Raw genomic sequence first — 65,379 nt, 5'->3', positions numbered from 1 at the left:
AGATCTGTAGCAGATGAATCTTCCTTGCAGCGCAGACTTAATTAACACAACCTCTGTGACCTTCCAGCAATCATGTTTTAGCTCTGGGAGACGTTTCTCTTAGAAGTGTTGTCAAAATATTCCACAGGCAAAAATATTCTTAAATCTTTACTTATCTTTCAACTCATTGCAGGAATATGATTTGTGCATGTGAGGGAGAGCTTTGGCAGCTCCAATTATCTAGATGGATTTTGATGCAAATATGTACACACTCATGTACATACAGAGGTTACTGGGTTTATCAGAAACTTGTTCACCTCTTTCTCCACCATAAGCTTTTCTATGCCGGCATTCTATCCTGCAACAACAGTCCACTTCCCTGCTAATTCAGGCCCAGCAGTTTCTTCAGGAAGGCCGGGCGCACCAGCTCAGCCTGCACAGAAGACCCTAGCGAAGTCATCAACATTTGGGGACCACAGACATAGCCTTCAGCAGCAGCTACAGAAGCACTAACAGCAACAGGTCAAGTAGTGATCACTGCTAGCATGTTTTTAGCATTTGCTGACAATATTTGCAGATCTAATTGAAGGCCCTGAAATAAAAAGTCCCCAAAGCATGATGTTGCCACCCCCATGCTTCACAGTTGGTATGGTGTTCTTTGGATGCGACTCAGCAGTTGTGTTTGTACCAAACAGTTCTACTTTGGTTTCATCTGACCATAAGACATTCTCCCAATACTCTTCCGGAACATCCAAATGCTCTCTAGCAAACTTCAGACTCACCCGGATATGTACTGGCTTAAGCAGGGGAACACGTCTGGCACTGCAAGATCTGAGTCCCTGGCGGCGTAGTGTGTTACTGACGGTAGCCTTTGTAATGTTGGTCCCAGCTTTCTGCAGGTCATTCACTAGGTTCCCCCGTGTGGTTCTGGGATTTTTGTTCACCGTTCTTGTGATCATTTTGACCCCACGGCCTGAGATCTTGCGTGGAGCCCCTAATCGAGGGAGATTAGCAGTGGTCTTGTAGGTCTCCCATTTTCTGATCATTGCTCCCACAGTAGAGTTCTTCACTCCAAGCTGCTTGCCTATTGCAGATTCAGTCTTCCCAGCCTGGTGCAGGTCTACAATTTTGTGTCTGGTGTCCTTCGACAGCTCTTTGGTCTTCACCATAGTGGAGTTTGGAGTGTGACTGTTTGAGGTTGTGGGCAGGTGTCTTTTATACTGTTAACGAGTTCAAACAGGTGCCATTAATACAGGTAATGAGTGGAGGACAGAGAAGCCTCTTAAAGAAGAAGTTACAGGTCTGTGACAGCCAGAAATCTTGCTTGTTTGTAGGTGACTAAATACTTCTTTTCCACCATTATTTGCAAATAAATTCTTTAAAAATCAGACAATGTGATTTTCAGATTTTTTTTTCTCATTTTGTCTCTCATAGTTGAGGTCTACCTATGATGTCAATTACAGGCCTCTCTCATCTTTTTAAGTGGGAGAACTTGCACAATTGGTGACTGACTATATATTTTTTTCTCCCCACTGTAACTCACAACTTACAGGACTGACGTTTTGATGCCAGATACCACAGGACAATTTCAGAGGAGTCCATCCCTCCAATGATCAGATCTGTTGTGGCAGCACAAAGGGGATCTACTCAGTATTAGGCTGGTGGTGCTAATGTTAAGGCTGAGCTAGCAGGTAATTCATTAGTTTATAGTAAATTTCACTTTTCTCTCTCTCTCTTTCTCTCAGTCGCAATGAAGTATGGGTCGTCTGGGCATGCTGGTGCCTCAGCTGGGCACCAATGTTCCTCCGGGCAGTGCTGGGCTATTTGTCCCACTTAGCCAGCCACGTGACCAGTTTCTAAAACCAGAATACCCTGCCGTTTCCTCTGCCACAAACTCAATTCTCTTCCCAAGAGCTCCAGCCTTGTCCAGTGTACCCATTGTACTGTTGCCTAACCAACCAGCAGTGCCTAATTTTAAACAGCCAGATGAAGAATCTGTGTCCACTTTTGGAACTTTACCTGCTGTTCCTGAGATTGCTATAATAGCTGGAAGCATGCCTCCATCTCCTGCGTCACCTAGCCACAGCTCTGCTGAGTTTGAGAAGGCCTTTTCTACAAATCCCACTATCACGCCATCAGCTCTAATGACAGAACCCCCTCTAAAACCTACAGCTAGCATTACTGATGTCTACTGATAAGATGCTGGTGATTTCAGTATTATGGGAATATGAATGTGCCTGTATGTCACGATGTAGATGGTTTTAAACCGCAGGGAAGCGTGTTATGCTCTCAGTTGTTGAATCAGTTGCTTCATGTGCTTGTACAGATTTACTGAGGATAAAGGTATTTTGAGTCATTCAGATCTTCTGTTTTGGACTATTATCTCCTTCCCCACATTTACCTCCACTTCCCGTCTTTGCCGGTGAGCTACGCATGTATTTTCTAGCTTTCGCAGAGATCAACAAGTCAAGCTTAATTATAGTTAGGGCTCTTCACAGCAGGAAACACCACCCACAAGTGTCTGTGGCAGCATCATTTGGAATCATAATTATCATACAGATACCTGACCACAAGAAATCCTATGTTTTATGGGTTGTAAATGAACATGCCATGGATTTAAAGAAGGTTTCTATTTTGAAACCCATGGAAATAAGATGTTTCTATTGAATAAAGACTAAGACTTACAAATGATCCTCATTTACGACCAAAATCGAAAGCGTTTTTCTCTTCTACAGAAACAGCAGGAACTGGAACGAGCTTAATGTTTTAACTTTTTGCGCTTTAATGGGTTTTATCTATCTCTGTGGGTGTTTGTGTTAAACCTGCCATCTTTTCTCACATCCAAAACATCCTTAATTGTCCAAATTGCTGCCGACCTCAGTCTCCATTTCCGAGGAACTACTCCATTGCGAGAAACCACTACAGCCTCTTCAACTAGCAACATCTTATCTCTGATTGACGATGCAGACTCATGAGTTTATGCATGAGGGAAGCATGTGCGGTCACGTCTGTCAGTATTCCACTATGAACCCAATAACCTCCCATAGATTTATTACACCGATTATGTTCAATCAATTTATGTACCATCAGACACCCTGCTGATGTGATGCATCAAACAAGCTATAATTATATCTTCTGTCAAATTAAAGATCATGCAAACATTTGGAATAGCTGCCGAAGCACTTTATTTTTTGGCTTTCCAAAAAGGGACTTGGCACCTCACCAAGCCCTGTCAGACCATGATGGTTCTTTGTGCTACAAGCCAATATAAAGCGGATGATCTTCCATAGCTTGAGCACTGTACTTCATCAACGCCTCTATACAGTCGAGCATCAACTACGGGTAAGATATCAGCTTCTAGCTTTACCCTTAAACACTTGGCTAAAGAACTGTGTTGTGTTGTGATGGGCAGTATCTCTTGCTTCTTTGCAGAAACCTCAGATTCAACATGAAATCCCTCATTTTCTTGGCATGCGTTATTGGAGTGGCCCTCTGTGCTCCGGTGAGTAAACCTTTGTTATTTATTATTCTGCTTTGATTACATACTGTGAAGTCAATCTGCTTGGTTCACACTAATGGAAACAACATGGTGATAAATGTCTACATGCTGTTATCCCTCTTACAGCAAACACTGTACTACGAGTTAGAGTACAAGCCTGTCCGAGTGGTTCCGCAGGTAAGCTATATCTATATGATAAGTCTTTCCAGGTCACATTAATGAAACCTTTCCTGAATAGCTCCTGTTAGCTAGTAAAGTTGAACAGTTGAAGCGCTCGCTGGTTCCTTTAAACTTAACCTTTTTGTCAGTAGCCTTTTTGAATGGTTCAATAACTCCACTACACTAACACACATTTCCCTTTTTCCTTCATATCAGGAATTAGTTTAACACCCAAGTAACTCTCATTCATTGATAGCAAATTGAAATTGAGATCATTAGCTATCACTAGCATTCACTAATAATGAATGAATTCTAGGAAGGATCATTAGCTTTATGGGGAAAAGGTCTTGTTAACTGGTAGCTGGTTAAGTGGATTTCACTGCATTATAAATGCTGCATTCCCCATTAACATTTAACCCCTTAAACATAAAGTTATTTAGTCACTTATACACATTTGCAGCTAGCAGAGATTATTATAAGAACGTTTAGCAATGTTTTTTTAAGGTTCCAGGAAGAGTAACCTGTAACTTTCCAGAAATAATGTTCCAGGGACATTTTGTAAACGTGTGAGATAACAGATAACAGTTCACATCACAACGTTATTATAAGAATGAATTCTTACACAACGTTCCCAGTTAGACAGAAACTAACTTTCCCAATGCTAATAATACAAATAATAAAATGCAATAAAATAAAAATATGGATAAAACTGAGATATAACCACACTGATAAATAATATTTAGTAAATGTATCATAAAACTCTTTCCAAACTTTAAGAATTGGAGTAGTTATTTAAACTTAGAAATTAAAAAAATCTGAATTTACACTGATAAAAAGTTTAAATGATTAACTTTATGTATTACTTTATGAAATATGCCTACCAATTGTGAAAAGCCCATATTTAATTATAAGAACATTCATTTCAGTTCAATCTTAATTTAATTCATTTAACCTACATAAAGTCAGAGTACACTGAGGGTAACCCTCATTCAGAATGTAGCCAAGGTGATGCATAAAATATAGATTGAAAAAGAAAACAAGACATTTAACATTCTAAAACAAGTAAGATATAAAACAAAACAAGTAGAATTCTAATTTAAGCAAATCAGTAAATACATACATAGATAAATAAAATAGAAATAGAACAAGAAACTATAGTTAAGCAGTAACTAAAAATAATAATTAGGAAAAATGATTAAAAGAAAGTTAAACAAAGGGTGAAAAGATGACTGAAATCATATAAGATATTAACTAGAATTAAATACAAGAAGTTCAGGCTGTAAACAAAAACAATAAACATAAAAAAAACATTTTAAAAGGGTAAATAAAAGCATTCTAGGAACATCCAGAACATTCAGAACATTTACATAACGTTCTGCTAACCAAAAATGTATTCCTGAGTTATTTAGTGTCTACTATGAAACAAATCTGTAGGTAATACAGTTTTGAGACTGCGGAATTGAGGTGCGATCCTGCACTCAAGCCTTTAGTCTTTGCAGTTTAATCTTCTAGTTTCCCAGACAGATCAGTGTATGTACAGTTTAAACATATAGTTTAAGTGTTCAGCATTTTAGTAAGTTTAACATCTCATAAGAAGAGATCTTTGAAAAGCTTTAAACCAGGGTGTTCCTCTCCTCCGGTTTCAGGCTGTTGTAGCTGCCCCCGCTGCCCCCGCTGCCCCCGCTGCTGCTGCTCCTTCTGAGGTGGAGATAGTAAGTAGGGCTGATGCACATTGCAGCCTTCACATTGCCAACCATCTAATTTAATAGCAGCCCGAAGAGCTTCAAAGACTGTTGTTAGAATGAAGTGTATTCCTGAAAGTATTGATTATGTAAGCCACAGATATGATTCGTGTTTTACAGCTTCTGGCAGCTCAGCACCCCGCTGGAAATCCTGTGAGTTTTTATTTATGTCTGATTTAATGACTTCAGTTCTAGTATTGCTCTGGATTTGGTCATCCAGGAGCAAAGAATGGGTTCTCACTATAGGTGTGTGTACTGTATCTGTGTGTCTTAACCAGGCCCTCCCTGCTCGTGGCTTCATCAAACATGAGATTCCCCAGCCTGCAGGCCAAGAGAGCATTGAAGTTGTGAGTGTGCAATCTTGTGTACAGTATATATAGTGGTTGTTTATATTTGCATAATGCACTATCCACCTGTATTCATTCATTTTCTTCTGTTCCTCCAATCAATTTCAGCTCTACCCATTCGGCTTTGCCCCTGCTGCCCCTGCCGCTCCTGTTGCTCCAGCTGCCCCAGCTGCCCCAGCTGCCCCTGTAGCGCCTGTTGCCCGGGTATACCTTTATCTCCACCAACTCTGTAGCACATTTTCGGAGAATGTTTTAAGTAGTGATTTACTGGTTTTTGTGTGTGTGTGTGTGTATTTGTGTGTGTTGTTTCAGGCCCCTCCTCCCAAGAACGATGATGATGATGACCACGATGACTAAAACAGGTGAATCAGCTCAACCACCAGGGCCATAAGCTTTACTTATCTAACCGACATGTAATGGAGCCAGAGTGAAAGTAGGCGTAATAGTGCCCTATCATTACTTAGAAATGTAATTTCAAGCACATTTGGCCAGACTCTTATTATTTAGCCGCATGATATATATTCTAAAATGTATAATTTGTTCATATCATATCATATAAATTAGTAAAGTTATAATATCCAGCAATAATGACCAGTTTCACCTGTTCAATCAGGCTTGTTGGGATTCTCTGGATGATCAGAACACTCTATTTGTCTCAGAACATCTGTCAATTATGATAAAATATTAAAATAAGATTGTTGTAATTAAAATGAGATAATAAATGTAATATTTTAATATAAATGTCAGATAAATAAATAGCAGTCTGCAATTATTATTACAAATATTAAAGTGTCTCTGAAGTTCTGTTTTGAAAATAGGTTTACTATAAATTAACTGAACTATGATAATCTATGTAATTAAATCATATATAAATATACTATATAAAATATAGTGTAATTACAGACTCTTGATGGTTTTTAACTAATTTAAATGTACACTTGGTCAGAGTTGCAGACTTTTATTATCTACCTTTACACTAAGCACATTTTACAAAATAAAGGTGCTACAAAGACTTGGTAAAGCATGCCACAGACAAACTGTGTTTAGTTCCATATCTGGTGACAATGGTGTAAAATTGGTTCATGGGTGAAAACCCTTTTAAAGGATGAAAGAAGTCAATGTAAAGGTTCTTTACCAATGTAAGGTTCTTCACACTTACATCTGTTTTACAAAAATGCTTCATTATGGAACCATAATGGTTCTTCTATGGCAATGTTCTCACTATTTTAGGATATATGCCACTCCAATAATCAAATTATTTAATACTGTAAATAATCTGTGTTCTGTGTTTTTGTTACTTGTCATACGTGTTGCTTTCACCAAGACAAATTCCTTGTATGTGCAACATACTTGGTGAAATAAAGAGATTCTGATTCTGATTCTGAAACTAAATAAAATCAGATTTATTTGTATTGCACTTTTTTATGGTTGACTTTGTCGCAAAGCAGCTTTACTTGTATTTAAATGTTTTGTCTGAGTTGTTTCTGATTTCCTTGTTTTCCTCTTTTCCAGACAGACTGATGAGCTGACTACTACACTTAAAATGTAAAAGACAAAAAAAAAAGCTGCTTCTAGTGTTTTAGTGAATGGAGGCATTGAAGAGTACCTACATCCATACGCATATGGATTGGCCAATGAGATGGTTTTTGGCTGGATACATTAAAAACATAAGCTCTGTTGTTGTTTTGTATTGCATCACTGATTTGAGTTTACATGAAAATAAACTGTTCAATCAGTTTCTTCTGTTTAGCGTTATTTCATATTTTGAGGCTGGCATTGTGCTGCTGATTACAACTGCATGATCATACAGTCACATACAATCACCAGAAACAAGGGTTTCATAATTAGCAAATTACAGATTTACAGAAAGAAATAAAGACTTAGTGTTAAACTTTTCTGATTTTCCCGTTATTCCTGATCCAGCAGCTAAAAATCTTGGCACCATTTAGATCTGTATCATTTGACCAACATATTGCTAATATTACTAGGACCTTTTCCTTTTTTTTACATCTTAGGAACATTGCCAAATTAAGAACTTCCTTATCTCTACAGGATGCAAAAAAATGCTAGCACACGCTTATATTACCACAAGGCTGATTATTGTAATGCACTACTCTCAGGTTGTTCCAGTAGGAACCTCAATAAACTTCAACTAGTTCAAAAAGCTGCAGCCAGGGTCCTTACTAAAACTAGAAAATCTGACCATATCAGTCCAGTTCTATCAGCACTGCATTAGATCCCAGTTAAATTCTTCCGTTAACATACAAAGCCCTACATGGCCTCACTCCTGAGTACCTGCAAGATCTTATTACATATTATGAACCATCATCTCAGGGTGCTGGCTTCTTAATAGCAAGGAATAACCTTGGGACTCAAACACAATCTCAATCTTTAAATCTAGGCTGAAAACTCATCTGTTTAGTTTAGCTTTTGGTAAATACTGTTTCTCCTTAGATAAATGTTGCATATTCAGGGGGTCGTGGCTCCATAAATCCATTTAGAACTAATTCTCTCATTACCTTCTCCGAGTTAATGGCCGCCCACTCAACCGGCCCGACCTGTTAGAAGACTGACCGCTGGAGTCCCCTCTACCTTCGTCAGACCAGCTGCCACCCACCAACCTGACCACCAGTCTCCCCCACCACCCATGCCAGACCAGCTGCATACCCTCCTGCCATTGCTACCTGTCCAATGACCATGTTAAAACCTATTTAAAAATCTGCCAATATCTGCTAATATTACCACCATTAAGATCATTACTCTCTATACTCTTACCATCACTGCCATGACTGTATTAAGTTATACTACACCATGATTATTGTGATTATCATATTATGATATTATGATTATGTTGTACACCTGAGCAGGAGAACAGTCTTAGTGGTTTGCTGACTTATAATAATAATTTATACATAGTCAAAACCGGAGGAGGAATGGTCCCCCTTGTGAGTCTTGGTTCCTCTAAGGGTTTCTTCTTCCAGTTCTGACAGAGATTTTCCTTGCCACTGTCACCTTTGGCTGCTTACTGGGGGTCTTCTTATGTGGTTGATTTCTTGTCTTTTTACTGATTACTGATTGTGAAAAGCTGCTTTGAGACAACACCAGTTGTAAAAAAGTGCTATACAAATAAATTTGATTTATAGCATAGTAGGTTATAACGTCGCCCCTCAATAGAAGATTGGAGTTTAGGTCCACAAACAAGGAGACACACTAGGCTACACACTTTGGCAATACTCCTAATCAGCCTTAACCTTAAACCACCTGCCTAGTACTGTGTAGGCCACAAAACATGCACTTTCTGCCCAAATATTTGTTGACACCCCTTCTAATGAAGATGTGAATATAGACACATACAAGTAGTACAAGAAGAACTGTCAATAGAATAGGACTCTCTGGAGCAGATAAACCAACATGAACCTATTGTCACCGTGCTGCCTAATGCCAGGCGTGGGCTAGAGGGGTATAAAGCCCCAGCATTGAGCTGTGGAGAAGTGGAAGAACTGTGTTCTCTAAAATGATGGACAGTGCTCCATCCAATATTTTAGGTTGAGGAGTTGAGAATGAGGTGGGTGGTGATCATCCAACATTGTGTCTTCATTGATTCTCTTGTCGCTGAATGCAATCGGATCCTCACAGCGATCTAGTAGAAAACCTTCTTCCCCAGACAGTAGAGACAGTTACTCCAACAAAAGCAGAATAAGCTCTTTTAATACCCCTGATTTCTGAAGAAACAATAAATGATAAGGTGTCTCAATACTGATCATATACCTCCACAAGACCGTACTTAATGTTTAGGAGACCAGTTTGGTTCTTGCCTGAGATCCGCATGATATTTTCCTGTCATTTACCAATGACTTTACCTGCAAGAGGTTATAATGTTATGGCCGATTGATGTATATTTTGACAAGTTAAATCAAAGTGTTGATAGATAAATTATAAAACAGCTGAAATGCTGTTCATTTGAATATGACTATCTATCTATCTATCTATCTATCTATCTATCTATCTATTTATCTATCTATCTATCTCTCCTTACATTCATCTAACAGGCTGTCTGTCTTTCTGGATAACGGAACGCATATTTTTGTTTAGATTTATTAATGTTAATGTTTTATGAATAAGTATATTACTATAAGTAAGGTATATATATATATATATATATATATATATATATATATATATATATATATATGGAACTTATACAGTATTGAGGTTGAAAGACTACACCAATGCACCAGTGTCTGCAGTTTCCAGGTGTATTATCATTATAATCATAACTGCCCTGATATTACACACGCTGTGTCTGGCTACAGGTCATTTGCTAAATTACCATTCTCACCTGCGTGTGAGGTCATCACAGAGTCTGAACGTGGGAGGCCATTGGCTAACGGCCCATCCCGAGATGGAATAAAAACGGGCCACTCTCACTGCCTGTCACCCACCGCTGCTCATCAGCACAACTACAGCCTTCGTCTCCAGCTGAACCAAAGGTGAGGAACGCAGTGAAGGTTACCCTCCATGTCAGCTGTCTTACAATGATATTGACTTTTTTGTCTGACAGAATGAATCTTGAATGACTGATTGAGTTCTGTTGATATCCACAGGATCGCACCTGTACCTTCTCTGCAGTTGGCAGTTCACTTCTACAATCATGTTGAGCTCCATTCTCTGCCTGTCTTTGGTCACAGTGGTGTCTGCTGCACCGGTACATATAGACGCTCCATCTGTCTCAAGCTTTTAGATAGTTCAAGCCGTTCGTGTTGAAATGCTTTGGTGACTGTTGTGGCCTTCAACTGCATGTTGATGTAGATAGTTTCTCTGAAGCTTTCACTTCAAATGTTACAAATGGACAAATGTAATATTTTTCAAACAAGTAAGGGTTAACACCTTAAACTGGAGTCTTATTAGTCATTTTCTAAGCTCAGGGCTTATTATTAACTGTTTATTGCAGTTCTGTAGTTATGAGAGTGATTAATTGAGGCCTTTATACAGGTTCTGAGGACTTAAAGGGTTAAATGACTGTATCTAACATAAATATCTTTTCAGATATCACCATTCTTCAACTACTTGCCACACTATGGAAACCCAAGACCAGGGCCTTCTGCGCAGGTACAGAATATCAGTCTCTGTGGAGCCCATAGGGTGCACTCAGAAATACACATTTCCATTCAGTCTCGATCAGACTTTAGGCATAAACTCATTCAGACAGTTCAAATAAATGCAGACTTTGTTACCTCAGCATAAAATGCAGTTTATTTAATTGACATTTGTTTTCATTTGCAAGTCAAACAACCCCTTTAGTCTGCATTACAGTTTGCATTTCCTAAGGGTGTGCCAATATATGTAGAAATATGGGGACTTTATCAGTATAAATCTGTTGGGTTTGATTTGAAGGGCACTAACGACTTCTTCCCTCCACCGCCTACGAACGTCCAGCCTGCTTTCAACGCCCCCATCAGTATGGAGATTGTACGTACCATTTTCTGTCATTCAGTGTAATGTCAGTCATATTTCTTTTTAGCACATTATTTCCTCTGTCCTGAGGCTCACTCTTTTATCTGTGCATTTTCAGGTGTTTCCTCCACGGTTCCCAGGTGCTCCAGTAGGGGGAGCTGGTGCTGGACCTGTGAGTTTGTCCTCTGTTTTTCACTCTTTGAAAAGAGGGTTCCTCAAGTAAAGCATTACTTAAGAAAGGCACCAGTTCTGCTGTATATAGATCTATGACAACTCAAAGCACCTTTGAAATGTATATATGGTTATTTTTCTGGTTAAATGGTGCTTATACAATGGAGAAACCATTGAATATGGTTCTTGTAAGAACATTTGAAAGAAAATAATATGTTAAATACAGCATCAAAAAGGATTCTACTATAGAATTTTTGGAAGCAGCTTTAGGAAGTTATAATATATATTATCTACATATAAGTACAGAAAAAAATATAATTGCAGATAAGTTAATTATTTATTGTAAAGTAACATTGAATACTACTCCTAATATTTTTGGTCAAGTTTAGGGTACAAACACTGCTTCCATTGTTATTGCACATAAAATAGCAAAATGCATTAATATAGAAATCATTTTTAATAAGTTTGTACATTAGGGGTCTTTACTCCCAGTCCTGGAGGGCCACAATCCAGCAGTTCGAGTCATACATGGGTTGATGCAGCCCCTTTAAGACTGAAATTAAAAACTTACTGGCTTCATCTTTAAGAATGAGATTTTTCATTATAGAGTCCCTAGCATGCAAAAACCTTGTACCTCTATTTTTCTTTTTGACATTTAATCTGGCAATTTCCTGATGAATGGACCAATAAAAATTAATAGGACTAAAATCTTTTTACATCGACTTCTAATGAAAGTTAAGAAGGTTTTTTTTTAACCTCCTCCTGTTTTGTAAAGTTGCCATATTGGAGATACAAGCATGACAGCAATGATAGAATGACAGCAAAGATATATATAAAGGCCTCCAATAACTCACTGGTTGTTTCTTTTTCCCATTTATAGGCTTTCCCAAGCCAAGCCTTCATCAAATACTCTCTCCCCAAGGCTCCCGGTAGAAAGAGTGTGGAAATCGTGAGTAACAACTTGTGTCCAATCTTTTTGCATTGCCTTCTCTGCTAATATGCTCACAACTGCCTTTTTAGTGGCCACTTATTCCATATATTCCCTCTCCTACCATTCATAGCCTCTCTGTTACAAATGATGTTAAATAAAATGATTGCAGTTATTGCAGATTGAAACCTAAATATTTAAAATGTTCATTTGAACTATTGCTGGGCTTAGCCATTGGATGTTAGAAACTAGCACCTATCAACTAGTAACGTACTAGGAGGAGCTTCCATGGACGTCATTACTGCTTTGAGCACCACTGCTATTTTGCTCAATCATAAGTCAGCCAGGGATGGGGATATTTTAATTATACACTGTAAATTACTGCCAGAGCAACTTCAATATGTCCTTTTAAAACCGTCCCGGGCTAGCATCTTATTATAGTTAATTAGAGGGATGAGGGCTTGTTGCATATCTTTCTAAAACTGGCGAATTGTAGGTGCCTCAGTAACCCTGTGTTTTCTTGTCTTTATTCCAGTACTACCCCTATGACTTCTCACAGCAGCGACAGGTAACACTTTTCTCTTTTTTTGTTGCCTTATTTTAATCCAGCTAGTATTTTCTTATACGACTAGCAATTGCTGTGCACATGCATACATGCATACGCACAGATAGTATATTAAAGTATAGTATTTTTTTTTTAATAATTCAAATTTACTATAAATGGAACAAACTTCAAAACTGTCTACAAATGTGCAAGACCTGTAGTGTATATATCATTGCTGTCACAGCAAAAGTTACTTTACAGCAGCTGCAAGAATATTTTTTGTTTTATGTTTTCATTTATTTATAAAAAATCTTTTTAGACTATTTCTATTGTTTCACCTATTAGGAAATTATCTGCTGTCAATCAAATATCTTGTATCTCAGGTTCTGCCTGAAATACAAGGTTCTGTCAAAATCTCCTGATGAATGGATCAATAGAAATTGCCCAAAATGATGTAGAATGAGATCTTTTTCCATTGAAAGTCAAGAAGGTTTTTTCCTTCTCCTGTAAAGTTTTAATAGTACAAGATTTTTACTGCCAATTGCTGCCAGACAAACTTCAGCATACCATTTGTCATTTCCAGATGATGCCAAATGTTCCCATGATGCCTGCAGTCCCTCAACTCCCAGGCGTGAGTCACTGAGTCTTGCATTGTTTCCCAGCTTTTTCCCGTTTTAAGCTTTTCCTCTGGTGAATGAGTTTCAAACTCATTGAATTTCTATTTTTCTGCAGCTCGTCACCTTCGACAACCCACCACACACCGTTCCCCAGCAGCAGCCACCCAGGGTGAGCATGCCATCTTTTAAATATTAAATAAAAGATGATGTATTTTGAGTGAAGGGTGGATTCACAACATCCCTCTCTGTCTTTCTCTCTCTCTCTCTCTCTCTCTCTCTCTCTCTCTCTCTCTCTCTCTCTCTCTCTCTTCCCAAATCCCTCCATGCTAGGCTTCCCCACCACAGTCCACTGATGTTCATCCACAAATTATGCACGATCAGCCAATCCAGACAGGCCAGGTATTTATCTGTGATTTTATCTGTATGACTATATGACCAGTGTATGTAACACAGTTTGGACTGTTTTACACTGTTTTAAGTTCAATAAAGAATCTGAATATTTAATTCAAACAAAGCATTTTTAACAATACGCTCATCTCTGACACTTGTTCTCTTCACCCAGACCCCAATCCACCATTAAAGACTGAAGGTGAGATTCTTCATGTGACACATACTAAAGACCAGTGCACTATAGTGAGTAACACTGTGATAAATAACAAATGTTGTTGTATTTTTTGGCAGAACCTTTCCTGTATTGGCCCTGAAGTTCCAAAGGCCCTTGATGTCAAGTTCCCATCAGCATGGAGCTGTTTTTCCTTAATAACTAATGACAGTTAGACTTAGTGAGCTGCCTTGAAAGAAGAAAGGAAGCTGATCAAATAATATTAGTTCTGTAGTGCGGCCTATTTTTTATGTGGGCTTAAATTGAACTAAAACCAAACGGCCACACGGTCATACTGTGCAGAGAAAAGCCACACATGCAAAGTGACGTAAGCATGCAATTCTTTCATTTTCAATTAAACATGGATGTTGAATATGAACGGCATTGCTTGACAGAAGTTGGCTGTATGTGAATAAATGTGTGAAATTCAATAAATTTCAATAAATCAACCAGACGCTTACATGTTTGATTTTGTCTGTGATTTAAAAACCTTGGGAAAATAATTTTCACAATAATATGGTTTGATGGAGGATTTTATTGCATGTCTGGGATAACCTAAAGCACATGTTTTGGCTAAAAGAGGAAGGCAATGGAAGGGGTTTGGGTCACCTACTGTTACAGTGCCTAAGAAAACACAGTCAAGAAGCTATGAGGGAATATTTGCACAACAAGCTGTGAAACAAGCTGCAGATGCCCTCAAACTACTGCAGCAGGGTCTAGTAGACGGCATGCACAGCCAATTTCACAGCTAGCATTTAAACATAAAAGATGGACATCAGGCTGTTCGTGTGGCAGGTACATTGTCAGAAATCCTGTTGAATAAAGAGAAAAACACAAAAATTACAGCCTTTTTACAGAACTTTTTCCTATTTACTGACCCAGGCATTCGTGACCCCCCTAGTTCCAGCAATGCTCCCAATACTAGGAGGATAGAGCTTAACACTTTTCTCCTCCACCACCCCTCTTCCAAGATTGTTGGGAGGGCGACATGTTCAAAGGAAAGCATTGCACTGCACCAGCTAACAGATGCTTGTGCCGGCTAACAAAGGCAACAGAGCACCATGTACCCACTCAGAGAGAGCACGGCTTGGGATTCGAACTAGCGACCCCCGGGTCCTAGGGGCAGCCCATTAGACTACTGAGCTAATCAGAGGTTTAGGGTTAGGGTTAGAGCTGGGCAATATGGTGATATTTTATTGTATTGTGATAACAATAAGCTTTTCTAATCATACGGAGACTGTTAGTGCTTAATAAACACTGATCAGCTGCAGGTTCCATTACTAACAGTGTAATTAGACTGGTTTAATTAGATGAATAGCATGTTGAATAAAAATCACTTTTCAGGACAGGAGAGGATCTGAATAGTAGTTTATAAGAATCTGTTGCTACTGATGTTTTTAGTCTGTGATTTCATGTATCATGATAAATGTCATGTATTGCCAAAAAAAGTCTTTATGATGTAGTACTTTTACCATATCGCCCCACCCTAGTTAGGGTTAGGTTAGGGTTAGAGGTTAGGAGACAGTCCTGACAGTAGAGAGTCCAAGTATAACCACATTTATTTCCCTAGAGCTGTGCTTGTAAATGTGATTTGTGAGTGGGAAGAATCTTTACAAGGACTAAGGTATGATTTTGGAGCTTCTTCCTGGAATCTGAAAGTACACTGCACGCAAAAATGGGTTTTTATGGTGCTAAAAAGCATTCTTTAACTCGTAACAGCAGTGAAACCAATTTCAGTGTTTCACAGAAACATTATGAATAATATACAAGATGATCTCTGTGACAGAGAAGAATCGGCAAAGAATAGCCATATAAGTGTGTGTATTTGCAATTGAGGCAAATGCACACACAGAGCTTGTCTAGTCTCTGTAGAGAAGTACTGCCAATAGAATAGCACTCTCTGGAGCAGATGATCATGAACCTATTGGCACCATGCCTAATGTCTAATGGAGTGGGCTAGATGGGTATAAAGCACCCCCCAGCATTGAGCTGTGGAGCAGTGCAGCTGCGTTCTCTAGAAGGACGGTGCTTATCCCGACCTCACTGATGCCATGTGGTGGAATGCAATCAAATCCTTACAGCAATGCTCCTCCAAAACTTAGTAGAAAGCCATTGTCCTTTGACAGTAGAGACAGCTACTCCAACAAAAGCAGAATTAATTCCTTTTTAATATCCTTGATTTCAGAAGGAACAATGAATGAGCAGTTGTCCCAATACTTTTGTCCATATAGTGTATCTCATTTAAAACAAAGGTTCTCTAAAGATTCATTCATTAAAAGGTTTATTTTGGAACAAAAATTATTATTCCAGTCCACTGCAAAAATAACCCTTTCCTCCACCTTCATTTTGAAGGTGAACCATCATTTGGAAAGGTTCTGTAAGTAAACAGTGGTTCTTCATGACATTCAAAGAACCTTGCCTGAGCATTTTGCACTTCCACATGCAAGTTTGTACAACATCAAACCTCTCTTGAAGAAATGTCTAATTGGTTACGCACCAGGAAGGTTGGAACCTAGTCATCCTTCTCTTCATCGTCTGCTTTGGTTGAACGGACCTGTATCGACACGTTCCTCATGAGCTCCTCGTCAGTATCTCAACAGCTTCTCATTAGTGCCCCTTCAAAGTTCCAATGTCGTAACTCTGCATCAAAGATCAACTTCGTGTCTAATTATCACAAGTCAACTCTGTGAAATGAACTTCTGCATATTTAGTGTCTCAGTGTCTTCATAAAATACATAACTCACATAAGACACATAACTCCATCTAGCCACCCATGCCAATACACTATATCTCCAAATATTTGTGGACAGCCCTTCTAATGAATGCATTCAGCTACTTTAAGTTGCACCCATTGCTTACACAGATGCACACACTCACACAGATTGTCTAGTCCCTGTAGAAAAGTACTGCCAATAGAATAGGACTCCAGCAGCACAGCAGTTATCCAGTTCTACTGTACAGCTCTACTATAAATCCCTTAATTCCCAGCCCTATAAATGTGCTGAAACAGTCCCCAAACGTTCCTGCTTTGGTCAAAGTGTGGTGCAAAACCCCTTACAATACTCCACACTAGTGTGGTGTGCAGATTTATAAGAAAAAACTATAAACACAAATATAGTAATCCATAATATAAAAAACAGGTAGCAGGAAAAAGGGTTCTACCTCACATGCAGCTTTCTTATTACTCATTTATTATTATTTTTTTTTATTTATTGCTTTTAAGAGAGACACACACACACATATATATATATATATATATACACTTATATTAATAAACTGTTTCAAGTTTGAGGTATAATAAAGTGTTTGTTTGACCAAAATTGTACTGTGTTTTAATTTATGATATTATTATTATTATTATTATTATTAAGAAGAAGAAGAAGAATGTGAAATACTATATTAGCATAAAATTAAACAGTTCTTATACCATCAAACCGGTGTGGCCATGTACACAAAGAAATTACAATAATGAAGTTAAAATAATGCCTTTGACTGAACATACCTTTGACGGATGGGTGAGAATGGGGTTGGAGTTGGTTGGATTGGGTTGGGTTGAATAATGTGTTAAAAGCAAAGCAGGTCTTTATATATTTGCCTGCAAGGTTGTCAATAGAGCCAGCATTTGATGAGCTGGCAACCAGACGACCGGAGTTTGCCATCACAGCACTTCAACTCACCAATTTCATGACCAGTTCTAATTAGCAACAAGCCTAATTACACTTTATCACAATTACAATATATTAGAAGTTGCAGTGTGAGCTGTTGGTTTTAGAGCTAATGATGCATTTAGTGTCGATGACGCATGATTTTCCTTAGGTAGAAACACAATAGAGTAATTGTTCCTTTAATGTATTGTTTTAGTGAAATGAAATGAAATATAATCATTTAATGTTTTTTTATTTCTTCAATATTTGATTGCAGTCCTGTGTATGTTCTTTAAATAATGCAGTTTTGACAATAAAGCTGACTTTCACTTAGAATTTGACAAATCTTAGACTGAAACACGTGCAGAAGTACAAAAAGTCAAAATGTCTTTGACGCATATTTAGGCTATTTCGATCCCAATCCAGTTCCAAGTCTTTGTTTTAACCATGATGTTCAGGATGTTATCCGGTATCCTCAAGGCGCCAATAATGGCCATTATAGCTCAGCCAGCTTCTGCAGCAGTGTGCAGCTATTTTACAGTAGAACATGAAAACAGACCATAATATTTGACCCTTTATAAATCTCTCACTGAAACGCTCCGTTTTACCAGCGGGAGAACCGGAGAAGCGCTCACTCGCCTTTCTCTGTTTATAAACCAGCACTGAAGAACCCATTCAGAACAGAGTGGAGGCTAACGCTAATGCTAACACACAAGCGCAAAAAAAAAAACAAATCACACACACAGCACATTCACCCACTATAAACCAGTTATTATACACCAGTAGACCAACAACCACAGATATCAGTCCAGAGCGTGTGCCACTACTACAGACAGTGTTGTAAAGGAGCTGGGAGCTGATTGGTCAGGGAGGAGAGTCAGACTGGATTATAAGAGATTAAACATTATAAAATATAATTTTAAGAAAAGTCTCAACTAAACTAAATCAGTCAGTCCAGAAAGTCTCATTGTAAGCAACGTCTGTAAAGTTTGGTTCGAGAGAAACTTACCAGGTCAGAATTGTTTACAGTGGTGGTGAATGGAACCAGATGTTAACCTGAAGCCGATGTTTAAGTATATGTTAAGTACATGTACATGCAGGGATTTTTCTAGATTTACATCACCATCATTACATATAAAACTCAGACGATGTGTGTGTAGCTCACTGGTCATTTTTTATGGTAAGTTAATAAAGTTTCTCAAGACGTTTCTGTAAACCACATTACCCTAAAGCTTTGTTAATCCCATCTCCCCTCCTTATAGGCAGGTCTGTTCACTCAATGGCAATCTATGCAACGTTGCCGGGCAGTTATTTCCAGCCCAGGCTTCTCTATAACAGGGGAAAGAGCAAAATACTCAAATCTCTGATCAAAACTGACAAAACCCACAATGTACACAATATGTGATCTCCACAAATGTATATGTTAACCAGGGCTGGTCTCCTCACTTATAAAGCCTATGATCTCAAAGAGCTCTTCTCAATGACTTAATAACATGGATTAGTTTTTTGAAAGTGTGGAATTCCACATTAACTATATCTTTAGAAACATGTTGACTTATTTCTTTGGGATTAAGTGGTCTAGTGTTCCTTCTTAGTTTAGCTGTGCACCTACACTCTTAAAAATAGTCCTTGGCTTGGATGAATGAGTCCACGAAAAACCTTTAATTGGTATAGAACATTTATAGTTATGCAAAGGTCTCTTTAAACTAGGTTAAAGGTTCTCCGCCCTCTTCATACAAAAATGGGTCTTTAAAGAAGCATGGATTAAACGGTAGGAAGCCACATTTGATTACTGTATGGTTTTAGGTACAATTTTGGTTAGTAAATTACTAATTTGTATTTTTTTAGCTGGTTGAATGTGTGCTGACCGATCCAAATGCAAGGGGGTGACTGTATTTTTGTTTAAAAAAAAGAGGACACTGGGGACACCCAGGTATCCACTGTTGTTAGGCTATCATGGCTGGGGTGCTTTCAAATAGGCCTAAGAAAGGAGATAATTAGGTCAAATAGGCTTTTAAGGCAACTTAGGCCTTCTTGAATCCCAATCACCCCTCTACCCCACCCAGCCAAGACATACAAACTGCGGTAGATACCTGTGTGTCCCCAGTGTCATCTTTATTGAAAACTAAAAAAATATGATCACCCTAGCATTTGGATCAAAAGTTTTTAAGATGACAATCAGCACACATGCAAGCTTGTGTGTCCAAACTTTTGACTGGTGCTGTATTTGGAAAAGGAGTGACATCAAACACACACTACTGTAAATAACCATATTTTATTGGAAAGTAGATCAGTAACACAGCTGTCTCCTTGTAGTGATGAAGACCTCCCTCACCCTTCACACTTATCGATCTCCAACAGGCCCCGACTTAAACAGGAGAGGGTGGGGGTGGTGGAGAAAGCAGACAAGAATTAAACCATTTAGCCTGTCAGTGAAGTCACAACAATGGTAAGATCTGAGAAGATTTATCATGCCGTCTCCATATCTCCAGACAAATCTGCAGGGCAAGCCTCTCTCAAGTCTCTAATTAAATGGTTTGTGAAATCTGAGCACTGACGCCACTGTGAAATTCTTTGTTTTAACCAGTTTTAGCTTGGCACAAGCTTGTTCCCGTTATGATGTACGTAAAAGGCAGCCCCCAAAGCCACCTTTATGCAAACACACCACATATTTCCGACAGCACTGTCAGGCACAGACAAACCCCCCTCCAGAAACATCTCAAGTGGTTGGTGATTGCACTTCATTTTTACCGCCGTCTTTTTTAAGAACTGCACATCAAGCGGAATTTTGCAGTGTATAATTATACATGATGAGCAATTAACGTTTCTGACTACTTTATAAAGAGCACAGTTCTGTGATTGGTCGGTTCTAGAACTTCTTGACTATATATTGCATCTGTGCTGAGCAATCAGGTACTCTAGTTCTCCAAGAGACTCTACACATTCACCTTACCTTGCAACTTTAGAAGAAAAAGTAAGTAGACGTTTGCCTGCCTTTGACACTGCTTTTAACAGGAGTTGTAGAAGCTAGGACAACAGCAACCAATGGATGGACCATGCTTTCTAAGACCAGAGCTTGTAAAATTATGTTTCTACTGAACAACTCTCAGGAATTGTCTGCAATTCATGCATTTCTGTCTTCTTTTTAAGGACCAAGATGAAAGCTGTGGTGCTCTTCATGTGTTTTGTGGGCTATACGCTAGCCGCCCCAGTAAGTGATTGGTCATCCTTACAAAATTCTGCCAAAACTGCAGCTAAAGTTCTTACGGGTGAACAAAATGACCAAATTGATATTGTTTCCTTTCCTCATCATACATTGTTTTATGTGGCAGCTTCATTCACACAATATTAATACATTGCTTTTCCCTCTACAGGCGCTTGACAGTGGCAGCCAAGAGGTCAGTCCACAGTCTGGAACCCATTCAGTTGTCAAATTCAGACATATCCTGTACATTATCATTGATGATTGCTTTGTGAAACTGATTCATGTCCTGGGTTCCCTTTGTGTAGCAGCAGATAGCCGCCCATGCTCACACGGCCCTGCAGCTGATGGAGCTCTACAGAATGTATGGCCACCTGCAGCATCAGGTCAGTGCTGGTAGAATGGCTTGATTAGCAATTGCAGTTCACCGAATCCCAAAGGCAATCTCACCAACACACTCCTTTTTTTCCTTTATATTCACAGGGAGTCGCAGCTCCTGCTCCATCCCAGGTTCCTGAGTTTTTTTTCTTAAAATGAGTAGAATAATCATGTGTCATTTAATCTCTAGCTGCTGCCTCTGTAGTATATGTACATGACTATTTACATTTTTTAATTTCTATGGTTGCATGCGATACTATTGGCTGGTAATCATTCAAAAGATTAAAAGTATATGAGCATTAAACAGGTGACTAGATTTGACTGATATTTCATGGTAGACATTTGAATAGGACATGTATAGACTCTGAAATATACACATACTCTCTGAAGAACCAAGGAACCAAAGAGATCAAAGAGCCTGTCATGGCTGTTTGATGTCTGAGAGCTGGTGAGGTTCAAACTATCCATAAAGAATGTATTAGAAGTACAAACGCACTCCACTTTTTATGTACTTCGTATTTTGGACCCTCATGTTGTTGGATAAATGAAAAAGCAGTGCATGTAATTCTGAAAAATGTGAAATCTCTCTTTTTCCCCCAGGTACAGGCTCAGCCTGCTCAAGCCCAGCAGGTAAGGAGATCCTTCATTGTAACAAATCAGCCAGACTGGGTCAAACCGCTTTACAAAAGAATCAAGATAACTTTCATGTAATTAGTTGTAGACAGGAACATTGCTCAGTGGTCAGAACATTGCTTAAGTTTAACCCCTCCCGGTCACATCACTCAATTTTGTGGGCATCCATATGTGCAACCTATATGGAACCCATGGAAAAAAACCTTCTGGGATACCCATATGGGCCCCACATAAGTATGTATATATGCTTAGCTGAGAAGACAGGACACTTCTCTGATGTGGGAGACAACACAACCAGTATTGATCCTGGCATAAATGTCTTTCAGCCCTTCTTGTTCAATGCCTACCCAACACTGCCTAGAGGAGATGGTTCTGATGAGGAGGCACAGGTAAGCCATTCAACAAGAACAGTGGTGTCTTACTTTTCTCCTGGAGATCTACTGTATGTTCCTGCTGGGCAAAGATGGCAAATTCAGGTGCAAAAAGTACAAATATCCAGCAAATCTGTCTAGGCAGTTGGAACCAAATCCTGCAGAGCATTTTTACTTTCTGGACCTTCAGTTTGGAGCTTCAGTTTACCCAACCACCACATCTGAGTCTCTCCAGAAGCTCTTGTTTATCTGAAATGTGGGTTGGAGGTTAAAAAAGGAAAATAGATCTCTAGGAATAAGACTAGGAACCACAAAACTAGACCCCTGTAAGATCCAGATGTTGTCACCAGGAATAATTTGTCCCATTCCATGATCATCTTTTATCCCTCTTAATGTATCCTAGCCCAATTACGGTGCATTTTATCAAGCCTATGGCTACCCGGCTGCACCAGCGGCACCAGTGGCACCTGCAGTCCCGGTGAACTCCGATGAGGCAGAGGGAGCAGAAGAAGCCGAAGCTGAACCAGCACCTGAAGCAGAACCAGCACCTGAAGCAGAACCAGCTGCCGAAGCAGAACCAGCAGCCGAAGCAGAACCAACAGCCGTAGTGGAACCAGCAGCCGAAGTCCCAGTCGTTGACCCAACAGCCCCTGCTGCCTCTACTGTTGACCCTGTTGCTGTTGACCCACAGGTGGCTGTAGAGATCGGCATTGAGGTTCCAGCTTCTTCAAACATCCCTGCCACTGACATCCTTGCAGCTGCTGCCGCCGTTGCTGCTGACCCTGCCCTTGTCCCCCAAGGGGCACCGGTGGCTGTGGAGATTGACACCACAGTTGTGGGGCCTGAGGAGGGTGCTCCCATAGTTGCATAGTTCAGTCTTTTCAGTAATCAACTGATCGAGTCCTCAGAAGTAACCCTCTCTATCTGTGGGCTATATTCAATGAGCCACATCACTGCTGTACTGGACTGTAAAGGTCACAATTAGCAACATAGCACAGGGGTGGAGGGGGCTACAGTTTACAGTCTGTGTGTGTTTGCGTGGCATGGGTGGGTTGGTGGATGGAGAAAAGCTGTATTTTGGTGGAAGGTTGATTTGTGTGAACCTCAATGTGAAAATAGAACCTCTGGAAATGTGAGGTTAACGTATGTACAATTCAGTCTTCTCTCTGTATTCTCTGTATTTGTGTCCTCACTTGTTTTTCTTCAAATTAAACATGTCCATCTCCATCCTGCAATTAGTGGTCTCTTTAATTCAGTCTAGAACATGTCTAGGCAGTAAGAACTGACATCTTGGGAAAGAAAAACATCGTAAATATGGGTGATCTATCTAATGATTGACATCATGAGGGATTTCTAGACATTATATCTGACATCATAAAACAGGGAAATGCTCTACTACAAGCCGAAATGCCTAAAAACAGGGTGAGCCATCTTCTAACATTCTTACAGTCCTGTAATTAGAAGTATTAGATATAACCAACTGCCACCAGTACTGTTTTTACAGCATGTCTAGCATTTTCATGCTAAATGAACCAAGAAGTCTTTCATGGTAATTACACAATGTCTATAGAGATTACCACTCTACTTGTCAACTAACCAAACCTACAAATTAGAACAGCATCATACGTACGACATCTACAATAACCTTCTAACTATGACTTTCACTGAAGCAACTGCATAGATGAACATTTGTGGTTAGCAAGCCAGACGGCTCGCTATAATAGGATCACAGAGATCTGGGGCAGAGTGTTGACTCAGCAAGTGCGCGACTCTCTGCTGCGAGCAAATCCTCCACACCTCTCTCTCTCTCTCTCTCTCTCTCTCTCTCTCTCTCTCTCTCTGATTCAGACATAGAAAGAGAACACACTTAATGACACATTACTGGGAGAATTTGTCAGCAAAGCCACTGTTAGCAAAAGCTAGACAGTTAGGCACTAAGTTGTTGATGGAATTCTGGAGCTCCTGTGCTGCACACAAACCTGATTATTGGATACAATAATATCTGAAAAAAATATCAGATAATCAATAAATTGCTCAAATAAAATGAATTAATGAAGGAATCAATCAAATGAACAATCTGCAGACATTTATTAATGAAGAGATTAGACTTTGCAAACATGTTTAGCAGCCTAAAGAGTAAGGGAGGGGATAACTGACTTTGCCACCGTCATTTCATCCTCTTATTAGTTATCCAATCCATTTGAAGGTCAGCGTCCTGGAGCTGTACAACAGTGACAAATTACGGTTCCCTGCTTTCTACCAAGACCAAGATACAGCTCCTCTAAATTCCATTATACAGGCATTTTTCGATTACGGTGGAGGAGTACTAAGATGAAATGCAACTCTGGAACTTTAACTGGGTGAAGCTGATGTGATTACTATGCCAAAAGGACACATTTGGTAAGTGTGGTCTGGTAAGTACCTGTCTCCATGTCCATGTCCATGCTTGCTATCTATCTATCTATCTATCTATCTATCCATCTATATATATATATATACAGTGAGTCCAAGAAGTATTTGATCCCTTGCTGATTTTCTTTGTTTGCCCACTAATAAAGACACTATCCTTCTGCACTTTTAATGGTAGATATATTCTAACATGGAGAGACAGAATATCAAGACAAAAATCCAGAATATAATTTTAAAGAATATATTTTAATTAATTTGTATTTCAATGAGGAAAATAAGTATTTGATCCCTCTTGCCAAACACACTCAATACTTAGTGGCAAAGCCTTTGTTTGCAAGCACAGCGGTGAGACGTTTGTTGTAGTTAACCACAAGTTTAGCACACACACCAGGGGGAATTTTGGCCCACTCTTCTTTGCAGATCCTCTCTAAATCATGAAGGTTGGTGGGCTGTCGCTTGGCAACTCTGACCTTCAGCTCCCTCCATAGATTTTCGATCGGATTGAGGTCTGGCGACTGGCTGGGCCACTCCATGACCTTAATGTGATTTTTCTTGAGCCAATCCTTTGTTGCCTTTGCTGTATGTTTAGGGTCGTTATCATGTTGGAAGACCCAACCACGGCCCATTTTCAGATCCCTGGCAGAGGGGAGGAGGTTGTCCCTCAGGATTGTGCGGTACATGGCTCCATCCATCTTCCCAGTGATGCGGTGAAGTAGCCCTGTACCCTTGGCAGAGAAACACCCCCAAAACATTATGCTTCCACCTCCATGCTTGACGGTGGGCACAGTGTTCTTGGGGTCATAGGCAGCATTTTTCTTCCTCCACACATGGCGGGTGGAGTTGAGGCCAAAAAGTTCAATTTTGGTCTCGTCTGACCACAAAACCTTCTCCCAATAACTTGGTTCATCTTTCAAATGATCATTGGCATACTTGAGGCGCGCCTCCACATGTGCTCTCTTCAGCAGGGGTACCTTTCGGGCACTGCAGGATGTGAATCCATTGTTGCGCAAAGTGTTGCCAATTGTTTCCTTGCAAACTGTGGTCCCAGCTGCCTTCAGGTCATTTGCTAACTCCTGCCGAGTGGTTGCAGGACGATTTCTGACTGTTCTCAGCATCATTGCCACCCCACGAGGCGAAATCTTCTTTGGAGCACCGGGCCGAGGTCTGTTGATTGTCATGTTATACTCTTTAAACTTTCTGATAATTGCACCAATAGTTGTTACTTTCACATCCAACACCTTACTAATCTTTTTGTAGCCCATTCCAGCTTTGTGAAGGTCAACAATTCTGACTCTGAGGTCCTGTGACAGCTCTTTGGTTTTACCCATGTTGGAGACTTGAAATCTGTGTGATCTGTCTGATTCTGTGAACAGGTGTTTTTCACACAAGTGATTAGTGAGAACAGGTGGCTTCAGGTCAGGTAACAAGTTGATTGGGAGTGTCTAACTGGTCTGTAAAAGCCAGAACTGCTAATGAATACTAAGGGATCAAATACTTATTTCACTCCATGAAATACAAATCAATTAATATATATTCCTTAGATTTATTTTCTGGATTTTCTTTTTAATATTCTGTCTCTCCATGTAAGAATACATCTACCATTAAAAGTATAGAATGATCATGTCTTTATTAGTGGGCCAACGAAGAAAATCAGCAAGGGATCAAATACTTCTTGGACTCACTGTATATATATATATATATATATATATATATATATATATATATATATATATATATACATATTCTCAACAGAATGTATATATATATATATATATATATATATATATATATATATATATATATATATATATATATATATACATATTCTCAACAGAATCCACTCACATTTCCACTCATAGAACAAGGAGATTAAGAACCATGACCATTGTGAGCAGTTCGGCGACTCTTATCATGCCTCCCCGAATGGATCCAGTCTTGGAAGAAGACTCAGGAGAAGACAGTGAGGACCCTCGTCCTCCTCCAAGTCCAAGACGCCTCTTCAACGCAAACAACAGCAACAATAATGAGGAGTAGGCTTTTCACCTTTTTGATTTGTTTATGATTATGAAAGCATCATCTACACGAACAACGACTCAATGGATTATTTGTATTCTCCAGGGAGGAGAAGGCGGCAAAAAAGGAGAAAAAGGAAAAGAAGGAGAAGAAAGAGTAAGAATACCTGGCACATTTAGCTCAGTAGGATTTCAACAGTTATATGTTTGTGACGTGTCTTCATTTCTGTTGTGACTTCTTTTGTTGTACGTTAGAAAAAAGGAGAAGAAAGAGAAGAAGAAAAAAGAGCAGAAGGAACAGGAGAATGAAAAAGAGAAGGAGAAGGAAAAGGAGAAGGAGAAAGATAAGGAGAAAGAAAAGGAAAAGGAAAAGGAGAAAGAAAAAGAGAAAGAGAAGGACAAAGACAAAGACAAAGACAAAGACAAAAAGGACAAGTAGGTGTCAGTCACAATCAATGGTTTTCCCATTTCTGAATAAACCTTCATTATCTCTTGTTTCCTTTTTACCATCAAGGCCAAAAGAGGTGTTCGTGATTAACCCAGCTAGCAACCTGTATTACCAGTGGTTGCTTCTCATCACTTTGCCTGTCATGTACAACTGGACAGTGATCATTGCAAGGTAAGGTTCCCATGTATTTTAGTAGAAACAGTTACTCCAACAAAAGCAGGATAAACTATTTTTTAATTCTCTTTGATTTCCGAAGAAACTACCAATGGGTGAATGTCCCAGTACTCTATATAGTGTTTTACATATTGAGTTCATGTGTAATACTACACAACATGACAACTACATATAAACCAAGCTCTTCACTATCAAGAAGCAACTTGGCTCAAAACTCAAAATAAGAAGCATTGCTGTCTCTCATGGTACATGATTTTGTAACAGTAAGCTACAAACTATAACATCAGGTGGTCATCAGTAGTTCCCAGTATTATAGTTGTGGTTGTTGATTCCATGGAAAGACAATGACTGCTATATAGATTACTATTGGATTTCCCAATTATATGACGCTTGATGTTACACAATGATGTACCATGAGAGATAGCAAAGCTTCTTATTTTGAGTTTTGAGCCAAGTTGCCTCTTGATAGTGGAGAGCTTTGGTTCATATAGTACTGGGACACTCACCCATTGGAGTAACGGTTTCTACTGTCCAGGGAAGAAGGCTTTCTACTAGATTTAGGTTAGATTTCTTTGAGGATTTGTTGCATTCAGTGACAAAAGCATTGGTGAGGTTAGGATGTTGGATGATCATCAGATCGAGCAGCAGCCATCATTCCAGAGAACACATTTTCATTGCTCCACAGCTCAATGCTAGGGCGGCTTATATCCCTTTTAGCTCACGCCTAGCATTAGGCTGCATGGTACCAACAGGTTCATGTTTACCTGCTCCAGAGAGTCCTTTTATATTGGCAGTACTTCTCTACAGGTACTAGACAAGCTGTGTGTGTGTGTATTAGCACATCTGTGTCAGCAATAGGTGCAACTTAAAGTAGCTGAATGCATTCATTAGAAAGGATGTCCACAAACTTTTAAACCGAAATAAATACAGTCAATAGTCAAGCTTTTTATGGCAGTAATCAAACATTGTTTTAATGCAGGGCCAGTTTTGAAGAACTGCAGCATAATTATCTGATGACATGGTTCATCTTTGACTACATCTGCGATTTGCTGTACGTTGCTGACATGGCCTTTAGGACACGGACAGGTAAAGACTAGTTTTAGAGCGTTGCTATGGTTCCCTGTACTATTTAAATATAATTATATAGTTAATTTAATAGATATAGTTTAGTTTATAAATAGTTTAGACACATCATTTCTTAAATGTTTTAAAAGTCAAAATGTCAAATTCATAGTTGTGTATATCATCAGTCTTCCATGAAACTTTTACTTTTCCCCACTTTTCAAACAGGGTACCTTGAGCAGGGCTTGCTTGTCAAAGACGAGAAGCTCCTTCTCAAACACTACACAAGCAGCTTTCAGTTCCGACTTGACGTCATCTCCATGATCCCCACCGATTTGCTGTACTTTGTCCTGGGGCTGGACTATCCAGAGATCCGCATCAACAAGCTGCTGCGCCTCAACCGCATGTTTGAGTTCTTTGATCGCTCTCAGACCATGACCAACTACCCCAACATCTTTTGCATCTGCACTTTGGTCATGTACATTATCATAATCATTCACTGGAATGCATGCCTCTACTTCTCTTTCTCCAAAGCGATCGGTTTCGGTTCAGATCCCTGGGTGTACCCTTCACTCGATGAGCCAGAGTTTGGGGACCTCTCGAGAAAGTACTCCTTCAGCCTTTACTGGTCCACCCTCACACTCACTACCATTGGGGAAATGCCTTCCCCTGAGCTGGACTCAGAGTTCTTCTTCCATGTGGTGGACTTTCTGGTAGGCGTGCTGATCTTCGCCACCATTGTGGGCAACATCGCCACCATGATCTCCAACATGAATGCAGCGCAAGCCCAGTTCCAGGCCCGCATCGACAATATCAAGCAGTACATGCATGTCCGCCATGTCAGCAAGGACTTGGAGAAGCGCGTCATCAAATGGTTCGACTACCTGTGGAACAACAAGAAGGCGCAAGACGAGAGGGAGGTGCTGCACTACCTTCCAGACAAGCTGCGGGCAGAAATTGGCATGAATGTACATCTGGACACCTTGAAGAAGGTCAGGATCTTTGCGGACTGTGAGGCTGGCTTGCTGATTCAGTTGGTGCTCAGGTTGCGCCCTCAAGTCTTCAGTCCTGGCGACTACATCTGCCGCAAAGGTGACATCGGGCGGGAGATGTACATCATCAAGGAAGGAAAGCTGGCCGTGGTAGCTGATGACGGGGTTACGCAGTTTTGCGTCCTGGGCGATGGAAGCTACTTTGGTGAGATCAGCATTCTGAACATCAAGGGCAGCAAAGCTGGGAACCGCAGGACGGCCAATATCCGCAGCACTGGATACTCGGACCTCTTCTGCTTGACCAAGGATGACTTAATGGAGGCCTTGACTGAGTACCCGGAAGCTAAAACCATGCTGGAGGACAAGGGAAGGCAGATCCTAATGAAGGATGGCCTGCTGGACCTGGATCCAGCCAACCTGAAGCCTGACCAGAAGGACCTTGAGGACAGAGTGAACCGCATTTACACCACCATGATGCTGATGCAGTCCAAAGTGAAGAAGCTGCTCGCGGACTACGACAAAACCGAGAAAAGCCTCAAACAGCGCATCGCTCACATAGAGCGTTATGCCGGTGAGGAGGTGGAAGAGGATGAGGAGGAAGAGGAACAGACAAAGGAGGAGGATGTTGTACAAGAGCAGGAGAAGAAAGATGATGAGGAGAAGCCTGAGGGGGAGGAAAAACCAGATGAGGAAGAGAAGAAGCCTGATGAGTAGAAGAAGTACTGTAGATTAATTGTATATGAGATAATTGAGCAACTGTGCAATAAGACATTTCCCTGTCAAATCGTGGGACATTCTGAAACATAGCCCAGCAAGTAAAAGAATTACAGCGAGAGAAGCTGGGGCATTTTATATAATTTTATATATTGTTCAGTTATTTATGAACTGGTTTTTCAGACCTTGATTAAGATTAATCCAAGGCAAAAAAGGCAAGCACTACAGTGTAGTAATCTGTCTCTAGGAAATCATCCCAGCCCTCAAACATGTTAATACTGCTCAGTTAGGCACTTTGACATTCATAACCAATTGCCAGCTCAACATAAGTAATCACCAACCCTCCACCTAGACATCACAGCAGATTTCACCTCCAAACCCAACCCTAACACACCTTATTTAGCCAATCAAGCCCCTCAATCAAGCCCCCAAAAGCATTAATTAGATGTATTAAATGGGGTGGGCTAGGGCTGGAGTCAGAATTCAGTAAGGTAGATCTCCTAGGGCTGGGCTGATGACCACTGGTCTACATGGTTTACTTGTATAGCAGTACACTGAAATGGCCACAAGACTGCAGCAGAGAGTCTTTGACTGCCAACTGTACTGAGAATGCTGTGATTTGTTTATCTCTGTATTTAGTGTCTGAATATATACTGTATGGGCTTTTGAGAATTTAGTATTGCAGGATCTGCTCACTCCTGAAACAATGAATAAATGTGGTATATCCATATGGCATATCCATATCTCTCATTTTACTCTTTCAATCATTACCACCTATTATCTATGAATGGTATGTAATTACCTTTCAATTACATACTGTATTTGTTAAAGGTCAGCATTTGTTTTGCTGTGTGGCATGTGTAAATGGTCTGTCGGCTGTTTCAGGTGGATGCTTGGGTGTCATATGTCGGTTGCTGTGATGCTCTGGTAACTAGGATGTTGCTTGATGGTTGTTAGATGGCCGGTGGGGTGCTGCTAACTAGTGACCATGCCATGTCTGATGGTGACTAGAGAATGCCTGGGTGGTTGCTTTCTTATGCTATCCAAGGTGGTTGCTTGATATAATTGAGAAGCTAGATATGCTTGCCAAGCTGTTGGTATGGTATGTCAGATATGTCAGGTTGTAGTGATGTGGATCATCAGTTGGATCATCAACGTTTCCCAGGTGGTTGCTATGCTATGGTGTATGCTATATGGTTAAAAGCTAGGGGTGAGGGGCTCAGGTAAATGTGTGTGTAATATTTTATATTTGACTTTTTATTGTTATTATTTATGAAGTATATTCCTAAATATCAGTAGAGTTAAATGGATGAACCTTTATCGCTATCAGCTTTGAGTTGGAGGATCTGCCATTTATTTCATTACAGAATAGAAAGTCTTATTCAGATGGTTTATAAAAGTTGTACTCTCAAAAATCTTAATTTTGAACACTGATGCTGAAAATAAATTTAGATTTTAATGAAACAATAAATATATATTGTATTCTGAACACTGAGCTGGACTGGAGTTTTTTCGTCCGCCATGTCAGCAGGGACTTGGAGAAGCATTTCATCAAATGATTCGACTGCCTGTGGAACAACAAGAAGGTGCAAGATGAGAGGGAGGTGCTGCGCTACCTTCCAGACAAGCTGCGGGCAGAAACTGGCAGGAATGTACATCTGGACACCTTGAAGAAGGTCAGGATCTTTGCAGACTGTGAAGCTGGCTTGCTGATTCAGTTGGTGCTCAGGTTGCGCCCTCAAGTCTAAAATAGTGTGCTCTGGAACTTATTTTCTGCTTTTTTTATGAACTTAAGAGTTTGGAATAAAGTATTCCTTACAGAAATAAAAAGAACTTGTACACCAACAGGAGGATTTACTACAACAGGCAGTTTAATACGTTTCAGATTTAATATGGATCTTTTCTTGAGATTGTGTTCGCACATTAGCTATAATCATGGATTTGCACTCATTTATTATACTGTAACTAGCTGTAATGTACTCTAATTTCTGAGTTACTCTAGTTAGCCATGCCACAGTTTGGAACAGAACCCAGGTGTTCAATACACCGCAACTGTACAGTAGATTAGATCGGTCATTGTTTAAATGTAGGCTGAGACTGAGGCTACTGTGCATGATTTTGCGTATCTCAGAGCAGACAAGATACAAGAACAAGACGCTCTGGTGGAAGTTCTGCCTTTGTTTGTTCAGTCTAGCACATTTCATTTATCGGGATATATATATATATATTTTTTTATATATATATATATAGCTCATTTGACAAAAAATCAGGTGGTAGTAACTTCAGGATCCTTCAGATGGCGCTGCATAAGGATGACCAAGCCATCAATACCTGAGGGGACTCATAGATTGAAATGAGGTGGTACAGTGCAGTAAGTGTCTGGAAAATGTGTCGCAAAGCAGATGTTAAGGATAGAGGAAAAGGAGTGATTGGATTTGGGCATGCTAAAGGCCATTGTGTGACAGGAGAAAATTTGGGCCGGAGTTGGTCTAGGGTTCTGCGGGGCTTAAACTCCTGGATAAACAGAGACAGGACTGAGAAACAGGAGCTAGAGGGGCGAAAAAGCCTGCTCCCAAACTGCAATGCAAATGCAAGAACTGATATTATATGCAACAATTCCACAACTGCCCAAAAATGTTTCACAGCACCAAATTCTATGTTTTTACAGTGGTGGTTTGTTATTTCGGTGTAGGACATTTCTATGGAATTTGGTTCTCTCTGTAAAAGCAACCTTTTATAACCTTTCTGAGACTTTTCTTGCACTCTTAAAAAAACAAAAGTGAAGCAATGCAACAAGAGAACCTCTCAGGAACCTCCACTCCAGTACCACTTACAGTTTTCCTTCCTAGAACCCATCCACAATCCTTCATTTTTTTTTAAGAGTGTGCTATTCCTACTTCCATTACAGCCTATGGGCTTATTCACATTAAGCCTATTAGGACTATACGCTGCTTCATAGCTTAAGGGCCCTTCGTGCCATTAAGATGAGGAATGAAATGACTGCTTGGACACTGCACCTGATTAGTGGCTGCAGGTATTCAATTAAGATGTCACGACAGCACAGTTAAAACGCCTCTGTATCTCATCCCCCACCGTCATTTCTATTATCCGTCTAAAGCAGCCTCCACTGAGCACTTATTCAGAGGTGCATGGAGCCTGGATGCTACATAATAGATGGAGCAGGTTTGATCCAATTTCCTAGAAAATAGGATGTTCTAATTCAAAGCCAGCCTGCTAGGCACTGCTTGTACCAGCTCCAGCAATTCCAGCGTCGAACATCAAGGCCGAATACAGTTTTTTTAACTGTGAGCTGTTTGTACTTTCAGGAAAGCTCCTCGGAAAAAAAGGGCATCCACCCTGCCAAGTGCTTATGCGAAGCTTTGAGGAGATGCATCTTTTGACATTTGAGAGAACTCCCCTCTAGCAGTGTCTGATCACCTGCTTGAGAAGTAGAGCATTGCCTCGAAAAGTGCTTCTCATTTCCCTCTGCCTTGCTTGAAGGAAGTAACATGTTTAGGTTGCTGTTGCCTTCTGAATATCTTCAGGGTAAGACTTAGGTTCTTTAGGTCAAACTGCAAACAGTAAAATGACCCAGGTATCTTTAAATCCAGGTATCTTTAAATCCAGGTATCTTTAAATGTCTCACTCACACAAAAGCTGCTTGTTGTTGTTTATTTATTTAATTATTTACTTCAATATCCAACTTCTGAGAGCTGCACAAACATTAAAAACAGCGGTTTGTCTTACTTTTGCTTCCCGTAACACACAGGCCACACTTTTCATGCTGAAAAATTCCTGATTGAAAGTCATCTACCTGAACGTGTCCCTCATTCACCCAGCTGCAGTACAGAGCAGTCCCACTGTAACCTAATGTCCTTTCTTCAAATATCACACATTGCTGGTGAATGCATTTGCTCAAAGGCAGAAAGCAGAGAGGAAAGTGGGGAAATGGCAAAACAGCAGGAGGGAGAAAGGTACGTTTAATGACTTGGCGAGCAGGCTGCAAACTGCGAGCAGTAGCCTATTTATTCCAGACAAAGAAAGAGGCAAAGAGAGGCAGATCTGAGTCAAAAACAAAAAAGGAACAGGCATGAGAGAATCACAGTCATCCAAATTAAGTTGGTTAGAACCAGGAAAATAGTAGCTCAGCTCAATATGTTCAGAGGAACTGAGATCTGGAGCAGCTGTTTTTGTGGGCAAAGCACTCCAGGAGCTTAGAAAATGTCAACATGAAGTCAAACAGTGCACAAGTAAACACCTAGACTAAGACCAGGACTTCTGGAACAATGTGTTTGGACAGATGAGTCTTCAGATGAGTCTTGCCCTGATGTTTTCAAGATGTCTCTTTACTACTACTACTACTACTATGGCATTTACCACCAACCATCGTTCTGAAGGTAGATGCTGTACTTTGACATCAAGAGTGGCGAGAGCTACCTGTAGGTCCCAAAGGACGTCATTTTATGATTATTGGAGACTGCACATCTTAAGGTCTGCTCTTGGGCAGAACTTGCTAAGATGGCCTGATCTAGCCATTTTGACAGTTGTCATAAATGTTCTCCACTTGTAAATGATTTAGTGGACAGTGGGACGGCTGATTTCTGATTGTTCTGAGATCATTTTAACCCCCTTCCCAGACCCAACTGCATCTACATCCTTCTTTCTAAAGGCCTCAGAGAGCTCCCTGGATCTGGCCATGGTGATCTTCTTCACTCCTCACTTCAACCATCAAGAGCAAACCAGACGTAACGTCTGAGGTTTAAACAAAACAGACTCTTCCAGAATCCTCTCGAAACATGTTCTAATCATCTGCAGCTGAGTCTAATGTTCAAAAAGACAAAGGTTTTCATGGGGTGTTCTAATCTTTTCACAGGACTGTAGAACCGTAATCTAACATGGGTCTCATCTAGGTCCCATGTGCATGGTACAAATCAGATGGGGCCCATGTTTAACTCCTCCTTGTCCCATTACTGATGCTGGTGGGAACATGGTGTGCATCCATATGTGGGGCCACCATGAAATGTAGGGACGAAACTTTCTGGTTTCCAGTTGGGCTACCCATACAGGCCCCACATGGGCATGTTACATGGGAAGGGTTTAGTGAGCAATGCCACAGCAGGAAAACTACTGCATATGTGTAAAGAGTTGTGTGACATGTGTGTCTCCACCACCATGGATCCCTTCTACACACTTTTCTTTTTTGAAGCAGAAACGGTTCTTCTATGCCATCACTTAAAGAACCTTTTGAAAAATGTACTTTAAAAGTAGCCAGAGAGGTGCTTTTAGACCTCACAATCTTAATTAATTGAAGTTCTCAATGGCTTAATTATCAAGGCTCCAAAGAAAGGTTCTCACCTATGGTGGAGCTCAGGAAACAAATGGTTACAATAAATTATAGAGTGCGGCTGGGAGCAAGCACGCAAGATCTATTACAGACAAATGGCTCTGAAGCCTCATTTACATTAGAAACACAGCCTCATTTACAACGCTGACAAAACGGTACCGTCCAGTGGTATGTGTTATATTGTAGTTTCAATAAGAGCAAAGGCTTGAAAACAGTCATTTTTGGTTGGAAAACAAGGACAAAGGCAGAACACCCCCATTGAGTCAATACATGAATCACAGTGCAATTGATTCGTTAAGCAATGACTCACTGCATTTAGCTTACACACACACACACACACACACACACACACCGCCTGGCGAGGTCACTAAGCACAACATGACCGCTCCTGTCCACGCCTACATGTCCGACGGCATGCACAATCCAAGGATTCCTCACAGATGCCGCCTGCATAACTACGGCCACGACCCTTACTGAACATCTACCAATTACAGAAAGATACTGAGGCCTGTTCTCACTCAGGTACTTTCCCCGCTACCTTCGACTGAACACATTTTTTACATTTTTTCCATGCAGCCTTGAAGGCACATTTCCTGGATATTAGGTGTGTGGTGCACTGCAAAAACATAATATCTAAGCAAGTGTAATCTTCTTACATGTAAGCTAAATGGACTATCATCCCCACCTCATCATCCCCAATTCCTCAACTCATCCCAAAAGTACTAGATGGAGCACCATCCATCGTTCCAGAGAACACTGCAGTTTCACTGCTCCACAGCTCAATGCTGGGGGCTTCAAACTCCTCTAGCCCATGCCTGGTATTTAGCATGGTGCCAATAGGTTCAAGTTTCTCTAATCCAGATAGTCCTTTTCTATTGGCAGTACTTCTCTGCAAGGACTTGACAAGCTGTGGGTGTGGGTGGGGGTACAATTTGTAGCTGACATTCATTAGAAGGGAAGCCCAACATTTGGACATTACTACCACAAGATTAATTCACTTATTTCTAACCTATTTTACTTGTTTGAATTGATTTTGGTTCTCATTCCTTTCACAGATATGTTTGCCCTGTTCAAGAAATATTAGATTATTCATCTTTCTAAAATATCGCTTGAAACAAGCAAAATTATCTGCCAGTGAAAAAAGACCTGAAAGCAATCACATAGAACACATCAAAATAAGTTAATACAATAAATTAAAAAGTTAATCATATAATATTTTTTTCAACCGTCTAAAAACGAGAAACATCAGATGTGTAAACTAGAGTCAAGAGGATCTCACTTATAAGAGAGACATATAAGAAGAAATGTGTTGTCACACAAAAACCTTGTATCTTCAAAACAGCAACTTTACCTTCTTAACCCTTCAATGGAAGTAAATGTGAAAAGATTTCAGTCCTTTTGGAGCATTTTTATTAGTCCGTTTATTGTGAAATTCTGACATCATATGAAGAGCAAGCCAGATTTTCACAATGTCAAAAAGTGAAAAACCTCAAAAATGGAGATACAAGGTTTTTGCGTGACAGTGACCATATACCATACTGAGATTAGATGTCGAAGAGCACCAGAGGCGGGCCTACCTTTCTCAGCGAAGAAACATTTTTTTCTGTGCCCGTCAGCAATGCTAAGCACATGGAGGATTTGTGGTCTGATAAAAGAAACAGACTTCCAGTTGCAGTGGTCGAGTCTGAGCTCCAGATCAGATTGAACTTTAAAATGTCACGTACTGACTTAAAGCCATTCATCAAGGGAAAGAAATCAGCTGAAAGCTGCAGCAAAATTTGCTATTTTATACAAATGGAAAATAAGGTAAGAGGTTTTAGACAAAGCACAACGTGCTAGGTAATATTATTTAAGAAGGTAAGTGTTGCTTTCCCATGTTAAAATGTGCCCCAGAACTGTATTTGTCTGTGGCATGGTTGAATAATTCGGTATATGGAAGCGACAAGTCGTGACCCTCAAACACTCAGACACTGCTGCTCCTCCTATATAAGAAAATCCAGATGAACCAAAACAGCACTGGAAGACAGGCTATTTGCTAAACCCCACAACTGTTACATCACAGTCTTGATTAATTATATTTATATTTATATTTACTAACTAAAAGCTTGGGGAGCTAATGGAGATCTGCACTAGGCTAAAAGCTAATGCTAGCTTTTACCACGTTTTCTCTCCATTGCCTGCTTCCTCAAAAACAAACCTCAACAGAATTTTTTTTTACTACTAAGACTAAAAAAAAAACAATCCTGGGGAAGCGAGTGGGGGAACAAGGCTAAAAGCTAACCAGCTACAATCTCTCTGGATTGGAGAATATTTATAGAGTTTTTCTAACAGTGTTGTGTTAAAACTAGCCTATCATATGTGTGTCCTGTGAGCCAACCAATGAAAGCAGAGCTTTTCATTTCTATGAGCCATCTGTAATAGGAAAATCACAGTGTGAGGAAAAAAAACAGGGTGGGATTTGCTTGTAACATCGCATTTAAGCATTTTTCTCCCCAACCAAAGTCACACACTTAATATTTGTGATCTATTTTTTCATTTATTTTTTATATTTGTTTGTATTTTTTTCCCAATTTGGTACTGTCAATTCTGCAAAGTTTTAAAAATTTTCAATAAACAAATAATTACTGCTTGATAAAAAAAGATACAAAAAAATCACACTGTTATAATTTTCCATGACATATCTTCCAAATACCATTTATTTATATTGTCTGATATTGGATACACAGAGTGCATTTTTAATATCATGACACATTGGATCATTGGATCACAAATTGGATTTCTGGTAAAATCTGGTGAAAATGGCTGTATTTATATATATATATATATATATATATATATATATATATATATATATATATAATATATATAATAACAATATATGGCAATATGTCGCACACAAAAACATATTGCAATATGCAGTATGTATTTTCTTTTCATGTCTGTTTTTGTCTCCAATATCATGCAGCCCTAATTTACATATATATATATTTCCATGTAATGTCCTTATTTGGTCTGTTAGCTGTGGACAGCCAGCGCACTAGCTCACTTAATAAAAAGAAATCTTCAGCCAAATTCTTACAGTATAGTATTTCTGAGTAAGTCTCACTAGAGTACCTTATTTATTCTAAAAAGCATCTGCTCTTTGAGTTGCAAATTGTACTTTTTAATAGCTGTTTATTCAGACTAAGTCATTTTGTTCCCACTGCAGGTCTTTATTATTGTGTTTACTACATTTATCTTCCCAGCAAGATCTTCTTTTTCTGTAAATTTGTGGGAAGACTTACAATGAGCATAATGTTAACATGTGGTTTGGGTGGTAATTTGCATTCCGCCTATATGGAAACCGAAATGCATTGGTAGCCTTTTGCACTGATTTGTGTTTGGGCTGAGTGGCTTGAGAGAGATTACATCAATAATTTAGTCTAGCGACGGCTCGGCTGATCAATGCTGATTCCACGGATTGCGCTTCGGTGATAGAGGACCGAGGTAATAACAAGATGACAATGATGGCTTGCTGGTTACCTTTTGTCTCAGAAATACCAATTACAGCCTTCTTGCTCCTCGCTTAGCGTGAAGCACCGGCCAGTCATGCAATTTAGCATTCCAATTTGTCATCAGCGGCTGAAAGGAAGAAAGACACACTGAGCCTATTCCTCATCAGGCGCTTCGCTGAGAGCTGCTCAATGCCAGCTGATTGTAACACCCAATTTGGCCATCTGTATGATGTCTGTTACATAATGGATCGGCCACAGTCAAGAGGCTCCTTCTATCTCCAGATTTCAGTGTTCATGACGTCTCTCCTGAGACGCAACACTAACTTGAAGAGTGCAGAGAACACTTGAGCGGCACAATTTCAGAGCAGTAAAAAGAGGAGGAGAGTTAAAAGCCTCAAATTCGACTTTTTTTATTTTCAACATTTATTTTCTCCCTTAGGCTGAACATCAGGGGCGTTTCTGGACTTCTTGACCTCTACCTTTAACCCATCCATGCAGTGAATACACACGTATACACACTAGTGATCAAACACACACAGTGACAGTGGGCGGTGTGGGCAGCCATTGCTGTGGCACTCGGGGAGCAGAGAGGGTGAAGTGCCTTGCTCAAGGATCCAACAGCGGCAGCTTGCCGAGCCTGGGAATCGAACCCACAACCCTGCCTGCTAGTTATTACTACCAATAATAATACTATTATAAGTAGTAGTAGTAGTATTATGACTATTATATGAGTAATATTACCATCACAAACACACATTAAATATTTTCTTTGCATCATCAGGTCATGTTAGCTAGAAAACCCAGGCTTTTAAAATGAGTAGTTTACTGGTATACTGGCGATTTTACGATGCTCATTTAGCAGGCTTCTATTACCAATGCCCCTTTTACCAGCTAGCATAAATAAAGCCCAAGCCAATGCCTTTGACTCAGTGGTCTAATATGTACAGTGTATCACAAAAGTGAGTACACCCCTTACATTCCTGCTGCACTTATGCAGCCCCAGACCATGGCATTCCCACCACCATGCTTGACTGTAGGCATGACACACTTATCTTTGTACTCCTCACCTAATTGCCGCCACACATGCTTGAGACCATCTGAACCAAACTAATTTATCTTGGTCTCATCAGACCATAGGACATGGTTGGCAATCTTCTTGTATATAGGGTGTATATAGGGTGGGGCAGTGGTGGCTCAGCGGTTAGAGCGCCGGGATATCGATAACAGGGTTGTGGGTTCGATTCCCGGGCTCAGCAAGCTGCCACTGTTGGGTCCTTGAGCAAGGCCCTTTACCCTCTCTGCTCCCCGGGCGCTGGAGTTGGCTGCCCACCGCTCTGGGTGTGTGTGTGTGTGTACTCACTGCCCCTAACACATGTGTGTGTGTGTGTGTGTGTGTGAGTGTGTGTTTACTACCAGATGGGTTAAATGTGGAGGACACATTTCACTGTACAGTCCACACTGTACAGTGACAAATACATGCACCTTTACCTTTACCTTTATATAGGGTGGCTCAGTGGTTAGAGCGCCGGGTTATCGATTACAGGGTTGTGGGTTCGATTCCCACTGTTGGGCCCTTGAGCAAGGCCCTTTACCCTCTCTGCTCCCCGGGCACTGGAGTTGGCTGTCCACCGCTCTGGCTGTGTGTGTGTACTCACTGCCCCTAGTTCACTAGTGTGAGTATGTGTTCACTACCACAGATGGGTTAAATGCGGAGGACCCATTTCGCTGTACAGTGCACACTGTACAGTGACAAATACGTGCACCTTTGTAGCCTTGGCTGTCTTCATGTAGCGCAACAATTGGGTTGCACTCTTTTAAGGTGCCATGTTGGAACTTTCAGTGACTAGTATGAGAGAGTGTGAAAGCAGTACTACAAAATTGCACACCTGAGACCTAGTAACACTAACGAGTCATATGACATTTTGGAGGGAAAATGACAAGCAGTGCTCAATTTGGACATTTAGTTGTGTAGTTTCTTAGGGGTGTACTCGCTTTTGTTGCCAGTGGTTTAGACATTAATGGATGTATATTGAGTTATTTTGAGGGAAGAATAAATTTACACTGTTATATAAGCTGCACACAGACTCACTTTTCATTGTGTCAAAGTGTCATTTGGTCAGTGTTGTCCCATGAAAAGATATACTTAAATATCTGCAGAAATGTGAGGGGTGTACTCACTTTTGTGATACACTGTATATTCGGTAGCTTATCTGGTTATAAGTGGCTATAACTAAAACATACAGGTATCAAGCTATCATTGCCTGGCCTGTTGGGTGGATGACTTACTTTTAAATATCTACAAATGTCCATTACTCCGCTCAGACAACGAGATAAACTGAGCTCAAGCTTTTGGAAAGTGTCTGTAGTGCCTGTAGTGAATTTGCATGGTGCATCCTGTAGTTCTGTTTAGTAACCCAGGATAAAACTGAATGTTTACAGTCGTAATTTTAGTTGGGCACAGCAACGTTTTAGTGGGGCATGTGTCTTAGCTTAGCCACCACTGCCCAAACCAATCTTAAACAGACAATGGGAATCCACCAGTGGAATCCATTTCATTGTGGGCACCCAGGGCACCCAGACGAAAAACTAGACTAGAAGGATCAAGTCTTTCACCATTTAGGCATGTGCACCACCATCACCAGAACTGAGGGTTTTTTAATCACTTCAGTCACACTTTTGTAAGAATTGTATGGCTGTCTTTTACAAATTGCATAATCACCACAGCTTGACAGTCTAATTAGCTTATATGCCCGTGTGGGGGGTCTCTTCAGCTGTATTGAGGATGGCCAAAGCGGAACTTCACAGATGTAGTCATTTAAAGGACCTTATCATGAAATGAAGGAGTTTGATGTAATATGTAAAATCAAAGTGTTAAAACTGGAGTTATTAGAGCATTAGATTACATTTACCCTCTCTGCTCCCCGGGTGCTGGAGTTGGCTGCCCACCGCTCTGGGTGTGTGTGTGTACTCACTACCCCTAGTTCACTAGTGTGTGTGTGTGAGTGTGTGTTCACTACCACAGATGGGTTAAATGCGGAGGACACATTTCGCTGTGCAGTGCACACTGTACAGTGACAAATACCTGCACCTTTACCTTTACTTTACATTTGAGTATATTTTTCATAACATAGACTGAAGGACTCATTAAAAAGCATATTTTTAATGTCCCCTGCCATACAAAAAAACTTCAGCTGCCTAAACTGGTTAACCTGGTTGACCAGTTTAGCTCTTGACTAGCATATGGTATGTTTTTTGGTACAGGTTTAATGGTTTAGCTGGTCTCCCACCTTGACCACAAACAATCAAGTAGAATGAATCAAGAACGAGCACACCACTATAACCAGCTTGATGACCAGCTATATACACTATGCTGGTGAAGAGATAAACTAGAAGACCACCTTGACCAACAAACACCTGTTTAGAGCATCTGAAAGTATAGAGTAGGACCCCCTGTAGCCCAGCGAAGTGCAGTAACTCAATATGGCATTGATTCCACAGGAGGACGAAAGACATCTGCAGGGATATTGAGACATGCCGGTGGGACAGCAACCCACGATATCTTGGTAGCAAATGGACCTCTCCACCGTGTCCCATAAATGCTCAATTGGCCTAATATCGGGTGACATATAGGCCACACCTCTCTCCAGAATGCTCCTGGAACCAATTTTGGACAGATAGATCTCACAGTCTCCAGAGGATCGGCTAAACAGCATCTGCTGTTAAGAGTATAGAGCTGCCTCTTCATTGCTGTGTAGACACAGTCCCTTATGGTTCATTTCTGAATCTTAATGGAAAAGCTCAAGTAGTTGTCGTATGGGTGGGCTCGGAGTGTCTCAGTGTTTTTTTGCGCTGCCTCTATGGTCCGGGGGTTGTAAGTTCGAATGCTGAGCCATGCCGCTTTGCCATCACTGTTCAGAGTCAAAGAGAGTACAATTGGCTGCTCTCTCTCTGGGTGGGTAGATGGCGCTCTCTCTCCTCATCACACCAAAGCGATGTTGGTCGGCACAGATTTCTGTTAGCTGGTGCAGTGGAGCTGGAGACCTGCCGCTGTCGTCTGAGTATGTTGGCTGCCCGGCAATGCTGCATCGGCGGTAGCTGGATTTGCATGTATCGGAGGAGGCACCCACTAGGCCTCCTAGTGTTGGGAGCATTGCTAGTGCTAGGGGAAGCTACGATTGGGTGGGTTTATTTGCAGTACCAAATTGAAAGAGAAAGAAGTGGTGGAATGGTTCTTGGTGGAGCTTTTTTTGATCTAGTCGTCAGTTTGTTTCAGACCTCAACCCCCCCCGACCCCCGCTGTTTATCCTGCATATAATTAAAACTCCGTATGGCTGATAGTATCTTGCGCCTGTCGTAATTAAGCTTCTTAGCATTAACTAACTTCCAATCATAATCAACACCCTGCGCTTTGTGATCTTTCTTAATATTCATAATTGTTTCCATTTCGGAATCTCTGTCAATACCCATTATTGTGGCATGCTTCAGTTATACCAGGCTGATTGGAATACCCACAGCGTGACGCTTAATTAGCCCGCTCAATAGCAGATTCTGCTAGACCTCACAGAGCAGTCGCTCTTATCATACTACAGCTAAATTAAGAACAGCTCTTTTCTCTGCATGGGGAGCCGATGACATTTGCTTCATTGTCTCCGGGTGTGTGTCATGGCCGTGTGCGCTCAGCGACGTGGCCCCCGTAGGTCACTGTGCCAAGACCCTGCCAGGCCGATGAGCTTCCAAGAGGCAGTAGGCCTGAGCAGACGTCATCCATTCAGAGACCGGAGTTAATTTCCCAGCGGATGCTGGCCTGATATCATTGCCAAGGCCTTAATTTGATGAGGAGTTTGGAGTTTGTTGATAATACAGCTTGTGGTTTGGATTTTAGGCCTTTGTTTTTTCAGATCACATATTTTTACACACCCGAGATTACAGGCAATAGACTGGAGTAAGCTAGATACAGCCATTCTGATTGAATTCTGTATGATATCAGAGCTGATACCAGTGCTATCAGTGCTGCTGCTGTCCTGATATTATGTCTGGCTTACTTTGCGGGCGATACAGAAGCAGTGGAGCATCTTCAAGGATCTATTACAAGAACCTGGTTTGCTGTTGAGAAAAAATCAATGACTAAATTGTACCATTTGGAACTGAATAGAACACAGTGTAACTTTCCAAATGGTCTGCCATAATGATATTTTCATGTGGATACTGTTGTCTGTGTCCAGTGACTCCGGGTAGGCTCCCGACCCACTGCAAACCAGACCAAGGAGTAGTGGATAACAAGATTGATGGGTGGTTAGTGGATTTAGAAGATAAGTATTAGGATATATCATCTATATATAACTGGTTATAGATACTTTTAGTGAGTACAGATACTTTCAATGAGTAAACACAGATGTGTGCCACCTAGCTCCAGAGCCAGGGGTTGTGGGTTCAATCCTCGCTTCATTCCCTAGCCATGTTTACCTGAAGCCTAATAATCCATTAATAATCCGACTAATTGCTCAATTGGAATAGAATATGTGTATGTATACACTTAATTCTGAATAGACTAGACTGATTGAGGCCATTCCGAATACAGTTTCAATCCAAAAGAGGTGTATAATCATTTAAATAATCCATTAAACAGAATGTAGAATAGATTACATTCCCAAATCAGAAAGTTTAAGTACATTTTCCTGTTTTCTGCATGTGCAAGTCAACAGCAATACACATTGGTACTGGAACAGGGACTCACGGTTGGTGTCCAACAATTCTGTATATATCGCGATATGTTCTAAGATGGCAAGATAATCTGTTATCAAGTTGCATAAAATCAAAAATGAACAGTTTTCTTCCACTCAAAATCTGTGATTTCCCCTATGGCTCTCTCCCACCAGTCTTTACATTGTCCTTTTATCCCTGGATAAAGGTTCCCCATCCTTTAAAGCAATTACAAAAACAAACACAGCAGCTGTGATGTGCATCAGATTATTTGTAGCATGCAAGTAAACAGAGATTTTCATCAGATTGTTGAGAGGAATGTACAGAACATCTCCATCTGAATCCATAATCAAAATTAATTCAACGGGATTGGAGAAAATCTTGGCATGTAAACACAGCCATTGTCTGTGAGAAAGTTGATGTGTTGTAGTGCGTACCTCTGTCCCCAGAACACATGGTAGGTGAACTGGCTGTGCTAAACTGTTCCTAAAGTTGAGTGAATGGCTGTGTGCGGTAGCCTGTGCTGAACTGGTGCCCTGTCTCGAGGGTATTCAGGGGATTTTCTTGGGGATCAATAAAGTGTCATCTACTTCTATTCCTGCTTTGTGCCTAATGATTCTTGGTAGGTTCTGGACCCACGGTAACCCACCCTAACCAGGAATAATTGACCAAAAAAAAGGAATGAACGAATGCTGATCGATTTATGAAATCAGACACTGAGCCACCTGCAGTAAAAAAAATAAAATAAAATAAAACACAAGGCGGGTTGTTTTAGAAGAGGTGAATTTGATTTTGATTAAGATCTATGAAAATGGTCATCCTATTTACTCGAGATTACATTTTTAAAGGTCGCTAGCTTTGCCAACCTTTACGCTAGCTTCGTCAATTTTGAGAGCTCAAGTAAATAGTATTACTTGTTTACTGATGGGCTTTTCTAGCCCCAGAGAATAAGGCTTTGTGTGCCCTAAAACGGCATTATGTAGTATTTTTACTCTGAAATGGCAGCTTCAAAATCATTGTGATGCTCCACTGACTTGTAATAGGGAGAATAGTGTACCTTTAGTTACTACTCCTGGCTCAGTACGCTGCTACCTGCACTATGCAACTTTGGAGAAGCAGGAAAGGCAGGAAAATGAATACGAGAACTGTTTAAAGCAGCGTAGCCCAGACATACCGGATTCTACCACAGATTGCTATAAGCTTCCAGATGCCTGCAAGTGTGTACATAACATCCTAGAAATTGGGACATTGTACATCAGGCTGGCTTGTGCACAATTTAGTTCTGCAGCTCCTTGGCAGACAGCTCAAAAACAGGGAATGTAAAAAGCCACTTAGCCCTGTCTGTATTACCTACCATGGTCAAATGACTGTAAGACATGTTAAGGGAAGCTGCTAGTGGTGCTGCTCTACTGATGTCCTTCATGACTTGGACTTTCTTTACAGATTAAACAAAATCTGTGTTCATCAAATGAATATTACAGAAAGCAGCTTATCCCCTTCCCCTATACTTTATCAATGCATCTCAAAATCAGGTAGGCACATCCCTTCCTATGTTGCTATGATCCAATCAAAGACGTCTCCACTGGGACTCACAAGTTCCTACACCTACTAGGTAACATGACGCACAATCATCCTTTCACTCATACATCAATTGGCCACTGCATGACAAGCTCTTCACAAGGGCACCTCCCTTCGCCAGTGTTTCATTGAATTAAGCCCATGACATCCGAAAAGCTCAATGGTGAAGTCTTCACAGGATCACTCAGATTACTCATAACTTCGAAAATGCTACACCAACAACACAGCTGCATGCCTACATCTCCCACCATACACTACTTTTCCCCACCCCACCTCAGAGTTGGTGTATCCACAACCACTGATTAGATCTCTCTGCTAAAACGCCTACCTCTACTGGTCTAATATATGCCTGCCACCAACACTCTCTCACCTCAGCCACCAAATCTGCATAGGCTCAATCAACCTGCTCTTCAAATGGCACTGTTAACTCTATAAAGTAAACTATCCATTTGCTTGTGGCTTTGTGGTTATAATCATGCAGTGTGGAACCTGTATCCTACCTAGTTTCTACGTCTGATAACATCTTCCAAAGGGGGAAGGTTGCTTAATTAACTATATAATATAAATATACAGGGGTGGAGGTCACTAGTAGGGGGAGGGTTGGGGCTACCTGCCTAAAATGATACTACTCTACCGCCTCAGTCCACAGGCTTCTCTACCTTTCAGTGACAGCTCTGTATCTCCCGGCTTGCCCAAAAATGCATGTGTAAAGCGGGTCCTTTAAGGGCAGGACAAAGCGCTAATTACTCTTCCTAGCTATAGGGGGAACCCAGGAGCAAGTAATACAAGTTATTTCTTAATGCTGCTTTACACACTAAGGCATAAAGAAGTGAAACGCAGCTCATTAGGGTAAACATTAAGCTTTGCTCAGAAGAGAAGAGACTTCGCTGTATCGCTGATTGCAGCAGCTAAGTTGTCACACTCAATTACATTCCAGCACTACATTCCTTAACTTTCAGCATGTTGAGATACAGCAGTATGTTTTGCTCAAAATTGTCTGAGCATAGTCAGCTAATTGCATGCTGCTCCTATTCCCTAGGCGGCCTCCATGTTGAGAGGCGAGTAATATGGCTGCAGGGAGAAAAGCTAGGGCTCCTCAAAGTGTGAGTGACAAGCATGAAATCTCAGCGATGCTGCTGTCACTTGTATTCAACTGAGCGTTTCCAAGACGGAGTTGAGGACGTTTCGGCTAGATGCTTTGCCAAGGCCTTCCTGCCTTGGGGTCAGAATAGAGAGAGAAAGGGAGAGATGGATACAGAGAGAGAGAGCAGGTGTTGCACCTGAAGTGATTACAAGGATTGGTTCTTTGAGTGAAGTGTGGAAGTGTGGAGTTGCAGAGCCACTTTGTAAGCTGGTCTGAAACTTGGACTTTCTCGGGCACCACTTTTGACAACCCATTCCTCAGCCAGTGGCATCAGGCAAATGTGCAGTCAAGAGGCCTGGTTCACATAGCAACCCAAAATCTATTGTTATTGCTATTTTGTTCTTGACAGTATCTGCAGATGTATCGATTGGTCTATGTTGTATTTATGAAAAGCAACTATGTCATACTGGTTTAGATGAAAAACTTCCAGACAATTTTGGCAAGCTTATTAACCACCCTGTTATTTTTCTTTAAAATAAAAAATGCTGATTTTCCTTTTACAAAGGACTAAAAATATGATACGCTCTGCTTTCATTGGCTGGTTTACAGCACCGATATGCCACACAGAAGCTGCATATATCACAGCATAGTTTTAATATAATACTGTAACAAAAACCCTGAGTCAGATAATGCTAGCGCTGTCCTCTCAGTGCAATGTGCTGTTAGCAAGCTGATTGTAGCCGGTTAGCTTTTAGGCCTTGCCCCTTGTCTTGTCAATCCCAGAGTGTCTTCGCCCTTGACTGAAGACCCTCCTCCTCCGAGAGTACTTGGGAGAATAGTAGAGTACTATGGTCACCTTATTGACTTGTGTTTAGTAGAGTCTAAGATTAGAGGTATCTTTGAATTTTTAGTCTATTCAAACTAGCTGAGGTTTTTCTTGGGTAAATAGCAAAGCACTTTTGTAAGTTGCTCTGGAGAAGAGCGTCTGCTAAATGCCTTAAGTGCAAATGTAACTTTAGCTTTGTCTCGAGTCCTACCGGTAAAACAATAAGTCTGAGTATCGTGTTAAAGGGGAAGTTATGTTGAAGTTGGATATGCATGAATTTGTGTGTGGTTAACAGGACAACAGGACAAAAGATGTCCTTTTCTTTTCTGTAAATATATTTTTCAGCTCTTTATTACCTTTATTACCTTTAGTACTTTCTACTTTTTTTAATTTATCCCCTACCCTATTTATTGTTTAGTGTCATTTTCCTTTAGTTTAAGACTGTGTTCTGTGTTTCTTTGTTACTTGTCATGCGTGTTGCTCTCACCAAGACAAATTCCTTGTATGGGTAACATACTTGGTGAAATAAAGAGATTCTGATTCTGATTCTGATTCTGATTCTGAAGCCGGTGCTTTCCCTTCTGATGTGTGTTTAGCTCCAGTTCAGTTGAGGTGAGGGAGTCCAGTTTATTTTTGAGGGAATGGACAATGGCAAAAACAGGGATGGTAAAAGCTAACATCTGCTCGCATTAGCTTTGAGTCTAGCACTAGACACTGTCTGCTCCCCCTGGCCTTTGTTTTCCCACAGGAATCTGTATCCCTATAACTAGCAGAGTCTGGAGGTGATGAGCTGCTCTCTAGTATCAACAACACCACATGCAAAGTTGTCGTCGCGCTTTACCGCTTCGCCAGATTTCACTTGGGCTTTCTCTAGTGGGTGGGGTTTAGGTAAATGTTGGGAGTGTAAATGTAACCAGTGCAGACTGGGATGTAAGAGTTTTGGGGTTTTAGAATTGGACTGTTTTAAGGCTCTGTTTTTTTGGAGAAGCAGCGGTGATTAAGTGTTTGAGGTTCATGGTCTGTCACTTTCATGTTTCCAGCTTTTTATTCATTAAAAATAGTTTTCCATTGTAGTGCACCTTGAACTCAGAAGGCTTAGAGGAAGGATTAGAATGTGAGCACATGAAATAGTAACTGTTTTATCAGAATTCACAAATGGATCTTGCAACAGATCAGTGATGCAAAACACTTTCAATCCAAAACCCCAAAAGAGAAAAAGCCAAATTTAAATTCCTCTGAAACTCTGCGAGGTAGATTTTTGTAGACTGTAGCTTTTTTAAACCTTCAATGAATTTTAAATTAGAGATGTGGTCCAAAATTCCTCCCACGGAATCTAAGGAAAAGTTACTGAAAAACAAGAAGCTCTTACATCAGGTTGCATTTTTATTACTGAAGCAAGACGTGAACCTTCATCTACCACAGCAACTGTCTTTCAACACACAACCTTTAACATTGCCTGCTGAACTACCACAGCCTCTTTGTGCAGATGCCCTACAGATATTTTAGAAAACACACATGCCTCTCTTCCAGGCTTATGGACACAGCAGGGCACTCCCATTTCATCTATAGTGTCTTGGACAAAGCAACACTGACCATCACAGTGAGAAGAGTCCATTGTTGTAATGACTGAGGTTCTTCAGTTTCCTCCTGGCCTGGCCTTCCTGGGTGAGCGGGAAGTTTGAAGTCCCCTAGGTGCTTGAGGTGGTAGAGACATTGACTGGGCTTCTTCTTCAGGGTATTGATGTGTCAGGACCATGACGGGGCCTGCGAGATGTGAACTCCAAGGTACTTAAAACTGCATAATCTTTCCACTGCAGCTTTTTTGATCCTGACTGGGTGGCAGTTCTGTTTCGACTCTTCTTTGCTCCTTCTTCTTGCTGACATCAAAAATGAGGTTGTTATCCAGGCACCAGTTCTCCAGGTATTTCATCACTTCCAGGTCGGTCCATTCATTGTGGTCTAAGATTAGACCCACCACAACAGTGTTGTCAGCAAACCTGACAATGGTGGTAGAGCTGGAAGTTGCCACGCAGTTATAAGTGAACAGTGAGTAAAGAACAGCAGGGGGCCCAGGACACAACCCTGTGCTGAGGGTGAGGGTGGGTGGGACATGTTTGCCTACCTGCTTGTGGTCTGTCTATCAGAGGGTTGGTGATTTTGTGGCACAGGGATGGAGGAATGAGTCCCAGATCTTCCAACTTGTTGGTGGTTGGTTATTTATTAATTTATTTACTTAATCTTTTATTTAGCTTTTATTTATTTAATCGTTTTTTATGTAAGTAAAAGAATATCAAGCACATATATTGTAAATGAACGCTCATTCAAATATACTGAAAATATATTTAAAAATCACTTTAATGTCTTCAAACTCCACCAGAAGTTTAAAGAATAAAAAACACCGGTTTCGGGCCTTTCCAAATCCCCCATCAGGGGTGACAGAAAAACACTTTGTGTGAATTATGGTCTGTCAGAGTCTTCACAAGGCACAGGCAGGTCTTTATGGCCAGAGGCCATCACGCAGGGGTCTGGCAAGCAAAACCAAGACTTCAGAGAAGCACAGTCTGACAGGTGTTTACTCACATGAGCTGGAGAAATGGAGGCGTAGTCTTTTAAGTAAATAGAATGAGAATAAATATTGCAGCATTTACAATGTTTCAGTGCCACATTACCGCCATTAATGACCGTAAAAGGGAGCAAATCTATATAGCAATGCATTTTAATCAGTGAAAAGCATTAATAGATAAACTATTAGGAGCAAAGTACTGCGGAGCTCTAATTAATAATGGAAATGGGTTATTGATTAATTATAGCAAAGCTTAAAGTCACAACAAAACTGCCTCCGTTCAGTAAACACAGAAAACAGCAACATGTTGCATAGAAAGTTACAGATTGCATGCCTTAGTAGATAGGATGGTATATACACCTGGTTGAATGTGTGCAGATCATCACCTTAAGAAGATTTAATCCAAATGCTAGGGTGGCCATATTTTTATTTTTATTTTTATTTTTTCCAATAAGAGGACACTGTGGACAGTGGGTATCCACTGTGGTTAAGAATGTCGTAGCTGGGGGATTTCAAGTGGGCCCAAGTTGTAGGTTAAACTGAAGGGTGGGTGATTTAGGTCATATAGACTGTTAAATGAGTAAGTGTGTGTATTAATGAACATTAACATACTTTAGTTGCATGGCTTGAGAGGTATTCACACCCTCACACATGCATATTGCTATGGTCCTACAACTTGAAATCTACTTGAAATCCTACTTGAAATCCCACCCAGCTACAACGTCCTAACTGTTCCCTGTGACCCTAACCCAACCTAGCATTTAGATCATTTTTTTTAAGATGATGACCAGCACACATTTAACCAGGTGTGTCCAGACTGACACTGATATTTATATACTTACACAGATACATAAATATCACTGGATATTAATCAAACTAGTTATTCTTTTTATGAGCATCTTCAATATTGTAAAAATATTAAATATGTGACTGGTTAGAGGTATGATTTTACAAGCTTATTTACCACCACTGAGCTCCCACTCCATGTGGGAGACTGGGGTTCAATTCCCGCTCTGGGTGACTGTGCTGTGCTACACCAATAAGTCCAAGTCCTTGGGCAAGACTCCTAACACTACATTGGCCCACCTCTGTAAAGACGAGTAACCCTGAAAGTCGCTCTGGATAAGAGAGTCAGCTAAATGCCTTAAATGTAAATGTACCTCAATATAAACACTCTGATTTTGCTTTAATGGTGGAGCTCATTTTTTCCGCTACAGCCAACTTCTGCTTAGCACAGCCTAATTTATTTTGTAAATATTTCCAGGTTTTGCCAGTGCTGACAGCGCTGTTGTCTGTGTCTTGGTGTTTGGCTAGCCGAATACAGAGATTGTAGTTGGTCAGCTGAGTAAGATTTTAGTCTAGAGCCTGTAAGGAATTGCTTTCCCAGATCCCTCACTGATGTGCGGTGCTCGGCTGGCTTCCCGTGTGGATACAATCAGCGGTGCTTCCTCCGGTCTGGTCTTCTGCTTTTTTCTGGTTAGCCTACTGTTAGGCTAGCTTTTTGCCTTATTAGCCTCGCCTGAAGTAGCCATCGTATTTACCTTTGACAGCCTTTCGCTTGTAGGCTGGGTGGATGTGAATTTTTGTCCCATGTACTGAACTCCCAATAATTATCCTTATATATATATATATATATATATATATATATATATATATATATATATATATATATATGTATACAATGTCATGGTATATACAGGTTTCCATGAATAATGGAAAAAAAGTGATGCCGGAAAGATCCTTTCAACTGCTTCCCACAAGTATCATACATCTGTATATCTAGAAGCACAGAATAACGTTCATGACTGGCAGCCATGCTGGATAAGAGAATACACCAAAGAATCAGAAACAATAGTTGGCCTAACTCTACATTTCCAAACCATGAATGCTCAATGCCTTCGCTGTCTGCTCAAATGCTTTTGAGGATTTCAACCCTTGCTCACCAACTCTACGCCCTCTTCGTTGTTTTGACGGATGTGTTCAAGGCTAAGATTAAATGACTAGTTTTTGAATATGGAGTGCGAATTCTGCTGTTTTTCAGCTGCGGTTGATTCCGAACAGTGCTTTTCCTGAGTGCTTCTGTAGGTTGCAGGATTGCCTGCTGCTGCCTGGAGGCTTTGTACTGACAACTCATTAGTTGTGAGGTCAATGACCTTCAGAGTTGTATAGTATTTTCATAGCCTTAGTGTATTCCTCCATCACCTTTCAGTCTTGCACATCTGCATATATCCTTTGCATGGTATCCTTTAGCAGTGGAACTACACTCTATATGGGACGCCTGTTCATTCATTGTTTAATCCGAAATCAACTTGAAATCAGTTTTGGAGCATTGCTTTAAAGATTTGATTGCATTTCGCGACAAGAGCATTAGTGAGGTCAGGATGTTGGATGACCACCACCCCACCTCATCCCACAAATACTGGATATAGCACCATCCATCATTCCAGAGAACACGGTTCCAATGCTCAACAGCTCAATGCTGGGGGGCTTTATACACTTCTAGCCCATGCTTGGCTTTAGGCATGGTGCCAACAGGTTCATGGTTCAGAGAGTTGTCTTGTTCTACTGGCAAGACTTCTCCACTGGACAAGTGGTGTGTGGGCTTTTACACAGCTGTGTCAGCAATGGGTTTCTTTTACAAATGTGGTTCTTCTATGGCATCCCAGCCAACATGCTCATGATCATGCTCACACTTGGAGGAAAGCGGTGGGTCCCCAGCTCCACCACACCAGCAAACAGAGACCGGTGCCGGCCAATATTGCTTCAAGAGCACAAGCTACGCTTTCAGAGGTGCCCTCTTGGACTGATAGCAAAGCAGCATGGCTTGAGATTTGAACTTGTGACCTGCGGGCCATAGTGGCATTAGAGCACCGAGCCACTCAGAGCCCATTTTACAACATTTCCAAAGCTAATCCCAAGAAGACTAGGCATCAACTATGCCCAGAAAACCAAACCTGCAGCAAAATCAGTGGGTGGTCTTTCAAAGAATTGCTTTAGTAAATGAGACGTGCGACTGTGAAAAATTACACTAGTGCTATTGATTGTGTTTGTGTGTTATTGGTCTGCAGGAACCAAAGTTTGTATGTTAAGGGGGTGAAAGGGGAAGAGGTGGCAGGGCAGGGAGAGAGTTGAGCATCCTGACTGCCTGGTGGTCCAAGCTGTCCCTCAGTCTGCTGGTTCTAGCCTGGAGACTCAGCAGTCTTCTCCCTGATAGCAGCAGCCTTTCAGATTCAGAGGGCAGGGTGGTGTGTATGTCATGTAGGGAGGGGAAACTCTTAGCAACAAGGGTTCTGTATAGTACTGACATGACAGTAAGTAGAACCAGGTGGTTCTTTGAGTTGTCCTGAATCTACAAAGAACCATTGCCTTTACTAAAGAACCCTTGAAAAACTTCTTTGATAAGAGTGAAGCCTAGAATCACTGCATTCATTTGTACATGCAAACCATAGCCTGACTAGGTTCAAAGTCGGTTCTAAGAAACTGGACCAAACCAGTGCTTTTAAGAGGGGTTGTGTAAGAGACTAGTCTCGTTTAGGGTTCACGGCATTGTCTGACTTCATACTGGCGTTTTTCCATATATGGATTTCCTGTCTATTTCTCTCCGTCCATTTATACGTCTAATAAACCAACAAATGAAAATACAGCCAAAATGTTCAAAGTGCATCTCTCCCCCCCTTTCTTCCTCTCTCTCTCTTTCTAATATGTATATCGACCGTATCCTCTACACGTAAAGCGGATGTGACCTGCCTGTAGACCAGCCTGTGGAAGCTTCCAAGGACATCAAATGTAGTTCTTTCTGACACTTAGCGGTATGAATACATTTGCTGCCATTGTTAGAATGCCAGAGGAGTGCATTTGCAGCCAGTCTCCATGCCGTGGATAGAGGTGGTAGTTAAAGAATGAAGTGCTGAGGTGAGACTTTGCAGTGACTAACTGTCTTAGTCACTCAGCATGGCATGGCATGTAATTAAAGAACAGAACGGAGGCGGTTGGGGTGGGAGTGATGCTGTGAAAACCCACTTTCTGGGCTGCGGGTGCTTCAGACATGGGCAGTTTGGGCAGATATGCACTCAGTTGACAGTTTATTAGGTCCAGTTTATTAGGCACCACTCATTGTAGGGGCATGGCAAGAAGAGAGGAAAATATTTGTAAAAGAAAATATGACTGATTCTTTTTTTTTTTTTTTTTTTTTTTTGAGGGAAGAAAAATGGGAATGTGAAAAAATGGAAATTATTATTTTATGTATTGGGGACTATACACAATATATTTCTATAGAAAATATAGTTTTATATACTATATTTGAAGATCAGTAAAGCAGAGCTTAGGTCGGTCTACTGGAACGAACCACTGAACTGCAAAAAATCACCTCCTAGCATGTGAAATTCTCTTACATGTAGTCTAAATATCTTATTCTTACACTTATTTTAAGATTATTGTAGAAATAGGATAGGATTCATTTGCTTATTTATAATATAGTTTTACTTGTGATATAATATAGATTTACTAAGTGATTTTCTCCTTAATAATTTTGCATATTTCAAGAACAGATAATTCAGTTAACAGATAAATCAGCTTTGTCAAGAAATATCATATGAAACAAGCAAAATTACCTGCCAGTGAAACCAGACACTTTCAGAAGATATAACACCAAAACACATAAGAATTAATTAGTAAAATGTGAAATAATCATATAATATTTTTAACTATCTAAAATTGAGACTTAATAGTATTCTATTATGACAGCATTTTTTTGGAAATATGATGGCCTGCTGCGTCCAAATACTTTGCTGAACATCCTCTCCTAGATTCTGCTGATCTGATACTCATGTGGATCCAAGGGCTAGTCAGCTCTACCAGTATATTGAGATCCAGTAAAGCAGACAGGAAAGGAAGTTTCTGTAATGGTTTCATAAATTTATCTCAAGGAGCTATCGGCAGCTATGAAGACCTGAGCTGCTCCTGGTCATCAATGGTGGACAAGTTCTGTACCTACCAACAGTGGATGAAGGAGGGACAAACCAAGGCTTTCCGATGCACAAGGTTGTGGGTTTGATGCCCAGGTGCACTAAGCTGCCACTGTTAGGTCCTTGAGCAAGGCCCTTAACCGTCTCTGCTTCAGGGGTGCTGTAGGATGGCTGACCCTGGCTTTCTACCTTTTTTTTAGTTCATTGTTCGGAGTCCTGGATTATTGATCACAAGGTTGTGGGTTTGATTTCAGGAGTGCAATTCACCTCCTGACATGAGCATTCTGCCATATTACAGAAATCTCTCTCCCTGGCTCGAAGAAAATCTCAAGCTTCAGGCTCCACTTAAAACGCCGTCACCCAGAGGAAATGAATCACATGCTCTCAGCGGCTCTCTGCAACTGACCAGCCCAATTATTCTCTCTCCTGGTCCAGCAGGCCCCTCGGGAGGCTAAATCATTTACCTCAGTGCCGCTATGAACAGTGTTTGGCAGAGAAAGAAATGCACCCATGTAATTAGTCCATTACTTCCTAATATGCTTAATTAGGGAACTTCAGGCAAAGATGGATTAGCTGCTGTTTTTTTAGTTGTGCCTAAAATGCACCAGGCCGTCTTAGTCCTTAGTTCCCTCCTGTCCACCACCTTACATCACTGTAATTGCAATAGTGGACATGTATACTGAGATATACATAGTGGAAATGCTGAGAACCAATGATGATGTAAACTACAGTGCCTCTGAAGAAGCAGAAAATAGTTCTGGAAGGTACACTGTATGGACAAAAGTATTGGGACACATGCTCATTGAGTGTTTTTTCCTAAATCAAGAGTGTTAAAAAGGGTTTGTCCTGCTTTTGTTGTAGTAACTGTCTCTACTGTCCAGGAAAGAAATCTTTATTAGATTTTTTTCCAGAGCATTGCTGTAAGGACTTGGTTCCACTCAGTGACAAGAGTGTTGGTGAGGTCAGGATGTTGGATCATCACCACCTCACCTCATCCCCAACTCCCCGACTCATCCCGAAAGTATTAGATGGAGCACCATCCATCATTCAAGAGGACACAACTCCACTGCTCTAGAGAGTCCCTATTCTATTTGTAGTACTACTTCTTTACATAGACTAGACAAGCTGTGTGTCAGCAATGGGTTTTTCACAGTCATAGATTCCCTTTACAAATGAGGTTCTACTGTGGCATCCCAGCCAGCATGCTGACATTAGGCTCACATGGGTGGAACATGGATGGAACACTCTGCAGTGACTAGACAAGTTGTGTCAGCAATGGGTGCAACGTAACTGAAGTAGCTAAAGGCATTCATTACAAAGGGGTGTCCACAAACATTTGGACATATATTGTATGTTTGCGGTAATGCATTAGGTCTTCAGTCCAGCTCCTGAAGGCCTAACAAGTGGAAAAGCTAGCTTACTGTGCCAACCTAGACAATATTGACATAAACCTCTTGAGGCAGTGGTTGGTAGGAATCAACGTAGACACTTGTAAAGTCAGTTGTGTGCATAAAGGACCTCAGGAAAACATCCAGGTCCTCTGCTTATTTTGGCATATTATACACTACACTGAGTCAGAATAGAAAAATGACCTCATTTTCTCCTTCGCTTCACTGTTGTGTCCTCTGATTAATGCTTAAGAACAGAGGTGTCTCCTCCGCACTCAGCAAAGTTGGCTAATAGATTCCTTCTTGGACCGCGGGCCTCCATGACAGTGAGATATGCTTTTGATTTTTCGAGCAGCACAGTGTTTTCCTGGACCATTTTCAAAGTCAAGACAGTATTTGACTAGCGGGATCATATACAGTAAATCTTCTTGTAAATACAACGAAACATCTTCCATTACGGGTTTGACAAATAGTGATATTCCATTAGTGGCTTAACAAATAATGGCTGGAACAAAGAATTTATCTTGACATGCAGATAAACACACAAAGCCAATACAAACGACACTTCTGTAGTGCTGCCGTGATTCATAATTATGATGACGCTAGACGTTGACGTCGCCTGGAAAGGCATTTAAAAAAATCACTGTATGAATGTCCCAAACAATGGAGAGGTCAACACAGGTCAAAGCGAAGGCAGATAGGGTTCGCACAGGGATAGCCAAATCCAAAAAGAAACAGGCTAGAAAGCTGAGAACCAGGAACTGCTTGGGGAAATACAAGGAGACAAGAAACAGGACATGTAAAATTGGAGATGCAGTAAAACAGGAAATTCACTGCAGGAAACAAATAAACCAGTGACTATTTATGCACATTCACAGCTAATGAAGTAACACCATCTGGGTGAACACAATGATGAGAGCTGGTCTCAGATGGTCCTTGTGAACTTGTGAATTGCTTCCCAAGGATCTTACTCGGACAAAATCATGAATACAAGCAAGTCTCAGGTTATCCATGTTTACAAGTAGAGAATCTCAATCTCAATCAATTTGATGACTCTACTTCATATTCCCAGCCAACATGCTCATGTGGGGCTCATATGGGTGGAACATGGGCTAAGTGGGTTCCAGGTGGACATGGGCTCTAAGTAGGTTTGTACATGTGTTACTAGGACCCAGTTAAGCTTCCCAAATGGGCCCCATCATTACAACCCACATTAATATCACAAGGGTCCCATCCAGGCCCCATGTGTCAGTGTATAACCTAGATGGAGCCAACGTTTAACCCCTCCTGCTGGTCTCATTACTGACCTGGTAGGCATGTCTATGTGGGGCCAACATGGCACCCATGGACAAAACCATCTAGTTCCCAATTGGGCTACTCCTACAGGCCTTTATGGGTGGTTTGTCTGTCTGACAGGATTTACATGGTACATTGTGTCAGACATACATGTTACATTGTTCCAATTTGGTAACATAAACATTTTCAAATGATCACACCCAGACGTGTTTTTTTTATTTTTAATTAAAAAAAAAAAAAACACTTTATAGTCACTGCACAAGAGTAGAACCTCTGCATTTATCCCATCTTGTTCAGGCTGCTGGTTTAGGACCTAGCATGCTTAGAATGGAATAGAATAGAATAGAATAGAATAGAATAGAATAGAATAGAATAGAGTTCACATTTAAAAATATAGGATCCTTGAGGAACCTTTGGAGGTTCTTCAGCTTGCAACTGTGGAGGAACCTTTTAAGGTGCTTTGAGGAACCTCAGAGAATTTTTGTTTAGAAGAAGAAGGTTCCTTGAAGGTTCCTCAAAGCACCTTTTGAGATTCCACCACAGTTTCAAACTGACAAACCTCCAAAGTTCCTCAAGGATCTTCTATACTTTTAACAGTATGGAATAGAATAGCAGAATATACAGATATTTCATACATATTTGACGACTTCTACATATTTGACCACTTCACTACCTATGTTTACTATTCATAATGACTTTTTATTTTCCCTTGCAACTCAAATTCCCAAGCCAGACCATCACAACGTAGCACACAACACTTTTAACAAAAGAGCGATATGCAAGTTCAACAATATCTGGACTAACCTCAATCTCACACAATGAGGTAGAGCCGCTGTAGAGATTTCTTATATATTAACTCTAACAGTTCTTTTCAAATCCTTAACAGCTGCCCCGAATTGCTAACCTTTAAGGTATTCCTCTTAATGTCCACCAGTAACTGGCGATGACTGGTGTGACCTCTGCTTCTAACAATCATCTCCTTCGTCTTCCCTTCATCGATTTCCTAAGCTAACACCACTTAGCAGAAAAGCAGTGACATAGGTCAGGAACGTTCTGTGAGCATAACCTAAGCCTAACCCTTCTCATTCAGTAATCCAAGGAGCGCTGTGTCTTCTGCATATTTAAATAGATATTAATTAGACTCAAAAACAGACTAAAACTATTTGTATAATCCCCAAAACAGCTTCATTAATTCAACACTAATATTTCCTCTCTAGTTTTTAAAGAAAAGGTCCATTAGATACAGAATAAAACCATCTGCTTCTCCCAACACAGATCCAGACCAGTCTTGCCTGAACACTTTGAGGTCAGGTCCACCAAATGGAATGGTAGAATTCCCAGAGAACCATCTGTGGAGAGGCTCTCCAAAAGGCACAAGCAAAATAAACAGTCTGAAGAGCAGAGACAGTCCATTATGTGTTTCTCAGATCTACGAGGACATCATGTGCCTTTGTTCTTCATATTATATATATTATATCACCACAGACTTGCATGCTGACCAGCCGTAATTACTGTTTATTTATTTATTTATGTATGTATGTTATATATGTGTTTGATACCCAGGCTCTGCAAGCTGCCACTGTTGGGCCCTTGAGCAAGGCCCTTTACCCTCTCTGCTCCCCGAACACCGCAGCGATGGGGCACGTGTGCTCATTGTTAGTGTGTGTGTGTTTACTGCACGGATGCATTAAATGCGTAGGCTAAATTCCATCTGCGTCCCACACTAATGGAGAATATGGCTGTCTTGTCTTGCTCGCAGATAAGAAATATGGCTTAAGTTAGTTTTAGTGTTTTATCCAAAGGGGTGAATGATGGGACACTGTTTGAGAATGTCTTAGGGGTTTGTCAGACGCTCCAGAGTGAGTCCAAAATGAATGGGTTAATAAGGAGCATTTCAGCAAAATCAGATCTTACAAATGTTTGATCATTTTCATATTGAAAAACACCCTGATTTCCTCACACAGAACAGCATTGAACGTTTCAGAACCACGGACAAATTTTTTAACTCCAACTGTTTATATTATAGTCATATTTTTTAACTCTAGTTGTAGGTCGCTTTGTAGAAGCGTCTCATTTGCAATGATGATGTCAATGAGTGTGAATCGCTCTACGGCAGCCGTTGGGAGCAGACTACTGATTTAGGGGGTATCTACTGATTTGTTTATTTATTTATTTTAACAAAATTATTTCAGGTTTTTTTTTTTTTACTCATTTTCTCACCAATTCAGGTCACCAATTACCCAACCCATACGTAGTCTTAGTCTGCTGAGCTACTCCGAGCCCTTACAGTCAGTTTATTTTTTTCAGTTTATTTTTATTATAACAGAGAAAATTGGTAAGTGGCAAGGCTCTCCATAAACTGTAACTGGTATAGCGTTACCTGTTGTTAACTGCCCCTGCAATTACGTAAAATCCAAAACAATCAAGATGAATAGAAGACTTGTCTTAAAGGCCAATTCCATCAATGTTCAGTTGGTTAAAAATGTGCACTTACTTTAAAGGATATATGCAACAGGATAGCAGCTGCACTGTGAAAACGAAGCAAAGAGGCAAAGAGACACAAGTGTCAATTAAGAATTCAGCCACGTTATTTACACCACCACTTTCACACCCATGGGATTTTCGGTTTAATCAGGGAGTCTTAAAACGCTAGTTCGCAGAAAAATCAATCAAATGTACAGCAGTTGATCAACCAAGACATGTTTGGTGCCTGACGTTTGCTTCTGTCGATTTTTGCACTAAAGTTACCAACAAGCCATGGAGTATTGGAATCTACCACACCAATTAGCACTGTAGAAACTGCAAGCCTGAATTCTGACTCACTTGCCTCAAATCATGTTGAGGTGTTAAGTGGTTTCTTGGTTTCTGACACTGGATGCCCTGCTGTTCACTACAGAAGGGTGACAAATTGGTAAAACCCTGAATAAATAAGGATGAACACAACAAGTACAGATGCTTCCATGCAGGCGTTCTGCGTCATACAGTTCAACCGGCAACATCCTACCATGCTCTGTGGCTTGTAGAACATGATCAATGATCTGACCTTGACTTTGGATCAGTTTGGCAGGAGGGGAATAGGACCTTTTCGGGAGAGGCAGGATCTTGGTGAGTCACAAAGACCATGTTTACACCTGGCCACTTCAGGTGACTAGTATCTGGATTGTATCCCGATAAGATTTTAGCCACATGCATTTACACTGGGTGGTCAGTTGCGTCACCGGTTAGTCAGACTGAAATCTATGATATCGCTGTGTGGGATGGAATATGCAAATTTGCTTATTGCCTGGCAACTTATTACTGGTGTTTCGGTTGTACTGGGAGGGGGTTTGGTTGTTGAATGAGTTTCGGAGAGACAAATGTGTTTACACTGTTATACGACTGCTCAACTGGACAGTGCTTCAATAGGGACCAAAGTCACATCTGCTTTTAGATGTACAATCCCAAAAAAAGGGGGCTTCCAATGGTTCTTTGAGGGATACCACAGCAATTTGTGCTTCCATAAAGATCCATGCTCATAATAAAGATGTGTAAGAGTTTTAAGACCTTTCAAAGGTCATCCACACTCCAGAACATGGTTCTTTTTGGAACCAAAGGTGGTTCTTCCATATCATCACTTAAAAGAACCATCCTCAGGAGTGCAGTACAGATGTACAACTACAGACTGTGGTGCATTTGTTGACATACACCTGTCAAGCATGCTTCCTACCCCATTCATTATTGGTCAGTTTCTGACCCCAGGACTGCTGCTGAGCAGATATTGGATGGGTAGTGGGCAATTTTCCACACAGCAGTGGCACTAACCTGGTGGCCAAATTGCAGTGTGTTTCACAGGTGCACAATACTGTCCAGATGTTTGTGGACACCCCTTCTAAAGAATGCATTTCGCTACTTTAAGTCGCACCCATTGCTGACACAGATGTGCAAAAGCACACAAACACACAGCTTGTCTAGTCCCTGTAGAGAAGTACTGCCAATAGAATAGGACTCTCTGGAGCAGATGATGAACATGAACCCATTTGCACCATGCCTAATTCCAGGTGTAGGGAAATACATCTGGTACACGGAAATAAAGCCCACCAGAATGATGAAGGTGCTCCAATATCACATATCACATATCACATAAGGAAGGTAGAGTTATATAGTAGGGGTTTCCAATAAAGAGGCCAGTGAGTGTGCTTTAGGTTTTTAGCAGATGGGGAAAGAAAGAGCATTGTTGATAGCCTTTGTCATTGTTGTTGGACTTCATGACATAGGGAAGGCTCAGCTGTTCTCAGCTGTTCTCACTGAAATGTGAATAAAAGATGTTCCAACCCTCTTTATCTGCTCCGGAGATATCATTGGACTGGTGAGTTGGGTCATAGAGGCTGTCACTCAACCAGAGCCTTATCACCAGCTGTTTTGCATATCCTTAATTATTGCTATCTCCATATTTCAAAAGCCAGTTCGCGGCTCTCATAGCGAACCCCTCCAGGGTGCATGACACTGAAGTCAGTATTTCAATGGGAGAAAGGTTACATTTGGCAGATGAATTAAACTGTTGGCTTTTATGATAACGCTGTCAAAGCTATTAAATATAAGGATAAAATTGTAGGCTTTTAATTCATTTTACTATTACACACTGCAGTACATGTCAAAAGTATCAAGTACAAAATTCTTTAATCACTCAAGCTTCTGAATAGACAACTGAAAAATACACTGACCAAGGTTGTATCTGAAATATGTCCAAATGTCTGTGGACACCCCTTTAAATAAATTAGCATTCAACTATTCAAGATGCTGAAAATGCACACGCACAGCTTGTAAAGAAGAGGACTCTTTGGAGTAGATCAACATGAACCTATGGGCACCATGCTGCCTAATGCCAGGTGTGGGCTAGAAGGGTATAAAGCCCCCCAGCATTGAGGTGTGGAGCAGGGGAACTGCAGTGTTCTCTGGAATGATGGATGGTTCCCCACCCAGTACTTTTGGAATAAGTCGAGGAGTCAAGAATGAATCAACATCCTGATTTCACTGATGCTTTTTTTTCGCTGAATGCAGTCAAATCCGCACAGCAATGCTTCGCAAAATATCTAGTAGAAAGCTTTCTTCCCTGGACAGTAGAGACAGTTACTCCAACAAAAGCAGGATGAGCTCTTTTTAATACCCTTGATTTTAAAAGAAACATTGAATGAACAGGTGTCCCAATACTTTTGTCCATGTAGTGCAGCATTTATGGCCATTTTACACCCTCTCTTTATCCTTATCTTGTGGCTTCAAGACATGATATGAATGACCTGAATGCCGTTTAGCTTCGTATATGGACATGGATTTTGGAGGGAATTACACATTTTGGAACTTGATGATGCCTGAATCTGTCAAAAATTGATAAAACAGCAAGGATTTGGTTTGTATTTGGCTTTAAATATATGTGTATATGCACTATTATAAATGGGGGCTCCAAATGGCTCATGTAATATGATCTGGGGGGTCCGCAAACTCAAATCCTGAATCATGCTGCTTTGCCATCAGTGGCTTGAGTCTGAGGAGAGCACAAATGGCCTTGCTCGCTGCTCTGATTACTCTTAAACTGAATAAACACTATGATACATGAAGATGGATACATCGATCAGCCATGACATTAAAACCACAGGCACGTTCTCGATTTGTGTCGGAAGCAGGGAAAATATGCAATTGTAAGGATCTCAGTCACTGTGACAACTGCCAAACTGTGATGGCTACACCACTGGGTCAGAACATCTCCAGAACATCAGCCATCCGCCGAACTGTCCCGAGTGAACAGGACTTAAAAGACCCGCTGCTGAGGTCTTGTGCAGGCCATGCCATCATAAGTCAGAGATGTGGGTCAGCACAAGTGTGACCTACACAATGTTAAGTGGGAGATGTTAGTGTAATGTCTGATTGGAGTATATGGGGGATATTAAACATGGCCTAATTGGTTAAAGTGGACACCCCTTTCATTTCAGATAAGTAGCTCAGTATAATCCACACTAATCGACAGGTCAAAGGAGAGCTTTAAACAGCGACAATTTCGCTTCTAGTCATTTGGGGTGGCTCACCCTGTTCTGCATTGCAAATGAAGACTGATGTACGCTTCTTCATGAGCGAAGCTCTATTATCAAGCTGATTGGAATTGCTAATTATTTGGATAAGGGGCGTAGATTTGATATTTTAATGATGTGTAATACAAAACCCAACGCTGAGACACATTACAACACTGCAATGTATCAACAAATAAAATGAACATGGATTAGATTAGAAAAGAGCAGAGAAATGGGGTGAACTGGAACGCAGTGTTTTGGAGCCTTACAGCAAAATGTCAAAAGGGCCACTTATAATATATATATATGTGTGTGTGTGTGTGTGTGTGTGTGTGTATGTATGTATATATATATATATATATATATATATATATATATATATATATATATATATATATATATATAGAGAGAGAGAGAGAGAGAGAGAGAGAAAGAGAGAGATATGTATGTATGTGTGTATATATATATACACACACATGCATGAATTGATAAATAACCATTTTAAAACCAATCTTTAAAATGAAGGCACCACAAATGGTTCTTTTGGTGATGCCATAGAGGAACCACTTCTTCATTAAGAACCATTTTCTTAAGGTGTGTAAAGACCCTTTTCAGGGTGTAAGGAACCCAATTTAAAGATTCTTCACCTTACAAACAAAAAGAGCTGGTTCTTCTGTGGCATCGCTTAAAGAACCTCTATTTTGGCTGCTGTGCACTGACTACAGGCTGGGAAGCGCAGAAGCAACACTCCTTATGACTTCAGCATGGATGGACAGGCTGAAACTGCTGCAGGAGGTGGGGGGGGGGTCATTTGTAAATCTGTTCATGGTGGTGACATCACAACCACAATAAACCCCAAACAGGCTTTTTCTGCAGCCTAGAGTGGGGCATATCACTACAGTCACACAAAAACCTTGTATCTGCAAAATGGCAACTTTACAGGAGAAGGAAAAAACCTTTAACTTTCAATAGTAGTAAAAACAAAATCAGCTAATTCTGAAGCATTTCTATTGGTGCATTCATC

General features: G+C 40.6%; 2 protein-coding genes across 3 annotated transcripts; both read left to right on the top strand.

The window, feature by feature from the left end:
* Positions 1–20,613: 20,613 nt before the first annotated feature.
* On the top strand, positions 20,614–23,294 carry enam (enamelin). The gene is made up of 8 exons (XM_072670588.1): positions 20,614–20,659; positions 20,836–20,896; positions 21,060–21,083; positions 21,196–21,273; positions 21,371–21,397; positions 21,866–21,895; positions 22,225–22,287; positions 22,673–23,294. The coding sequence occupies exons 2-8, from the start codon at positions 20,843–20,845 to the stop codon at positions 23,138–23,140; spliced, it is 744 nt and encodes a 247-aa protein (XP_072526689.1). The 5' UTR covers positions 20,614–20,659; positions 20,836–20,842; the 3' UTR covers positions 23,141–23,294.
* Positions 23,295–24,538: 1,244 nt separating this feature from the next.
* cnga1a (cyclic nucleotide gated channel subunit alpha 1a) lies at positions 24,539–31,381 on the top strand. 2 transcript variants are annotated; one of them, XM_072669937.1, is made up of 7 exons: positions 24,539–24,669; positions 26,538–26,708; positions 26,797–26,847; positions 26,946–27,125; positions 27,205–27,309; positions 28,292–28,398; positions 28,603–31,381. In XM_072669937.1, the coding sequence occupies exons 2-7, from the start codon at positions 26,557–26,559 to the stop codon at positions 30,078–30,080; spliced, it is 2,073 nt and encodes a 690-aa protein (XP_072526038.1). In that variant the 5' UTR covers positions 24,539–24,669; positions 26,538–26,556; the 3' UTR covers positions 30,081–31,381. The 2 variants fall into 2 exon arrangements, with proteins under 2 accessions (XP_072526038.1, XP_072526037.1); XM_072669936.1 differs by having other exon boundaries at positions 24,539–24,683.
* Positions 31,382–65,379: the final 33,998 nt, after the last annotated feature.

The sequence above is a fragment of the Salminus brasiliensis genome, chromosome 24 (genome assembly GCF_030463535.1).
Source record: "Salminus brasiliensis chromosome 24, fSalBra1.hap2, whole genome shotgun sequence".
Lineage (NCBI taxonomy): Eukaryota > Metazoa > Chordata > Actinopteri > Characiformes > Bryconidae > Salminus > Salminus brasiliensis.
Note: the sequence above shows the minus strand (reverse complement) of the source record. Positions and strands in the feature narration are given on the sequence as shown.

Coding starts and splice junctions, on each gene's coding strand:
- enam (XM_072670588.1), top strand. CDS start 20,843: ATGAAAGCTGTGGTGCTCTTCATGTGTTTTGTGGGCTATACGCTAGCC. Junction 20,897..21,059: donor GCTATACGCTAGCCGCCCCA/GTAAGTGATTGG, acceptor TTCCCTCTACAG/GCGCTTGACAGTGGCAGCCA. Junction 22,288..22,672: donor GTTCTGATGAGGAGGCACAG/GTAAGCCATTCA, acceptor AATGTATCCTAG/CCCAATTACGGTGCATTTTA.
- cnga1a (XM_072669937.1), top strand. CDS start 26,557: ATGACCATTGTGAGCAGTTCGGCGACTCTTATCATGCCTCCCCGAATG. Junction 26,848..26,945: donor GAAAAGAAGGAGAAGAAAGA/GTAAGAATACCT, acceptor GTTGTACGTTAG/AAAAAAGGAGAAGAAAGAGA. Junction 27,310..28,291: donor TGGACAGTGATCATTGCAAG/GTAAGGTTCCCA, acceptor GTTTTAATGCAG/GGCCAGTTTTGAAGAACTGC.